The 72,089-nt window shown below is 39.0% G+C and overlaps 1 protein-coding gene across 2 annotated transcripts; it reads left to right on the top strand.

Moving 5' to 3' along the window:
- Nucleotides 1–41,779: 41,779 nt before the first annotated feature.
- On the top strand, nucleotides 41,780–69,314 carry Btbd3 (BTB domain containing 3). 2 transcript variants are annotated; one of them, XM_051183287.1, is made up of 5 exons: nucleotides 41,780–41,948; nucleotides 63,140–63,440; nucleotides 63,958–64,048; nucleotides 64,595–64,713; nucleotides 67,747–69,314. In XM_051183287.1, exons 2-5 carry the CDS (start codon nucleotides 63,298–63,300, stop codon nucleotides 68,777–68,779), a joined length of 1,386 nt encoding a protein of 461 aa, XP_051039244.1. In that variant the 5' UTR covers nucleotides 41,780–41,948; nucleotides 63,140–63,297; the 3' UTR covers nucleotides 68,780–69,314. The 2 variants fall into 2 exon arrangements, with proteins under 2 accessions (XP_051039244.1, XP_051039243.1); XM_051183286.1 differs by lacking the exon at nucleotides 41,780–41,948 and having other exon boundaries at nucleotides 62,709–63,440.
- Nucleotides 69,315–72,089: the final 2,775 nt, after the last annotated feature.

Below are 72,089 nucleotides of genomic sequence, written 5' to 3'. Positions count from 1 at the left end.
CTTTCCCTCATTTATCACAATCTAGCTTATTGCTACAGATTGCTTGTGTGTATATTTCAAGAGGCAACAGATTCTTTTTTTTTCATTTAGACTAACCCCGGAGGGCAGAGGAAAATGTTTGTTCATTCTTGTTTAACTTGAACAATATACTAATGTGATCAATATCTAGTTCAACTCTCATTGTTAGTAGCAATAAAGCATCGTCATCCAATTATGCTTCATTCAAGTAATTGAAATCATTTAATAATGCTTCATTTCGATCATGTTCTTGTGAAAATTAGACAATTTTGGGGAAATGAGAAGAATTTAGTGCACTAGGGTAGAAAATGGAGACTCAGTATTGCAAGAAGCTTCTGTCTATGTAACTTACTGATGCTTGGGGCTGTGAGTCACCTGGAAACTGAACTAGGAACTGACATTCCAAGTAGTGAGTTTATGAAAAAACAACGCATATATGCACCCAAAACGGGTTCCATCATCTCCCCTTTCAGTCTTTGCTTAACCTAATTTATTTCCTAATATGTTTTCTATTCCATGGTGTCAATGTCCTCCAAAGGTCTTGGGAACTGATATAGGCCTTTACATTTTGTCTATCTCCACCTACCAGCTGCCTTGCACTCCACCTGCAGCATCTTTGTAGTCCATGATGTTGGTGACCTCAAGACTTCTGAATCATTTCAGTTCTCAGTGACTATTTTCCTGATTCTGCTTGTTTTGTTCTCAATAGTTTCCACATCAGCTCTTATTCACAGAGCTGCCTGAAACCACCAGTGTATTCTCAGTGTTTCCTGTTTGTATCACTCTGGAGTAGCTCATGGTCAATCACTGACTGCTACAAGAGCATGAAAACCCCAATCTGCTACATACAAACAAAGCAAACTCTGAGCTATCACTCATATCCATAATACCCTGTAAATCCTCAAGTGAATCTCAAAAGCTCAGCCTTATCTCTTCTGCTTTTCCACTTCCTGTTTTCCTCCAGTAGTTATGCCTTGATAAACTTCCAAACCCAGGTACCCTTGCCAGAGGACCAACTTCTGGAGAAACCATTGTAAGAGACTCTGTCCTGAATGGCCAGAGCAGTTTCCACCAAACTGCTACCTGTCACTCACTACTGCAGAAGCAATTCCTGAAGCCATTGTGATGCATTCTCAAGCTACACTGCTAGAGAAAACATTTTTTCTTGTGAATCACTAGTCACATCATTTTTCTCAAGAAAAGTTCAAAGGTTCCACATTTGCTGTTCACTTAAAGACGATTTCTTAGCCATGTGTTTCAAGCCTTCCACACTGACTTTAACCTAAACAATATGTTGTGGAATACAGTTTTTGGATGCATTGCATTTGTTTGTGTTGTGGAACGTTTGTTTAACAACGTAGGGATGTGTTATATTTTATTTTGTGTTGCACAGTGAGGCTGTGTTGTTTGTCTGTCTGGGACACCTGATTGTCTAGTAAAGAACTGAATGGCCAGAAGTGAAGCAGAAGAAAGGATGGGTGGGGCTGTCAAGCAGAGAGAACAAATAGGAGAAATCTTGGAGAATAAAAGATCAAAGAGCAAGAGAGGAGAGGAGGATGGTGTGCCCAACTATCCAGCCACCCAGCCAGCCACAGAATAAGAGTTAAAGCAAGAAAATGTAAAACCTCAGAGGCAATAGGTAGACAGGGATAATTTAAAGTTAAGAAAAACCAACAAGAAACAATCCCAGCTAAGGACTGCCACTTATAAATAATAAGTCTCTCAGTGTGTAATTTATTTGGGAGTTGGGTGTCAGCCCCCCCCCCCCCAGAAGACCAAATACCAAAGAGCAAAAACAAGTAACATGTTGATGCCCAACATGGGGCACGGACCCATGACCCAGAGATTAAGAGTTTTATGCTGAGGCTGGCTGTGGTTTTAGACACTGAACTGTTGGCTGGAAACTTTCCCAGGCCGCCTCTCAAGAGACTGTAGCTCAGGGGAGTTTTCAGTCCCCCAAAGGTAGGAGCTAGAGCAGGGAGTATTTAGTTCCCATCTTCCCTGAGCAGAATGGCAAGACACAGCAGCTGGATCATGGTGACATCTAACCTGTTCTCTATTAGTGAGTGTTTATCCCCATTTTATATCTAATAATCTCTTGAGACCCTCTTGGATTTACGTAACAACCGTCTTTAATCACTAAAGGTAAATTATGAATGTGGTACATAAATGGATTAACCTCACTTTCCCATGCCTCCCACATTTCCAAGCTCCCTTATTTTTCATATGAAATAATTTTGCATTCTAACTATTTCAGTCAAGTCTATCTCAAGTTGATTTGAGCTTTGTTAAGCTCTCATCATTAGTTTCTTATTGCTTCTGCAGCAAAGCACCACAAACTTAGTTTCTAAAACACATTTTCTCACAATTCTGTAGGTTTGCCTGTGTCTTCTTAGGCTCAGACAATCATCCATTTAATTGGGCTATTATCCAGGGAGTTTGGTACAAAAGCTGAATCATCAATGAATGCTTCCAGAATTCAGTTCTTATAGTCCTGAGGTCCTTGCCCCCTTTACCATGAGGACTGAATCTCAAGGTTTAGTTCTGAACTCTCCATCTACTTCATCTCCTCAGCTTTCTTCTGGGAAAGCACTGATTGGAAAGGATGTGTACTTAGGTTAAGTACACCAGGATAGTCCAGGGAAATCTCCCCATCCCAAGGTCCATAACCTTTACTAAATCCACAAAGTTCTTTTTGAATTGTAACATGATATTCATTAGTTGAGTAACATGGTTTGGCATAAGGACATTTTTGAGGAACTCTTCTAATAACTATAGTAGTCTCTTTCTAACCTGAAACCCTATAGACTATCAGATAATCTTTCTGGTAAATTTCCTCACACATAAAATCAGGATGGCTTACTTCCACAGTGTGTAACCAAGAACTTTTCTGGGCATTTTATCTATATTAATTCATTTAGTCTTGGTAAAGCCTATGAGGTCATAATGATTTTAAACCATTTTACAAATAAAACTGAAAATATAAAGGTTTATAATTTCTAAGCAGATAAGTGGGACATCAATAATAGCTAAGGTGATTCTGTGTGTTTGCTAAAATGCTTAGTTTTCTTGCCAATAGAGCCTTATACTTTCATAGGTTCATGTGACTGCTTCTGGCCAGTACCAACCCTAAGAGGTAGAATGGTTTTCTATACTTCCTCTCTAGTTGGAAGCACATAACTCAGGTTGTATAGTCACTCTAAGAAAGAAACTTAGGTTTTTTAGATACATCTTGGAAGACAGAGACAAAAAAGACCCTAATCACCACCATGTGAGGGTTATGTTACACTTTGTTGAATTCCTATGGGCTTCAGTGCCACTTATTTTGATCAATATGCTGAACATTATGCTTAGACTCTGTGTATTTAGCTAGAATAGTATTTTTTTTTCTGCTCTTCCTTCGCCTTTTTTTTTCTGAATAATAATACACTCCCTCAGACTCATTAGGGGAATGTTTATGAAGAATATCAAATCTCTTACACTTTACAGTCTGTCATCTAGGGAAATCAATGCAGGAACTCAAGGCAGAAAGCATGGAGGAGGAATGCTGCTCACTGACATGCTTCCCTAGCTTGCTCAGCTGCCATTTTTATACAGCCAAGGCCCAACTGTCCATGGGTGGCATCAACCACACTGGGCTGGATCCTTTTAACTATATAAATTAACAGTAAAAAAAAAAATGTCCTCCATACAAATCCACACATCAATCTGATGCTAAAAATTCCTCAATTGAGATTCTCCTTTCCTACTTTGGAACTGTTTCAAGATGACAACCAAGACAGCATAATTATTTTACAAACGCAGTGTTCTCTCCCAGAATTTACCTTAAAAAGCTTTCTTTCCCTCCCCTTAAGGTAGAACACAGAGAGGGAACATTTCCTGGTCCATGAGGATGTAAGGTGTACAGTTTTTCCTCCCGCCGCCTGGTCTTGTCCCGCAGCCGCGCCAGCCCCAAATAATGCACAGACTCTGTATTTGATATTATGCTATTGGCCAGGTACTAGTTTCTTATCGGCTAGCTCTGTCCTAAGTATTAACCCATTTCTATGTATTTCCACGTGGTCTTCTTACCAGGAAGGGGCCAGCGTCTCATCTCCCTAGTCTCTCCATCTTGGCTCCTCCTTACTAGTTCCTCTTTCCTCCTTGTTTCCTAGTCCCGCCTATCTTGCTTTCTTATTGGCCAACAGTGCTTTATTTATTAACCAGTATGAGAAACATATACGGAATGACATCTCTCATCATGAGGACATTCAAATAGCCAGGGAGAGATTTCAACTGACCCATCTATTAATTTACAAAGAATTAGGAAAGTTATCAGAGAAGAGTGGGTTGGTGGAACAATCTCATTCTAATCTGCTCTTAAAACTATAGGTTCTTAGGAATACCAATAAATAGACAAAAATAAAAACAAAACAAATGAACTATAAATGACTTATTATAATACCAAATGTCAAAATTCTGTCATATATTCCGTAACTGGCCTTCAAAGTAACATGATTCTAAAATAATCCTGAAATGTTTGAACACTTCTAAAATTAACTCTCTTTTCTTTTACTTCTATCTAGTCTACGCACTTATAGTCCTCAAATGTAAGACCCTTTAAAATTCCAAGTATGTAATATAGTATTTCATATAAATGTCTTTATAACTTTAACATTTATACTTATTGATCCATACATCATATGGATTTCCAGATTATAAACATTGTATTGTCTATAATGAGGATGATGACAAATCTTGTCTCCCGTCTTCCCTGAATTTTAAGCATAATTTTTTTCAAAACCAACTTCATCATTTTCTGTCTAAATTATGATTCTTCTGATCATAGTTCTGATGTGGTTGATAGCACTGTAATCCATGGAGCATCTGTAAATTGCTTATCATTGTAAGAATGCTAGGAAGGGACTGACTGGAAATAGGGCTCAGAAGTTAAAAGCTTTGTTGTTCAGGACTTTTTGTTCTTGCAGAAGACCTTGATTCAGTTTTCATTACTCAGATGACAGTTTATAACCGCTCATAACTACAATTCTGGTGTCCATGTCTGGTTCCCTTAGGCACCAGGCACAGTAGTACACAGACCCACATGAAGGCAAAACATTCATACACTTCAAATAAAAATAAGAAAGTCTTTAAGAACATTGGAAGTTGACCTCTGTTCCTCTTTCCCCCACTTTGTGCACTCAAATAGTCATGCAGTCTCAGAAATGTTTCCTGGAACTATCCTTTTTAAAACTGCTCAGTGTCTACTAAGGCCCTGCCTTGCTGGTGTTTATGTGTAGATTATATGATAGTGAGAGAATCCACTATCATAATACACAAAGACAGGAGGAGAGTGAGTCCCAGTAAGAGATAAACAAAGGCAGGAAGGAAAAGGAAGGAGGGAGGACAGTAAGTGAGATCTATTTAGATGTTTGTCTTAATGGAAATTTACTCATGATGTGATGGAACATGATGAAATGTAATACAAGAAAGGAAAGGGAAAAAATTTTTTGTTATGAGCAGAAAACATCTGGACTGATACCAGATGGACAAAAGCCAGCCCTGAGGTATTCAGCAGAGAGAACTGCAGGCAGAGGGAGCAGCCAGTACAAAGCTCAAAGGAAAACAAGGCCAGTGTTCAGAGAACAGGAAAACCAGTATGGACAGAGAACAATGGTTGAAGGAGACAGGCAAAGGAAGACACCAAAGAAGTAGGTGGAGTCCCACCAGCCACCCACCCCCAGAGAGCCATTGGCTTTACCAGTTAACAGGAAAATGTTAGTTACAAATGAAGAGCCCTGAATCTCTGAATTTCGTTTTTATTTGTTTACATAATTGGCTCTAGCAGCTGTCTTCATAATAGCCTTATATGGTAAATAAGAGTGGAGACATTAACTTTTTAGAAACTATCATCATCGTCAAGGCTAGGAATGGCATTTGCTTATGCCAGAATTGCTCCAGGAGATGTGGGGAAACTTGTCAGACCCTAACACTCCTGCAAAGAGAATGGAGGGACCTTGTCAATGAAATTGCTTTGTGGGAGGTGGTGCATACAGAGCACGAAGTGGAAATAATGAAAATGAAGGATGCTGCCTTCATTTTGTTTCTGAGCCAATGTTCTTTCCTTGTAACTGTTTTATCCAAGGCTTTCTGTGACTTAGACCTAGGGAAAACTGCAATAGTATCCTGACTTATTCATTTTCCTCTTTCCCCTACATAAAATTCCTGCAAAATTATTCTATAAATTTAAGGATTGAAAATTGAGTTATCAAGGATCATTTAGGAGAAAGGAATTCATGCCTGTCACCTTGGGAACAAAGGAGGAAGAATCCAAAGGAAGAGTTTGATTTCATCAGATATTCAACTACTTAAGTCACCAACTGAACTAGAGTTAATGTAGAGAATGAATAATCAAGACCTTCAGCTGCCATGCTGGAGGCTAAAACAGAGAAGAAAGTGGTAGCCCCAGAATCCAAGAGTCTGAAGAGGATCCTAACACCCCATGAATCCATCCTTATTATTCCCTAGAGAACATAGATATGTTTGTTCATATGATTTACTCTATTTGAAGTTTCATCCATCCCCTCCTCCATCTCCCATGCCCAGGATGCAGCAGGGAAAGCCACCCTCAATTTCTGGCTTCAGGATAAATCAAATGTTCTTTGTGACAGCTTTGTGCTTCCATAACTCTTAGTCAACACATATCATATTGGATTGACAAGTATCTATTTGCAGAGCTGTCTCAACCGCAGGACTATGAATTTCTTTGCAGATAAGAAGTATGTCTTAACATCTTCTCACCTCTCCTTTGAAGATGATTTTCTAATCAATAGTCACAGGCAAGATAAACAAACACACACACACACAGAGATAAAATTTTTTGAGGTTCAAATTAGAATAAAAGTTTAAATACTGTTTATTCATATAAAGGAGATACAGAACAAATGGTGGCCATTTTACATCTACAATAGCTTCATTAGTTTGTGTTTTTGTTTTTCTTTTTTTTTTTTGTTTTTTTCTTTTGCCACAAAAATAACCCATACTATTAGGGAGTTTGCCTAGCACTATGTGTTATAGTTTGGATTGGGTTTAGCTAGATGGTGGTTCACTCAGATCATGTAGCCTCAAGAAAGACTGATCTTGGATAACTCATATCTCTTCTACATGATTCCTAAAATCCAAGGAAACTTGCTTGGACATGGTGACTAGGTTAGGCCTCAAAACTTAAGCAATAAGCATAAGATAGTTCTCCATTCTGGCTGCTGTGGCTTACTGGGCAACAAAAAACCCAAGGCCAAAAAAACTTCAAAAATGGGAAAGCAGGCAGCACAATTTGGTGAAAGGAATTCATTTCTGATGATTGTGCATGTACAGAAAGAAGGCTTGAACACTGCTGCATGTTCTGTCTTTAAATCTTTACCACTACCAAAAAAGAAATCTCAGGCGCAGCTAACCTGAAAGAACCCAATTTCCCTAGGTGAAAGCATCCTAGACCATTCAAACATGGAGGACAATGTAGCAAAGAATCCTAGAGCTGTTGACCACCCAAAGCCAACCCCACAAGTGAGCTGAGACAAAGCCAGAAGAATGGAAACAGATGCTTATTTTAGGTCACCGAGTTTGGAGCGGTTTGTCATGCATACACTGGTAAATTATATGCAGCTTATTATAATTATAAACCTGCCATGATGTAAAGCTGTATATTGATCCAGAGGAATCTATAAAATATTCAGAATTCGGCAAAAGCATTTGCCTGAGTTACCCATACACAGTATATTTCTCTCTCTTTCTCTGTTTTCCAATATCCAGTAGCATGGTTTTCCTTTCTGTATTTTGAAAAAAGGAATAGAGAATGTAGCCAGGAGCCGTGACAATACCTATCTTCAGTAGAGTGGGTGGTCCAATCACTGTCATTATGGTTGTTAGATAAACCAGATGTAGGTGACTTCTTTCACCCTTTTAAGGATCTTTATCTTATTCCACACAATGAAGTTAATGATAAAAACTGTCTTCCACATGTTGTCTGACTTGCATACTGTCAAATGTCATCAAGAGCTGATTTTCAGTCTACCCTGTGTAGCTGGGCAAGATGGAGCATAAGCTGTTGGGATAAATACAAAAAGTTTTGCATGCAGTAATTATTTAATAAACATTAGCTTTTCTAATATTTCCATAGTTCTAACCAGCACTCCATGCCCCAGCTCAGCACTGTGTGTACTATGTGTTGTGGGTCAATATGACCTTGAGTCTCATTTTGGAGATGCAGTTTTATTGAGACACAACCACATTTTATTACTAGTCACTCTGTTCCTACCATAGCATAATAAGGGCCTACCGATGTCTATGGTGACTAAATTAAATAGGATATAGGGATTTATAGAAATGGTTTGCTGACTAGCCTTTAATTTTCTAAATCTTAAACTTATATTGTATATAAGCTTATTGAAATTCCTACTCTTGGGCTTCAATTGCCACAGAATCTGAGAGTTAGTATATGTGAATAAGGTCTGAGAACCCACATTTCTAATAAGAGTACAAATAATATCGATGCTGAGACCATATAAACACCATTACCCTAATTAGCTAAATTAATACAATTAAGTAAATCTTTATTTTTAAAACAGCAATGTTACTGGGCCTGTAGGTTCACAGTTGTAAGGACAGCACTTGGAAAGCAGAGACAGGAAGGTTGTCACAGATGAAGTATAGATTGGGATGCTATATCCATAAAGAAACTTAATATAAAGTGAAATATCCATGTGCTGTGATGTGTATATGGCTTGACCAGTGTGTTTTATAGAGTCCCATGTTGGAAGCACGAGTGCTGGTATTGTGGTATTAGGAAGTGAAATACTGAAGAGGGGTGCTTCAGGATCAGAAAGAATTACTGTTGATCTTCAGGAATAAAGTAGTTACCACAAGACCTGGTTGTTGTCAGAACAGCCAGACCACATGCTTGGTTTCTCTTGTACACACCAGCTCTCTTTCCATTGGTCAACCATCCTTATCAACTCCATTTCCATTGGCCCACCATCCTTATGAGCTCCCTTTCCATTGGTCCACCATCCACCAGAGGCTGAACAGATGACAATGCCAAGCCTCAGATTTTAACCCTCCAAAACTCTGTAGTAAGCAAATTCCTTTGCTTTCTAGAGTACCTAGCATTAGGTATTCTGTGATAGCAACATAAAATGAACTAATAAAAGGGATACTCATCAACTAAAAGTGAACTGAACCCATACTATAAAAACTTCAGAATTGCACTATAATGAGTGACTAACAGCCATACTCTATTTTAAGCAAAATGTTCCTTATAGATAATTCATGTTTATTCACAGGAGAAAAAAAAAGTTAATCTAGGCCAAGGACAATTACCACCAGCAAAAGTCAGAAACTGAAGCACAAAAACAAAATTAAGAATATATATTAGGCTTTAATTATTAGCCTATGTACAAAATGAAAAATCTAGCATAAGGTTTTCTTAAATTAGAAGGCTTGGCTCCTCCTAATTGTGCCATTTGTCTAATTCTTTCTAAAATATCTAATCACAGAACACTCAATGACAACTTCACACACTCCAAGGCTCAAAGTAATTTCTATTTGTCTCTGCTAATAACATATTGCAGATGCTCTCCTGGCAGCCCTCAAGATTTCAGACTGATGGGTAGCAAAGCTGCTTACTAAGATATCAGGTCAGATCTGTTGTGATCCAATTTGTGATATTTGAAAATCATCCCATAATGAGCTTTTATAAATTATTGTGATTAAACTGCTTGTTATGTGCTTGCCCTTCCTTGATCCCTAATTTAATTTCCCTCAATGATTTTTTATTCCACCTATCTTTCTACTTCAATGCTTAAAGTGAAAAGAACAGATCACTTCCCTTTAAAATTGTATAATACGCCTTCATTTTATCTTGATGACTTAGATCATATTCCTTTTATTAGCAGAAAAAAATGACCTGGATATTATTTTGAGCCTATTTTAAATAAGGAATAAGCCTCAGCAAGAAAGAGACTTTTAAAAGTCCATGAGAGGGTTTATAGTCACATTGGTGTCTGGTCCTGAGATAAGAAGTGAAAGTAATTGCTGCCTTCTAGAATGTGGGATCTCAGAGGGGACCTGGAACAAAGCCCACACACACACCATGTGTAGATTTAAAAAATGTATGAGTCGTTACAACTAAACACACACCCACATGTTCTTACGGAATTGACTTTACATCTCAAATGTGTTCCTAAAATAAACATGCTTTGCCAACCGGAATATTAGAATTTTAGGAAACTATGCTGTGCATGGAGAAGAATGTATTTATATCCTTCTATTTCTGCTTTCCTTCCCTTCCTTCTCCATCCTTCCATCCTCCCTTTTTTCTTCCTCCTTTCCTTTCTTCTTTTGGTTGTAATTCACTGAGTAGGGATCTTTCCCCGGTTTATTAAAGAAACCCTTAAAACAAGAAATTTAAATTCCTTATCTCATAGAAAACACAAGCTATGGCGTGGTTTACATAATTGCCTATGATGTTATTTTTTTCTTCTCTACTTGTCTCTAACAATTTTTTTTTTGTGTGAAATTGTCTACATTTATGGGATAAATTAGAGAGATAATATGTAGCATAGTGCTTAGGAACATGGTCTTCAGAGCATTTGGGTTCACATCTTACTATACTTCCTATTAGTTGTATGACAAAGACAACCTGAGAAATCTTCCCACATATCAATTCCTCCTTGTACAGATGGATATTTAAGAAGTGTTCTACCTCATTTGAGTTCTCAAGGATCAAATTAACTGCATTTAATAAAAAACAATAAGTTGTGCCTCATCTTCCTTGTGATTACTTCAATGCTCATAAAAATATAGGGTGCTGCTATGGACTGACTTAGACCCCCCTGAATATGGGTCTCAGCTAGAAGGACTGAGCAGTCTAAGAGACCTCAGACAGTGGAACCAGGATGTATTCCTGGTGCACAAAAGACCTTGTGAACACATCCCCCATGAAGGTATACTCCCTTAACCTAGAGACAGGAGAGAAGTCCTAGTCCCTACTTCAAATGATTTGACAGATTTACATGACCCCACCTGGATGGCATTGCCCTACATGTGGAATTGGAGTGGGTGGAGGGGAGGGTGGTCAGGGTGCATGTGAGGGGGGAGAGAAAGAGGGAGGGAGGGAGGAAGGGAGAGGGAATTGGGAACAACATGTAAAATATAATAATAATAGTAATAAATATAGGGTGCTGTTCATTTTTTTTTTGTCCTTTAAATCTTCTATATTCTAAAGTTTGTATCACCCATGATTCATATATTGAAACTCTGAGGAGGTGAGGTTTTGGGGGAGGAGAGATTGTGAAGTTGAACCTCTCATGATAGATTTGAGCTCTCATAAAAATAGGTCAAAGGGAGTTCATTTGCTTCTCCCACTATCTGATGGCACAGCAAGGATCTGGCAATTTGCAACCTGGAAAATGGCCCTTGCTAGAACCTGATATTGTTGGAACTTCTCAACCTCTACAACCATGAGGTATAAGTTTAAGTTGATTGTAAGCCACCCAAGCTGTGGTATTTTGTTATAATTGCCTTAACGGATAAAGCATTCCTTTTACTATAATACAGACCACATTTCTTACTAATATCTGTGTCTTGCAGATTCACATATACATTCTCTTCAGGATACAAATGTAGAGGGTTATGATGGCTGGCCCAGTATTTTGAAATAATTTTTCTGGCAAATCCTGGAAGATATCAAACTAAGATACACATCTAATGCTGAGAATGTTAGACTGAAAGGTAAACTTAGAATTTATAGCAAAATTTCCTGGGAAATATAAAGGCATCCAATGGAATGAAACACTTTACTGAACTCTCAGAGGCAGGGCCTGCAAGCAAGGATGGGCTTGTTCAGTGGGTCTATGTTCAAAAGGAAACTGTGTCAGTCTTGACCTCACTACTGATTCTGTGATGCTACCCAGCTGCAGAAGATCAAAGTGACTGGAAACATCTTTGGGAATTTCCTTAGAGTGCATTTGATCCCACTGTTCTGTTTAAGGAGAGGGTGGAATAAAACATCATAGAATATGACAAGAAAGTTCATAAAATAGAATGAGATGTATAAATCTGTAGAAAGTCATGAGAAACATATTTAGCACTAATTTAAATGTCTTTCAAGATAAATACATTGTTCTTCTTCTGAAAGTATCAAAACAATCAGAGAACCAAATTTCCCTCTGTTTGAAAACAATTTAAAATGATAGTCAACATATAAAAACGTATTTTTTAATCCCAGCACATGTGGACAGTGAGTATAGGCTTCTCATAGCTCAGCACTGATTAAATGCAGAATTCAGACAGGTGGGCAGAAAGTCAAGGCCAAATTCAGGCTGATGGTATTTGCCAAATCAAGAAAGACTGGCATTTGTTGGCTTTCACAGACTGGTTGGGAGATCAGGAGATGAAGTGAGTCCTCACCCAGATAAAATGTGCCTTGCAGCAGCACACACTCGGAACAACACTGAATAAAGTTTAAAGGGGGGAAAAAAGTCACTGCTCATTTTCTGTAAACCATCCCATGATTCACACTACCTAGGTCAAAAAGGAAATGACTTTTTATGGGCTTTATGTTAGGTAGAAAAGAAAGTAACCCCCTCCCTGAGAAATTATGTTCATAAAATAATCTTTTAAGACGTTAGCATTCTGTTCATATTACTTATATGGCTTGAGAAAGCTCAGGCTAAGAATTTGCTTTAATGTCCTTTTCTAGTGTAAGATTAGCTTTAATAAACAATGTGAAATATCAGTGGCTTAACCCAAATCACATTTACTCCTTTTCTACACACTTTATATCACAGAGCAGCAACTATAGAAAATGATTTCTCTCACCAGTCCTTGGAAATGGTTTGTACCACAATAACTGAAGTTCCATGGGCAAGTTTTACAGATTGGGTTTGGTAGGCATGTATACTACTTAGCTTTACATTGAAAAGAACTCAGCCACAAAGTCCCACCAAACTCCAAGGGAAGCTGGGGAGTGTAATCTCCGAAACTATCCGAGTGTGAAAGTACATGTGTTAACAGATAGCTAATGCACGTCTACTTAGACCCAAGCCCTTAGACTAGACAGAGACAGAAAGCATCTGAAAATTTTATCTCTCTTTCCCACTTGAAAGAATAAGCTAACATTCTAAGAAACAAAAGGAAGACATAATTCTATATAGATTAAGTATTTTAATCATTATAAGACTACCTTCTGATAGAAGTTGAAAATTAACTGAGACTCCCTAAATCTGCTGTATGAATATTGACTCAAAATTAGCTGGAAACCTGAGTGAACACTTACTTAAAGTAGATTTAAAAAGATAAAGTAAACAGTACTTTTACATTTCTTTGGCAGAGAAATCTCAGATCATGAAATGATTTGCAAGCAAGTTCTAACAAACATTCAGGGAAGGGATAATTTGAGTATTAGTCACACTGTTCTAGAGAATAATAAAAGAAAGAATGTTCTAGTATGTGTGTGACTTCTGCAATCATGACACAAAACAACAAGAAAGAAGACAGGGTAATGTACAATTACAGGAAATTTTAAATAATAAACATACGTACAACTGCAAAGGAAATTTTAGCCAAGTGAATTCAGCAGATAATGAAAAAAAATAAATTAGTATTAACCTATGGTTGTTCCAGTAATGTCTGGTTGCAAGTGTCTGTACACATAGCTCTAATTAAATTCGCTTTCTTAACAGATTTTTTTAAAAGTCCAGTTTCTTCTTGTCATATAAAATGCTTGAAAGCTATCCATCTGCCATAATAATAAGAAAGCTAAACAAATTAAAAACTGTTATGAGATTCATCAGAGAACTGAAGACATAGTAAAAACTTCTACCCCCAAAACTTAAGATACAAGAAGGTACAGACTGAGTCATTAACTGACTGGAGTGGAGACAAATAAGCCAAAACCTCTGCAAGGAAAGTATTGTGGGGAGTGAAGTAAAGTAAACCAAAATGGAGGATAATTGCTCAGAGACACATAAAACCATTTATATCTATTACATAGAAGCAGAAGGTAGAGGGAAAAAAGAGACAAGAGGGGAATATGTAGGATAATATAGAGATAAATATGGTCAAAATACTTAATATATTTAAAGGAAATTGCATTGATGAAACCTACTACCATGTACAATAAATATCCATTAAGGAAAAAACAAAGATATTTGTATTAGAAAAAGAAAAGTTGATATTGTTGCAGAGTTGGTATAGATACATCTCAGAACTAAAATTTTCTAAAGTGTTTTTGGAGTTCCAATGGCTTTGTAAGTTTAATGTCTACCAGGTTTTGTTATTATAGACTTGAGAAAAACTATACTGCAATCAGTAAAGAGAGAAAATAACCATCCATCTAGAAAAAGACCAGTGGTCTCTGCTCTTCACAGGTCATGTAATTAGAAGTTTTAGAACAAAAGCCTTGCCTTGGTGGTTAATAAACAAGTCTTGTTCATGTGTCCTCATACACCAGCTAATGATTTGTTGGTAAAGAGCAGAGTTTTGCCATGGTAGGAAAGGAAATAAAAATAAACAAGGGGGTACAGTAATATCAAGCAAATCTTCAGGGTACTGTCATGGCCTTTCTGAAGAGTTGAGTCAAAAGGTATGCATAAAGTCTCTTGGTCAAGATGTGACCTGGTTTTTCAGGATGGTCTTAAGAAGTCATTATCACTATCATCCTGTGAATTCAACAGTCTAGAACGCAAGACACAGGCTTTCCTTTGTAGATAATTGCCCCTATCTGGGTGGGGTGGGGAGTGGAGGTCCAAGATTTTCTTCTTGCTGGAATCCAAAGGACTACAGGTTTAGAAAACACATATCTCTGTTATTTTAACCTTGACAGCAGATGAAATAGATCATTAAATTACTCTGAGTGGTTAACATGCCAAAGCAAAAGGGACAAATACAACAGGAAACCAGAGATGCCAGGCTTTCATTCTGTTTTTAATTACCTTGTATGACATGCTAGTATGATGTCAATGACTTTGAAGAGAAACAGACACTTTTGAGTGCCTTTTCCAATTTTTCTTCAAAATGTCTTTTAGCCCTACCTTTATTTATAAAGGTTTTATCAGAGCCCACCTATCTAGGGAAGGAAAAAGCCAAACTCCAGCCCCCTCTGGCTATCCTGTCCTTATAAAGTCTAGTTAGTCCTTAGAACAAGGTTCAGTTTCACTAAGAATGGAAGCCAGACCACAGTATCCTTTGCCCTCCTGCACATTACTGTCCCATTACTAAAGGCCTCTTTCTACAGGTTCCTTTACCTAGTGCATGGTGTCTGGTTTCAACAGAAAATCACCATCCAGGCTAGTGGGCAATACTCTCAGGCATCAGAGAAGGCACTGGCATCAGCCAGGTGCCATGGGAAAGTTGAAATCATCAGGTCATTAATATTAAACAACTATGATTGAAACACTAAGGGTTCTAATGTACATAGCCACATATATGTTAGCTAAGCAGAGAGACAGAATCCCAGAAAGAGTCAAAAAGAAATGGTTAGGATGAAAATTGCTAACTACAGTTAATACTGTGTTTATTAGCAGGTAAGACTTTACTATGGAAAGAAAAATGTCGATAAAAACTTCTAAAATGGATAAACTAAGAAGAATGGAGAAATAATACAGGAGTATATCACAAAACTATAGAATAGCTACAAAAGATATCATGGATGTGTGCTGAGAATAGCTGGAGAATGAGTAAAGGAAATATTTAAAGAAGCAGTTAAAGGAGAACTTCTGAATCACTGCCAGGTAGTAAGCCACTGGCACCAGAAGTGGAGATAACAACAAACGTAATAAATTTCCTAACAAACAAACCCAGCTAACTTGCACACATCATAATGAAATTGCAGAAAATCAAAATCAAGGAAAAAAATCAAAGAAGCCAAAAAGGGAGTAGAGGTCTCCCTACACACAGAGCAAGGAAGATAAAATTTATACTTGATGTTTTAGAAACCATATCAGCAAGTGAGCATGTTAAAATATTAAATTGTTGAGGAAAGACCACAACAGGGAATTCTATATTGTATAAAATTGTTTTTCAAAACTAAGGAGAAATAAAGACTTTCTCTAGCAAATAAAATTGAAGATGTTTGATGCACATTGTGAAACTTTCTCTTCTCTACATGGCATGATCATTCCACCACCATCATGGAGCAGAAAGATGCCCTTCTTCATGTAATCCCTGAAATTAAATAAGCAAAGAGAGTAAGTGTAAGGTGATATGGGTGGAGCTGTTGACACCACCTAGGAGAATGAGAAACGCAGAAGGCCTCAGACTCCCCATGTGACATTTAGGCCATTACTGCCCTCTGCCCTCCCTCAAGAAAAATGGTAGCGTTCATAGGAAGTGGAGGTTAGCTGAAGGCAGAATCCATCTGATCAGCATTGGAGAGGTCACCACATATGCCAGACTTTTCTATAGATATAGCTACTGGAAAGCCATCCATCCTCCTATGAACAATGCTGACCAACTCATTCTTTCACTAAGCTGGACTTGGGTGTGATCATTAGTTTGGTCTGTCTTTGGAGTCCTATATGAAGTAAATAGACATTTCTTGAAGGTAAACTCAACTTGCCTTGAAAGAAGTGTTAAAAGTAGTTCCTCAAGCCTGGCAAGATGACTCACCAGGTAAAGGTGCTTGCCACTGAGTTTGAAGACCCGAGCTTGATCCCTCAGAACCACATGGTGAAAGTATCAACTTATGAAAATTGTGTGCATGCACACGTGAAGGCATGTGCACGCACTCACACTCTTCACAAACAAAATAGATATATAAATGAAAACAAAGACGTAGTCCTTGAGAGAGAGAAAAACTGTCAAAAACTTAGATTTAGGTTAGAGATGGCATAATAAGAAAAGGGATAGTTGCACAAGTGTGTGGGCCTGAGTTTGAATCCCAGAAACCCACATAATGCAAGGCCTGGTAGCAAAATGTAATCACAGTTCTCAAGTGACAAGATGTGAGGCAGGGACACAAATGTGCACTTGTACACATATTATATTTGTGGACACATTTGACACACATGTGCACACACAAATAAATGAAAAAAGAATATGAGAACAGGGACAATCAAAGGGAGAAAATAGGAAAAATATTAAAATTCCCTCAAATAAAAAAGATATTGCCTCAACTTTGAAATACTTTTGTTATATTATTTTAAAAGCAGGGGCAAATTAAAGGAGAAAATGTTGTTTCTAGATAATATAATTAGACAAAAAATAGAAAATAAGAGAAAAAGAAAATAAAACAAAGGGAGGTGTAGTGAGGTAGTCCTTCTGTAGCACTGACCACGCCCATTGGGGGGTGGAGCGATGGGCGGAGGTGACCTGAGGAAGGAGGTCTGAGGGGGCCAGGAAGGCACTCGCTCTTTCTGACTCGGACAGGAGAGGATCGGGTTGAATTTCCTGGTGTTCATCTGTCTAGGTTGTAAGTTATTTCTCCCTGAATAAACATCTATTCGGCCTATTTGTTTATCCTGATCCTTATTTACCGCAATAGGGAGGTGGTGGAGGGATAAGGTATATCTATAGTTAGTTGTTTGTGGAATGACCACACAATTTTCCATGATGTTGCACTCCCCTCAGTGGGCTGAGAGCTCCCCATCCCTCCATTTTCGCTGGTATATGGAATACAATGCTTCACATGATGTACAAGTATGCATAAACTTAATTAATTCATTAATATTCTTTAAAGAGGAAGAAAAGAAGGAAGAAGTATGGCATGCATTTAATTTCATGTGCATATTTTAAAGCTTTTAAGGATCAGAGAAATCCTTTTATCACTTTTCCTCCAATATTATCCAAAGCACTAAAGTAAGAAAGAGAATTTTAAGGCATAAGGTTTGGGAGAAAGGACGGGAACCTGCTATAATTCAGAGTAGATGCAATAGTTCTTAGAAAATATTCCCAAAATCTATAGGCACATTACAAAACCAGATAAAAGAGGCTAGCAAATAATCCTGAAACAAAACAAATATAGGAAATTTAATTATGTTCCCATACAGCATCAACAGTGAATATAAACCACAATTACTTTTAAATCACATAAAATAAAATTTGATACTAGATTATGAGTTTCTATTAAAAAAAAAAAAATGAAAGAAGCCAGCTACTTGCAATTCCTTCGTAGAACAGACATCCTAACAGGTTTGTGTCTTTTCGCCCTTCAATAAGGAGTGACTCAGTGAGATTCTTTCTGGGGAAGGGAAAATGGCACCTCCTTTCAAAATTTATGCTCACACTTGACCCCAGGGAAACAGTATTAAGAGGTGAAAACGTCCTTGCCCCTTTCCCCTTACCATCTGAGATAGACAAGTGAGCTGACCACCCCACCCCCTTACCAGCTGCAACACTAAATAAAGCCTTCCCTGCTCCTCACCTGAGCCACATAGCAGAGCTCACCCTGTTGACAAAGGCTTCCCTGAGGGTGTGAGAATAGGCTAGCTGGCCACACACTCCTGACCCTGCCATTTGTGGTGGGCACAGGAGCTGACCCTCCTCCTTACCAAATGCAGCATTCTACAAAGTGAACCCCACACCTCGTCTAGGAAGCACAATAGAGTTGACCCAGTTGGTGAAGGTGTGGATGAGCCAGATCTGATGTTGTGAGCATGGGAGAGCTGTCCCCATTTCACATCTGTCATGTGGAGGCCTGAGCAAGGGATAGGAGGGGATGCCCTACCCCCACCCATCAATGCCTGAGGCAGGTGGAAGAGCTGGCTCTAAGGTCACAACAGCAGACGATCTGTTCCTACCCTTCTTCAGCTGCAACACTCTAGGGAGTGGCCCCTATACCTTACCTGGGTACCACAGTAGAGATGGTTCTGAAGGTGTAAGTATGGGACAACCAACCCACAGGATATAACAGCCAGAGAATTGGCCCCACCCACTGCTCACCTCTGCAAGGAATGAATTAACCAGAACAATGCTGAAGAGCTAGCAGACTGGCAAACCCTGGAACTACCCAGGTACAGAACCAGGACTATATGTTGGCACACCCCAATGTACACCCTATCCGGAATCTGCTAGAGCATGGTAATGGGTAGGGGTTGGCCCTGAAGGCCCACAGAGATGCAGGATCTCCATGACACAGGGCAGAAACAGGATGTCCAGGAAGAATCCCAGTGATGGCCCAGCCTTGATGGTGTACAGAGATCAGGGACCTTGAACCATACCATTGATTCTTTGTAATGAATGTCTGCATGTAAAGATATATGGATATAGAGTTTTCCCATGACTCACTGTATCATACTGCAGCTTCCACAATGAGACTTTCCATTTCTTCCTCCCCCCCCCCGCTTTTTTTCTTAAGTTTTATTTTGTTTTATTTGGGGGTGGATGGGAGATGGGTGGAACTGAGAGGCATGGTGTGAAAGACAAAGAATGAATTTAAAAAGTTCTAAAAAGAGGTGAAAACTTTGAAAGGTGATTAAATTCTGAGGTTTGTATTATCATAAACTAGTACCTTTACATGAAGGTTAAGTTTCAGGCAGTGATCTCATATCCTTCTTTTATAGAAGAACAGTAGGTTTGTCTCCTCTGAGGATACAGCCACCTTGTAGAATAAATAGCAGCCCCTATCACAGACCAGACCAGACTAGACAGTATTTTGATCATGGAATTCTTTGAATCCAGAGCTAGAGAAACAAATTTCTGTTGTTTATATCTTTTGAGCTGTGGTATTTTCTTATACAGCATAAACAGACCAAGATACTAACCAGTCCTCTGATTGTTTGGATAAGAACTGGCTTTCAATTTTAATACTATAACCTAGAGTTAGCACAGACAGCCTATAAGTTAAGAGTTTGGAGCTACAAGATTGCTTTTGTCAGAAGCCAAGTCACCTATGCTTCTGATGGGCTTGCAAATTGGGTCCCCACTAGTCCCTCCTCGGATTTTATAATTTGTTGTGATGTCTCACAAATTTAAAGAAATGTTTTGTGCATATTTGTTATTCCTCATAGAAGATGTTCTAAGGATGCAGACGGACAAGCAACAGAGTATATAATGTGAGGTCTGGAATAGCCCTGAGTTGCATGTGCCACTCCTGACGTGGATATTTTCTGCCTACCTAGATGTTTTCTGAACTCCATCTGTTTGGGATTTGGTGAATCTTTAGTTACACAGAGATGATGAATCCAGTCCTTGATCTTTGGTGATTTAGTTAATGTGTAATTTATTTCCCTTCCCTAGATTCAAGCATGGTTTTAATTGTGCCTGATCTTTCTGGTGACAAAGCCCCATCTAGAAGCTACCTAGAAATTCCAACCACTTGTTATCTCTTCAAAATATAGAAGACATTCTAAACATCCCAACAATTTCAAGGGTCCACTGTTGAGAATCAGGGTTGTTGCAAAAAGATGTTTCTAGCATCCTCTCACTCTGAAAATCATAAGAATTTTAGATATATGTTGCCATGTACCAGGCAATTACCAAAAAGGTCATTGTGACTCCACATCAACTGAGTTCTAAATCAAATGACAAATAGTAAAGTAGGAGGATGGAATTTTCTGAGGATGTTAAAGGCTACACAACATCCCAATGCCTTCGGGTACATTGTGAACCACAAATCTTAGAGACTATTAAAATAGTACTAGTGGTATTTATGAATTGCATTACCAAATGTGTCCATTACAAAGTAGTTCTTTCTAATGCCATGTTTGGGAAGGAACTCTAACGGAGTGAACAGGTTCCTGAGAACTATGTTCAAGGTCAATAGAAACCTATATAGTCTTTACTCCTTGGGTTTTATCCATCATAATAGTCCACAGCTTTTCTCTTGTCCATCAGCATCTTGATATTCAGTTTTCCAACTGCCTTTTTTTGCACTCCAGTTCAAAGCTGACTTCCTTCAACGTGAAAATCAATGCACCCTGTAGCATTCCTTCAATGTCTACCACTTCAACGAGTCTCTAAACAAATGGCCCCAAACTTACTGGTTTCTCTTTTCTCATTTGTTTGTTTGTTTGTTTGTTTGTTTGTTTAATATAACCAAGTCCATTTAAATGAAAACAAACATTTATAGACAATATTTGGGGTGGTTTCTCTTTTCTTAAAGGTGATGCTTCTCTTATTTCTGGCTAAAGTAAGCCCTCTACTTGCTCAATAGGTGCCCACAACCTTCACCTTACCCCCTGTATCCACAGTTCTTCTACTCCCCACTAACAGATCATTCAGTAGTCATTTATCCTACCTTGAAAAAATATTTTATTGGCTCTATTTTCCTCTTTAGGTTGCATTGTAGTTTTGTTTCCCTTCGTAGTAAAGCTATGTGAAAGAAAACTATTTCCTCTTGTCTCTTGTACTTCCTCCAATTTCTCTTCTCCTTTTTCTTCCCAGACATCAGATTTAGATATTTACCCTACCCCCCCCCCACACACACACTGCCAACAAACCATTATTATATGAATTCTTTATACTATGGAGTTCAGAAATGAGACAGCATCCAGGAAAGAAGATGGAAAAATGTGTCAATGAAGTAAGACAAAAGCCTAGAAAGTTTATTTTTCCAGAGACCAAGGAAGAAAGTAATTTGAAAGGAAAAACATGATCTGACTCATAAACCATTGAAGGCAGAATAAAATGAGGACTTGGAAAAGACAATGGGATTCAATATCAAAGGCTTCACTGGGTTCCTTGGCAAGGGTGGATTCCATGGGAAGAGTACAATATAAACCTTAATAGAGACTATCCAAAAGAGATTTGGAAGTGAGGATTGTAATGTGGTCCCTTTGCCCATCTCCCATCAGTTCTTTTCTGGGAGCTTTTAAGGATTTTCCTGAGTTAAACACACATCTGGGACTTCCTGCACAACTGCATTAACCACACAAAAAGGTACAAAGGGAGAGGTATGGGGCAAAGCAGTTGAAAGTTTCTAAGCCTTTCTAGTTGGGTTCATACAGTACATGTTCAATCTGCCACAAAAGGCTATGAGAAACATTGTCAACTAACCAAGCTCATGAGAGCCTTAGACCCAGGATTTTTATTGGAGACTAACCATGTAGGCAGCTTCTTCCTGATGTGTATGAAGGTTCCAGCCTCTAAGAGTGAGACACAGAAGTACTCAACACCAGTCTTATATATGAATAGTTTAGGCATAGAGTGCCATTCACACTTAGTGGTGACTCTTTCTGAAGTTTCCCTTCTTTGAGAGAAGGCCTTCAGAAGTAGGGCCTTGCTATGCCAACTCTGGGCTGCATGGGGAGAGAGTGTCAACAAGCAAAGATTGTGACTTTACTAACTCAGCTATAAAGGGGATAAGAGAAATCAGATGACAATTGGGGGAATATACAGTGTTATTCTTAGTAGGAGTGAGATTATAGGGTGTATAGGTGCTTATATGAGTAGCACAATAAAGAGAGAAAAACTCTCATCATGTAAGACAGTGGGAAACATGAGAGGAAGACTAAAACTTAATGCAGAGCAGTAACAGAGATCTGAAAGTGAATTTGAGCCATCATGTGTGCTACTAACAAGAGTTCATTAGGATTAGATCCAATATTTTTAATTATAGAAAAATCAATAGCTTCCCTATTTCAGAGACACAGCACATAGTACCCATGTGAAATATTCCTAGCACTAAATAGATATAAAAGGTTGTATTGGAAACCACTGTAAAATACCACTGACCAGCATAAAACAGACAAGTGCAAAAGGAAAAGCACATCAATCAAAGTTCTTGGGATAAAGGCAAATATTATAATAGAGTATTTTCCTGAAAGCAATTTAATCAACATTACTTGTTCAAATAAAAACAAACTTTAGAGGAAAGGAATTTAAAAGAATAACTAAAAAAAATTATTAACTAAAGAATCCCCCAAGTTACCTGAATCAAAGTAAATTTATTGATTTATACCAAAATCTAATTATATTTGGCAGTAGTAAAAAAAATGCAAATAAAATGCTTACTTGGCATGTCAAAAGCCCTGGGTTAGTTCTCCAGCACTACAATAAAATAAAATGAAATAAGTAAAAACAAATCACAAAGAAATATAGAAAAGTAAATGCTATTTTTCTCAATATTGCTCATTTCCTTACAAAGCACTAAACATTAATTGTATGAAAGTTCAGAACATACATAAGGATAATTTTAAAAACATAACTGCAACTGTCCAAAGATAGCCACTCACTGTAGGTTTTAGCAATACTCTTCCTTAGACTATTTAAGTTAATGAATGTGATATGCAAATTTTTAGCTACAGAGTTTACTTAGCCTATATTTCCCAACAAGATGATTCAAATTTTAGTTACCAAGTGTTAACAGTAATTATATAAATCAAAAATTTTTGGCTCTAGGTCCTTTGCCCACCATTTTCTTTGCTACTAATACAGGTGTGTGGAGTTCTGTGGCCCCAGCAGTGAGTCCCTGTGTATTTGTTACCCAGGTCACACACACAAACAGCGAACCCGATGACTGTGTTGCTACATCAATTCTTACTGAATTTTTAAAATAATCAGAATAGGAAGGATTGAATTAGACCAAAAAAATAAAAGTGACATTTCTGAATTAAAATGAAGATTCAGTGAGTATGTTCTCATGCAGTAAACTGAGTCAAGGAAGAAAGAGCCCACCTACTGCAGGAATGCTGAAGGGGCTGCCGTTGAAAGAGAATGTGGGAAATGCAAACTTTAACATAAATGAAAAATTCCAGGATCAGAGGATGAAAAAGTTCCGAGGGAAGTAAGGACGATAAAAATTTTCCTGTTCAAACTCTAAGAGATATTTTCTGGTATTGGAAATACAAAGGGTATTGTGTCAGAAGGGAGTTTGACAATTTATTAAGGCATAGAAAAGCTGTTTGCATCAAGGCACAATAATGAGAAGGATGGCACACACCAGTCAAAGTGCTCTCACTGAAGTTTTTATTAAAAAATGAAACCATTTTATTCCCAGTGCTTCAAGTGACTTTATAGTAGAGGGTATAAAAAGACATCGATTTTACTATCTCTCATTCATGTGTACACTGAAATAGTAAGCAACAGCTTGGAAGGTTATCTTTAGTCCCACTCAAAACCCAAGGAAAGGATTATCATTACATGGTCTTCTTATCTCTCCCTCTTATCTCTTGCTCTCTTTTCTCCCTTTCTTTTATTTCTTGGCACAGGTCAGTCTAAACACATTAATAAAATATAGAACCATAACAAAAATATAACAATCTGTCCTTCCAATGTATTACTCTCATGCCACAAACGTAATTGTATCTTGATTGATATTTAGTGAGTGGAAACTATGTCATTATGGTGATGCTGACACTCATTCAAACTATAGCCCCCTTCAATATTTTAGTTGTTGTTTTGCTGCAATGAGATTTATGGAAACTGAAATGTGGAGTCACAGGCTAAGTATATACACTGTTACACTGTTAAACTTGGAACTGAATGTATTACAGAATTGTACTTCCAAAAGTTCTACCTATTTACTCCTTTTCCTGTGGCTAAGGAGGCCCCAGGGCTCAGAAACCACATTAGAAGTTGGCATTTTTAATATGTTTACTTTTTGCTAATCTAATACGTAAAGTTTTTGCATTTTAATTGAATTATTGAACTTAACTGAATTTGTACAGAAGCAGTAAAAGACCATAGAAAAATAAAGGTTTTCTAGTTTAGAGATAATGCTTTATAGAAAAAAAAAAAACATTGAGTCATACAGAACAGAAAACAGGAGCTATAGCAGAAGTAGGGCAGAAGCTCTAGATTCTGTTTCTGTTTTGTCATGGATGTTCTATTTATGTTTTGTCTTAGATGTTCAGATGCTTATGATAGACTCTATTCTAAATGTGTCTTCAATATTGAGACCCTAGAAGACAAAAGTAGATATTGACAAATATTGACCGAGGAGTGGGATTTATAGTATGTACACATAATAATTGAGAATGGATATAAAAATGTATAACCAAGCTTAACACAAGTTAAAATATACAGTAAATCAAACTTCTTTCAAAGTCAGAGTTAAAAGTCATAGCTTTAACTCAATAATACCTTCACAGTTTAGTAAGAATTCATTGTTAACTTTATTTTTAAAATGGCATATTGCTATTTATGAGATTTGGGTGGTTCAGTTTTTAATTTTTTAATTTGATAAAATTTCAATACTGAGAGAATATTACATTTTCAACTTTTCCGGGTCTTCAGAAGGCCTGATAAGCTTAAACCTTCCATTCCCACAAGGCAGCTACAAAAAGGCACAGAACAGTAACTTTCCTTTACAAAAGGCAAATGTCAGATTGACTCTTCATGGCCTTCATTCGTTATTGCCTGCCTACCCCGTGCTTAAGAAAATAAATCAATCTTGGGTTCCCTTAAATTTTATATTACAAGGAGAATAAAATGAAAAATCATTATATAACCTGATTAATGAATCAATTATACTTCAAAGGGACAGCAAATAAGTGTATTGAGATCTTCAGACATTTTATTTCAGGAAACAAATTTTTTTTCCCTTTAGCACTTTTTCTACCAAGTTCTGTTCAACTACCTACCCAAAAGATGATGTAATGCTAAACCATTCTGAGTAAAATTGTAATTTAAAGGTGCTGTAGATTTCCACAGAATTTTCCACAGTCCTAAAAGAAACACTTCAGCAGATATGGTCTTTGTAGAAACTGCTTTGTAGCTAAGAACTTAGTCCTTTGGTCAACCACAGAAGTATCAGTTCACTTTGTCTAAGAAAATATGCAATTTATCTGAAGTCACTTTCAATATTTGTAGACAAATAGCTGCTCCTCCTGGAAGGGTTCCGCACTTCAACTATAATTGTAAAGTTCTGACCTCAGAATTGATTTATCACTAACTGAAGTCTTAAACTGTGTGTTTTAAATAAGTGAATAAAGTTAAATTTATACTTTTTGTCCTTTCTACTCAAAAAGTATCTAAGAAATTTCCAAAAACGGAAATAAAATCAAGACTAAGAACATACAGAGTCAGGGTTTGTGTGTATAGTTGAGCGATAAAGCCACTGCCTCATCATGCATGAAGTCTTGGATTCAATTCCCAATAATGAAAATATATTTGTGTTATTTATTTTCATGCATCATTATGTTAGGAGAATTATTGTCCTCCAAATATTTGCCTTAATCTTGTTAAGATGGAACACCGAGACTCCCAAGCACGCAGATAATGTTAGAGTCATGCCAGATTTCCTGGAATCTTCTTTCATCCTTCAATTTCTGTGTAGCTCTTCCTCCTTGCCTTTCTCTTTCTCATATTCTGTTTTGTACTTTATCCTATTCTATATCTTTCTCTTCTTCTTTTTCTTAAAGACAGCATAAGTTTGTTCCTGTATCTACACACCCACACACATACACACACACTCACACACCACACTTCAAGAATTGAAAGTCATAACATTTGTTGTACAAATACCACTAGTAGCAATTATTACAAGCAGAAATAAGTCATTTTAGATAGACTAAATGACTAAAGTAGCTTCTGGTTCTAATCTGGGTTCTAATCTGCTTATGGTCTAGATCAAGAATCCATCAGCTCAGATTCCCAAGGACAGAACCACCATGAACCAAACTGCCATGCTTTCTCCACTATATTGAACTAAAATATCTGGAACCAGCAGCTCCAGTCAGATGTTTTGTCATAGCAATAAGAAAATTAACTAGTATTGCAAATTGGTACCAATAGTGGGGCCATTGCTATGATTAAGCTTTACCCATTGGTTTCAGGAAGAATGTAGAAGACTTTGAAGAAATAGACTACAAACTCTAGGATGCTGTCAGCAAAGCAGTGGTAGGAGTGTTGAAGACCAAAATGCCGATTGAAATCCAGACAGTGAATACTTTTTTCATGGGTTTTTATGTTAGATTAAACCCCTATAAGAAACTGGACAGAGGTAATTCATGTTGCATTCTGAAAAATAATCTGGCTAATATTTCCAGGGGAGAAAAGCTGTCAATCATCATATCTAGCTAAAAGTTTTATGAATCACAACAGTGATCTGCTTGGCGAAATATCACCCAATGTAATAACAGTGACACTTTTATACCTGGGTTAATGCAGAGTTGTCTAATTGAACTTCAGTTCCACTCAGTAGGAGGGAATCCATACCTGATACTGAAAATCTAGCCAATGACCCATAGATGGAGAGGACATAGACCTTAGAGGAGAACATTTCATTACCACTTCCCTAAAGCAATATTGTTCCTAACTTTCTAAATACTTATGCCTATACCCATAGGTAAGGGTAGCTCTCGTCCTTCACCAAACAAAGGCACATTTTGTAGCAAATAGCGATTGTTATAAAGACCCACAATTGCTCAAAATACAGAGACTAAGTGACTGTGGGATCTCCAGCTGTAACTGGTACCTCTTCAAAGCAACCCCTATATATAAGGCTCAGGGAACATTATGGAAAAGGGTGACAAAAAGATTGTAAGAGCCACAGGGCAAAGCTGCCTGTTTTGAGATAGTGTCTTCTATATATGACAGGGAAGTTGCATATATGAAATGGCAACAATATGGTTGCTTAAATAAGACCCACATACATAATCACCACACCAGTCAGCATTCCAACACTGATAGGGGAAATTTCACAACGCTCCACCCCAATATATAACAATAATAATTATAGGAGAAGAGGTCATAGATTTGACAGGGAGTGGAGAAGAGACATGGGAGGAGTTGGGAAGTTGGGAGGTTTGAAATGTAAATATATTACTTATGTTTGGAATTCTAAAACAGAATTAAGCCAGATCTGGCCATATTCTTACATTATTTATTTATTTATTTATTTATTTATTTATTTATTTTAGTCCAGGGGTGGAATGTTATATTTTCATCTGAATCCCACTGCCTCCCTCACCCTATCCCACACATACACATAGGCTACTCTATTTTCAGTTTATGGTGCTATTTTTGAAGGCTGTAGGGCCCGTATGATATGAGGATTGGCCGACAAAGTCAGGTCTCTGGAAGCCTTTGAAAGTGCTTTCCTATGTCACAGGTGAGTTTCATGCATCACACCATTGCAAGGAAAGCCTCTTTGAAAGGATCAGTTACACCTACCGCATTGTGATGATGTGGAATTTCTAAAATCCTAAGCCAAAATAAATCCTTCCTCCCATCAGTTGTTTCTGCTGGTTATTTTTGTTTTAGCAATGCTAGAACAAACTACTGAAGTGGTGGCTTGTTCTCTTCACTTGTTTTGCCCTGTCCTCAGTATAACTCACCTCTCTGACACTTGTAAATGGTTACACATTATAGTGTCTGCTTCTGTAGTATTCAACCTAAGTTGTTAGGATAAGGAAAACAAGCAGTCCCACATGCTGTACACTGCTGGTGGACAGGGAGAAGGGTTCCAGACCCACTATCCTTGCTACTCTTTTGAAGAATGGTGCTGTATAAAACTAAAAGTGGGCATCTGAGTTCTTATCTCATGCTTTGGCAGAGACAGCTGCCCAGAGTAAGGTATATAGCCCTATAATCTTAATGGAAGAGCCACTGGGTGTGTGCTGAGTAGATTTTGTCAAGTGAATACAAACTAGAGTCATGTGAAAGGAAGGAGGGAACCTCAACTGAATGAATGCCACCATCCAATTAGCCTTTAGGCATGTCTGTGTGGCATTTTCTTAATTGTGGATGGATGCAGGGAAGACCCTGCCTACTGTGGCGGTGCTACTCTGGGGCAGAATGTCCTGGAAGGTTTAAGAAGGTAGTTGAACATGCCCCTGGGATTAAGTGTGTAAGCAGAGATCATCCACAATCTCTGCTTCAGTCTCTGACTCCAGACTCTTGCCTTCAGTTCCTACTCTGACTTCTTTCGGTGATGGACTGTTACCTGGAAGTGTAAGATGAAATAAACTCTTCTGTAAGTTTCCTTTGTTCAGTGTTTTATCATAACAACAGAAACCAATCCAGGACAGTGAGACAACCACCATTAAGCAAAGACAAATATTAGTTCAATGCTGGCCCAGGTAGTTTGTAAAAAAAAAAAAAAAAAAAAAATTCTAGAACTCCAACTTTTGAGTCTTATTCATTTTACAAAAATTAAAAAGAGATGAACAGCATTAGGCCTCCTTCCTATTAATGGAATAGACTTTATTATAACAATTAATGAAGACAAGAATAATCTAGGCTTTGAATAACATCTTCCAGCTTTGTGACAATAAAGCATATTAATCAAGTTCAGTTACCCCTTCTCAATTATCCCACAGTGCATTGTGTATTCCTTGACAGAGGTTTTATTCTAGATTTGTGACTTAATTCAGCTACTTGTTTACTAATTGTTAGACCACTGTGTCTTTATCATCTTGCCTTGCTCTGCCCAAAGTACCCTCTGAGTGAATAATCATCTGTTGATTGACTTGTATGGTGATAAATTGGATATCCTGTTTATGTTCTCAGTGTGGGTGGGGAGATTTCTTCATCCATCAAGTTAATCACAAAGTCCTATAAAAATGAGTGAGTGTCTGTCATATTCACCCTTTCCTCCTTAGCTCGCCTGATGTTGCTCGGGATAAAGGACACGTCATCTCTTGTTTAACTTTTACAATACCAAACTTTTGTCTACCACAACTATGTCCAATGTCAGTTTGTTCTCCCCACTCTGTTCTTCCCAGCACTGAACTCTGAGCATTCCACTCAGTCACTCAAATGCCCCCTAACTTCATTTCCTCTCACACTTGTAATTCTATTATATGTTCCAGCATTAATAAACAATGACTGAATATGACCGGTCTCAGATCCTTTACATAGTCTGTTGTCTCAGTCTATAATATCCCTCTCACAAATGCCCTTGTGTCTAAGCCACTTTCACTTTACTCCCCTCACAGTGTTTCCTCTAACGCCTCCTGTGAAGGCTTGGTGTATCACCCCACTGTCAACTGCCAGTCTATATTGTCTTTGATATTGGAACAATGTTTCAACTTGTATTTCTTTATCGAGAAATTGAATGTCTCTGCCACTCTATCTGTTTTTTGCATTTCTGAAACTTGACCATAACAGGTGGGGAGGTAAGTCATCAGTTCATTTTGGTTTAATGCAAGATGAGAGTCAAGTAGCCATTTCCTGGACGAATTAACTCATTCGCTTGTTTACTGATTACATGCTTTCTAAGTACAGGCACACTACTATAATGAGCTACTGTAATGGCAAGCCTAGTAAGACTTGAAGCCACCTGTGAGGCCAGAGGCACTGAAAGCCAAGCTCACTCACCTCAATATTCTGCTTAAAGCCAACCATGTAAACATAATAATGAAAAACAATAATGTCATCTCATACATGTAACACTTAACCACTTTTGAAGCAGTTATGATTTTATAACACATATCAAATTTTAAATCATTATAAAAATTTGGGAGACTCTCCTGGGTTATAATCATCCCTTAATTATTGACAACAGAACTGAGGTTTAGGAAGATTAAGTAACTTGCCTGAGATGACCTGCCATGATAGAGCTCAAAAACACCTTGCTTCTTAATCTTGCCCATTCCATGCCTCTAGCCATGCACTTTGCTGTACCTCCCAGTCTGACTGCATCACCAGTCACATGACTTGTCTTGGTCAATGGGATGTGAGAGGGTCTAAGACACTGAGAGTCAGGACAAGACCCTGTACAACAGGACTTGCTCACACTTGTCCCTTTGTATTTACCATTGCTGTGGAAAGGACCTGTCTAGGCTAGACTGCTGCCCCAGAAGTAGGAGACAGAAACACCTAGATAATACTAGCTGCATCTGTCATCTCAGCCAAGGATTGTAGACTGCTAGGAAGCAAGCATGTTGGAAAATCCAACCAACATCTTACAGCTTAAAATAACAAATAAATGTTATAACAACATGAAGATGGCTCTCATGAAATGAGAATACAGTGTTTGTAACAGAGCAAGTTAGGCCCATTTGTGCTGTGAAGCTGAAGAAAGAGATACAAGCTTGCGTTGAATGCAATTTGATGGGGTCTTACAGATAAAGTGTAGTCCTTGGTGATGTCAAGACAAGGTGTGTCAGAATAATAGGGGTCTTATAAAGTGGACAGGACAAAACAGTATTTCAATGACACTAAAATGTACCTGACTTATCTCAAGCTACTGCCAAGGTCAGCCACATTCCTAGCATCAAGATATGGTCATAGAGCTTCACACACCTCTCTAATTGTTTTGTTTACTTACAGTGTGTTGGCAAACTAGGTAGGGAAACTGCCTGGGGTTACTCAGGAGCAATCATGGTAGTGATGATTCATGATGGCTGTGGTTATGTCAGGCTGAATCCACACAGTATTCTTTAGTGGTCTTGCATTTTGTCAGTACTTTGGTGTATTGGTCAAAAACCTCTTTTGGTGTAAATATATTGAATCACTAGACTTCACACTCATTTGAACAAAAATCAATTCTTCTGCTGCTACATGGGTGTCAAATCCTACTGAGATAAAAAGAGATAATCTCAAGATTTCTGTAGTCTTTATGGATTATCTGAAATAAACAGATAGCTTAAATAAGACAACCTGAAGCCCTTGCACTTATATAGATAGGGACTACAAACAACAAAACGTAAGTATTAAAATACAAAACAAAAAAACACCACTGTTTAACTTACAGGCTAATGATACCAAAAGACTTAACTTCCACTTCTTAAAATTAAAATCAAAACTAATAATATAATGTCATACATCATAGAATGATCATGATGAAATGACAGATAATATCAAGAGCAATTAAGACTATGGAATGATAACTCTGGGACAATGCTATGGGACTGTAGGTTCAATAAAGACTGTTGAAGAAAGCCAACTAAGGCAGCGTATGTCTTTCAATAAGCACCTCTACTCCTAGATACAAACTCAACAGAAATGCATATTTATGTTCACTGGGTAAATCTAGGTTCAGAACATCAATATTTACAATTAAAAAAAAAACAGAAACAAACTGTTTTTATCAATAATCAAATTAATGATTGTTTTTAATACAATATGTGGATTAGTAAACTATAATAATAAACTAAAATATACAATTATGCTCACAAACTAAAAAAGCAAAAGTGGTCAAAAAGAGTACACCCCACATGATTTTCTCTATATCTAATTCAAATTAGGCCAAGTGAAACATATTGTAAGCAAGGTATCAAGGTTTGGGGGACAGTGATCTTACACTTCACAGATGTCTTTAAGTTGTAAAGATTCACTGAGTTTTACACTTGCAACTTGTATACAGCCTTGCAAATGTGCCTACTCAATAAGTGTTTTTAAAAATTGAAACTAAACTACAAGTCAAGCTACTGTGATGGGACGAAAATATAGCTGCCTTACAGTTAATGAACTATAAAGTTCTCCTTTAGTTTACTTAAAAATGGGGTCACAGACACCTCTCGTGTCTCCTTATATGACTGAGTTAAGAAATCAAGTGAGGCAATTGACCCAAGAGAAAGAAACCTTGTAAAATTTAAGAATGTACACTTGGAAGTATTCCAGGGGAACAAAAAACAAGTTTTGGTTCTCATCCTAGTTTTTAAATGATTTTGCACTGTTAATAAGCCTCCCTGTACAAATGATAGCCGTTTAAATGTTTTAGATCAAGTTTTATAAAAGCAGATTTGTCAATTATATAATGGTCTTTAATGCACCCAGATTGTTGCTTTTGTTTCAGAAAACAGGAAATTGCATGATAGCTTGCAAATGGCACATTTAATTTCACAGGCTAAGGTCTACATACAGTGCAGGAACTCACATTTAATGGCATAAAATGATACATAATTTGATTCATTCAACCACATTTTTAGAGATTAATCACTGAGTGTCAGTATCTTTCCATCCTCCATGACTCATTATGTCAAAAAGAAAACTGGTCCCTTTGCCATAGCACTGCTAAACTATAATAGTTGGTAGTTTCTATTCAGCATTTCAGTCCAGTTCTCAGCATCTGGAAACATTTGAAAAGGTCAGGCTGGCACTCCTTTATTCAATAGAAGAAAGTTTCTGGAATCGTAATGAGCTTTCATGTCCCTGCTAATATGCTTAGAAACACCTTTAGAAATCAACAAAAACTGCTTGTTAGATTAACAATTGTAAGTACAAAGGAAATTGGGATGCATGGCCTGAAGCATTATCTTCTCCCATTGATATGTTTTTTACTGTATCAGAGTTCTCTAGGGTCTCCATAGACTTTGAGGATGTATAATTATTTGAGGAGTTAAGACCAATATGCTATGTATTATTAAGATGGTTAGCAATTCTGTACCCTTAAAACAGACATCTATGATAAACAACTTACTAGAAGCAAAAGTTTGTTTTTGGTTCACAGGTTTGGAGGTTCCAGTCTAGATCGCCTGTGACCACTGAAACGCAATTGCCATCAGTCAGAGCCAAATATCAATTTGGAGGCAGGAAGAATGTGAGACCGTGCAAATGTTTCTTCTGGGGTAAACCATTGGAGATCTGCAGGCAATTTTGCCTTCAGGACTCCTTCAAGACATCTGTACCTTCACAAAACAGCTTCTAGACTTTTTTAGAAACAGCCTGAATAAAAAGTTTCTTTCATGGAACGTGCAGTTGTAGCCTAGTAGCTTTGGGCTTTCTGTCACGTAGGCATGAAATTTGCTATTTGCTGTGTGTGCCGTTAGCGCATGCCTGCAAGAAGGATTTTGAAAGAAGAAGGCAGCAAAAGGAAAGATGAGAATGATGATAACCCCTCAGGGGAATGAAGATCGTGTTCAGATATGCCTTGGAAGGAACTGTGTGATGTTTCTGTGTCTCCATGTACCCAGGACATCCTGATGCCACTCTGCTCATACAAGTGCAAGACCATTAGAGTTCGTTTATGAGCTGAGCTGTTGAATTTCATTTACATTTTCCTGGCTACAGAACCTTGTTCAGCTCATGAACAGGAACTGAAGGAAAGTGCTAGGGAAATAGTTGCTCTGAGAACACCCCAAATCATTGATGGATGAGAACCAGTGGTTAATGATTCTACTCTCTTGTTACTTGATCAGCAGGAGGTAGTCAGCAATGATCTATGAAGTCATAGCCCATCATTGGGATATTCCTGTGTGTATATATGTACTCTATGCCAACTCTCAGAGTCCCAAGCATACTGCAACTCCAGCTGCCTGCAGCCATACTTGGCTGCTTCTCCTTCATTGTTTCATTTTCCCCCTTTACCACAAGCGTTCCCATGGACCACTGCCAAACAAACTACTTTCACTTGAATTCTATCTGAGAGTTCTTTTTGTTTCTGAAGAAAACCAAAGCAAGGAGGTCTAGCACTATATTCTGTTTTCCTGCCATGTAGGATCCTAGGAGGCTAATCTTAGGAGAATTAGAACCACAGGAAGTCCAGTTCAACTTATTATCTGATGGGGAAGAAGGCCTTCTCCAGCTGTACACAAGAAGACTGAGTCTTTTCTTCATCATGAGCACGCACAGAGTGGTAAATCTTTTCAAAGGGCAAACAGTACAGCATACCCAGGTGATGTTTTATTAGTACATTTTTTTGTTATTTACTCGTGTTGGCATAAAATGTTGCACGACAATTCAAAGCTGTATGGAGTATAATTTACTGGTATAGGTGTAATGTAGTAACAAATAATTCACAATGGCTGCTTAAAGGCATTTTAAAAAGAGTATATATTTCTTTTTTAGAGTATATATAAACATATATTTATATATATATGTATGTATATTCTGAAACTCAAGAGGCACCAAATAAGTTATCCTAAAGAAAAAAAAAACCCACACTTGGTTTCAGTCTTAAGCAAAATCTTAGTCATATTGACAGTTGGTAAAATACAATGCCCTTTACTGTAATGCTTGGATCTATATATATTAGCCTCAAAACACAAGCAAGAAAGTTTGAAAGGTTTTACGTAAGGGATCAAGCTGTTAAGTACAGATTAGTGCAGAGAAAAACAAAGGTTTAAATGATCAGCAAGCAGAAAGAATGTACTGTCAATATCACATGCAAATTAACATTTAATTATTTTGAAATCATATTCATAATTTTGACAAAATGTACAGCATTTGTATTCTTTTGTGTAATCAAGAAAAATTATGAAGCCTTTGCATTCTATTGTATCTCTTTATAGCTTGCTGATCAAAGATTATATTCATTTTTATTATTGATCTCATCATCATTTTAAGAAGAGATTTTTAAAACTGTAAAAATAAGTGAAATATAAAGAAAAATCTTTTTATAAGATATATAAACAAAATTTGAAGGAGAGATTTAATTTATACAAAATTGACATTGCAATAACTATATAACAGCATAGAGATAAAGAGCAATATAAAGGAATAAATTGGTTAAGTAAAATTTCATGACAGGACTAATTAAATACAGAGCGTCTATATATACTGTACATGTAGCTTGGTTGAACTGATACCTGAATCCACACTTTTGGATAGTCTCTCATGGAAATGCTGGTCTCACGTATGGGACTAGCTTTGGCCATGGATACAGCAGCAACTTGGTGCACTCTTTAAAATGTGCTGTGCTTTTGTCTTAGGTGGGCTCTTATTGTCAGCACCATAGTCTACCTGTGTTCTTGGTCCTGTGGATGGATTTTTAAGAAAGACTACCTGGAGCAGAGCCAAGTTTCCTTTAAGGCTTTACTAGAATCCCTGGCCTCCAGCAACCCATCCTCCAAGAGGAGTTGTCTGAAAAAGTTCAGAAGTTAGTGGCAGCCTTCCTAGAAGCAGAATCATGCAACTAACCAATAGACTAGAAAAGTTAATAGAAGTTGAGAAAAAAAACTTCGAATGGTATCATAATGAGATCATAAATTCTTTAGCCTTGGGATAAATGTGAAGCATGGTGCCATGGTCATTCTGGTCATCCTGACCTAACAGAGTGTGCATCTGTGAACTCTGTGATGCTATAAAGAACTTCCAAGTAAAAGTCTTTTCCTGTTTGTTACATTTCTAACCTGGAATGTGTAGCATTAAGTGACCAAGAATGTCCTGTACTATTCTTGCTAACCAATGCTGATGTACTAAGTGTTTTGCTGCACCATTCTTCTTGTTTTTGTCCTTGATCTTTTTTAATCTATAAAAATCTGAGAGCCTTTGGAGCCATTTGGAAGTACTTATTCTAGACAATGAGAACTATTACTTTCTTCCTGATGGCATTCCTCATTTTTGCATGAATAAACTCTTTGTTCTTAGTCTTGGTATCTTGGTATGTCTTAGCTTGCCTGTTAGTCTGAGAGTGATTGGTTTAAAACCTGAAGTATTTTGTCTTCATGAAGATATGGAAAAGACCACATTCTCTTGGGTAAATGAAACAGTATCGTGAACCTGAGACTTATTGGCCAGGCACAGTGACCCATAGCTATTATCTCAGTTATTTGAGAGGCTGAGGCAGGAGCATCACTTGACCCCAGGAATGAGAATACAGCCTGGGAAATATAGTAGGACCCTGTCTCAATAATTAAAAACTAATTAAAATAATATTAAGAATAAACTGCAGTAGAGAAAGAGATTTTCCTTCTGGCCAATCATCTATAGATGGGGCACTGATCAGCATTTTACAACAACTACTAGGGTTAAATTGCATCCTAGAATAGGCCATGTAACATATGAAGCTGGTCACATTAACCAATCATCAGACTTTTATTAGCAAGTATTCTGAAGCTATACAGTGATACTCATTTGTAAAGGGTACTAAATATACTATATTCTTAATATTTCAGCATAATTTATAAACTCATATACATGAATAAATATAAACTTAAGAAAAAGTGCTAAGCTTTTAATACCAATTAAAAATTTAAAATTGCTTCAAAAACGCATATAAGTGAGATTTATCTAATTTTTTTTCATATTTTAGTATCACTCAAAGAGTTTATAAAAATCTAATGTCCAGGTGATATCCAGACCAGACATCCACAATTGTGAAATTACAACACAGATATAAGAAAAATTTAAAAATTTTCAGCTGATGGTAATATGCTGCCAAGAATGGAAACAATGAACTTAAGCCTGAATCCATGTTGTGCAATTATGATAGCCACAAGTAACTAGGAAGCATTTGAGATATGGCTAATCTGAATTGAACTGAGTTGCTAATGAAAGGAGCATACCAAATTTCAAAGACATAGTATGAAAAGAAGTAAAAGTACATTGTTAAAATATTTTTATTTATTATATTTGAAAGGATATTTTGATATAGTAAATGGAAAGTAGTATCAAAATTAATTTTATCTGTCTTGGCATAGTCTGGTAGTACATGCCTGTGATCCCATTACTTGAGAGCCTAAATCAGATAGGAAGACAGCTCCAAGCCATAACAATTTCCAGGCCAGTCTAAGGCAAAAAGTGAAGGCCTGCCTAAAAAAGAAAAAAATAAGTTGTTCCTTATTCATTTCAAAAGTGTCACTATTGAAATATCTTTGTATTAAGTAGCTCTGATCTATTGATCTATACTGCCCCCCTACCACATAGAAATGTGACATGTAAATAAGTATTCTAATGCTTTTGTGATCTTAAAGAAATTGGCATAACAAAATGTGTGCTCACAGTCAAGAAAACAGTGCAATTTTCCCAGTTTCCCAATTTTTTTTTAAAAAAAGAACTACAGCTCAATATATAACTTTTATAACTCACTGCTCATGCAAAGTAATTTATAAGAATTTAATTTTCATGATTATACTAAATTTAATATTTTAAATGTAACTCTCATATAAAATGTCTTCCAGGTTTCTATTGCTGGGAAAAGACACCATGGCAACTCTTATAAAGGAAAGCAGTTAACGAGGACTGGCTTACAGTTTAGAGATTTAGTTCATTGTCATCATGACAGCATGAAGGCAGACATGGTGCTAGAGAAGGAGCTGAGAGCTCTATATCTAGATCTGCAGGCAGCAAGGAGAGAGAGTGATACTGGTCCTGTCTTGAGCTTCTGAAAGCCCCTGGGATATATTTCCTCCAATGAGTCCAACAAGGCCGCACTCTCTAATAACGCTACTCCCTAAGAGTCTATGGTGGTGGTTTTCATGCAAACCACACACGTTTAAGAAGAATTTGAGGTCTTGAAATAATTAAGATGTGCAAAAGTCATCTTGTTGTTGGTGTGTTTTATTTGTTTTACTTTAGTAGGATGTTGTTTTTCATCTTTTTGAGATGGGGGTCTTACTATGTAATCAAGGCTTCACTGGATCATCTTTTCACAGCCTCTCAAGTGGTGGGATTAGAGGCATATGTCACCACACCTGATGTCACCTTATTAAAATATCGCTTCGGTCACATTTGTCAATGGAATAAAATCTTAACAGACAAGAGGAAGGCTGAATTTGTAATTAATTATTACATATTTATTGACTTTTGTTACATTTTAATCATTACAAGATCAAATACATTCACAATATTGACTGCTATGTAAAAAGATAACATTCTACTGTAATGTGAACCTGGACAATGTATTATCTTAATAGAATTAATAAAAGAAATGCTGCATGGAAAAGAGATGTATTAGGAGCTAGCAGATTGTCTAACATTGTAAGATGTCATTCCAAGGTTCATAATCTTTGAACAACTCTGGCTTAGGATCTGTCTGTCTATCTATTATCTATCTTTCATACATTTTTATAATTTCATACATATGTTATTTATATTTATATTTATTATATATTATATTATTTCAAAACTTCTATTATCACTACTATCATTCATCAGGCCATTACCAAAAATTTTATGAAAATGCTTCCATTTCTTGGATAGATTGCCCAGATTAATTTATTTCCCAGTTCATGTGACAAGCTTACAAAATGAAGATATTCACAAATTCTCATAATAAAACAACCTGATGACTGAAAGATTACTAAAATGCCCTGCCCCCAATTATTTGTTTTTGTTAGTTCTGGTTTTGTAGTTCTTCATAATGTAGTATTTTATGCTTTGTCAAAAATAAAAGGGTATTCCATCAGAATGGGGTGGGTCACAGAACCAGAACAGCAGCCAACATGTGCCACAAGGCAACAGCTCCCAAACCAAGCATTCTCTAATGGTAGTCTTTATGTACTTTTGTTACAAAATTCCATTATGTCAGAAGAACTATTATTTTATATTTTAATTTAAATTCACCTTTAAAAATTAGCTAAGACAACAGAAAAGATAAGAATGAGTTTTAGGTCTAAATGAACTGTACTTGTGACACACCTCTGCTTCCAGTGTTCTGTTATCTGACAAGCCCAGAATCAGTGGAATGAAAATGTTAAGTTATCTAATACATACTAACCTAGTTAAATGTTCTGTCATACCTCATTGGCGTTTACCAAACCAAAATGGAAAGCTAGGAACCATGGTGAAGCCATCATGAAGAAAGAAAGCCTCTGGCATTAACTATCTGATGAAGTATAATTGGCTAAATCATTCATTTCCTCTTAAGGTACCTGTCATATTCTTCTAAACTACAGTCAGAATTCTTTTTCTTGGATGATTTAATAAGTTCCCTCAAGACAGAGGCATTTCCCAGAATAACATATTGTAATATTTGTAGAATAACTGGAATATTTTAATCATTTTTGCATATTCCCCCCAGCTATTGGGTTCTCCAGAAAGGAATCAATAAAAACGCTAATACAGACTGAATGCTGCAACATGCAGCCACTCTATGAGGTTAGGAATTTTGTCAGAAGTAAGCTCCTAGGTTTCTCCCATCCTGGCAGCAAACGGAATGAATAGAACCAGAAAAGAAATTAGAAGAAAATGTACAGATATGGCCTTATGTGTCTGCCTTTGTAAGTCTACTGTTTTAGCATACACTAACTACATATTCCTAATTAGTTTCTATTTAGGACATTTATCTATAAATAGTCAAAATATATACAAGTGCTCCCTTTTCCACATTGTAGCTATGGATATCATTTTTTTCTTTTATCTCATAAATCTGGTTTTCACACATTTATACCCACTGAACTGAGAAAAGTGCTTTCAAGGTGAAAATATCACACTTTTATTTTGTCTTTGGTATTCCTTCACAGGTAATACTATTTGTCATTTATCCTGTTTCTATTATGTACCAGAGTTTTTCAATTGAAATTGCTTGGTTTTTCAATTGAAAAATAATTGACATTATATTCTTCATAAGGTTACAAGTTGTATTAGCCAGAATTGTCTGGGAAAAAAAAAGAACCAATATAATGAACATAGCATAAATCCTAGTTGGTTTTAATAATAAAATTCCAGAGACAGATAATGGGGTTAAACATGAAGATCGGAGAAGCAAAGTGGCCAGCTACTAGAAAGTTCTCACTGATACCAATGTTCAAACCAAGTGGGCCATCCTGTCCTCAGACTTCATCTCCAGACTACACTGCTCCTCAGACTTCTTGTCTACATCAAACTTTAGACGGCTCCTGAACACACTACTCCTCAGACTCACTCAGACTGCCCTGAGTTCCTGTCTTCCTGTCTTATATAGTGATAAAACAACAGTATCAGTAGTCTGTGTAGCATGATAAATAAAAGACACAAAGACTGATATTTTGGTTCAAGCTTCAAGATGAATATCAGAAAAGCAAAGCAGCCAAACCAGTAGATCTTACCTCTACCCAGCTGAAATGGCAATCCTATCGCCATGAAAGCTCTGAAATCCTGTTTCCTCCTCTTTATGTTCCTTTCTTTGCCCAGCCATATTCTCCTGTCTCCACTTCCTTAGCGCTGGGATTAAAGGCATGTGACCCCCAAGTGCTGAGATCACCTCTGCATGAGTTGTTTCTTTAAGGACTGGATCCATTTCGTGTACTCAGTGTGGCCTTGAACTAACAGAGATTCTTCTACCTCTTAATCCTGAGTCCTGGGATTGAAGGTGTGTAACCACTGCTTAGCTCTATGATGGCTGGGATTAAAGGTGTGTATCACCACTGCCAAATCTCTATAGTTTGAGACTGCCTTTGTTTTCTGAATCCTCAGACAAGCTTTAATAAATCATAAATAACGCAACCACAAATCTATATTGCTTTGTGGGCCACAAGGATCTCTCTCTGACCAGTATCCCATGGGAGTTGGATCATCCCAAACTCTGTTTTAATATTCCCGAACTTGGGACTCCACTACTTTTACATAGAAGATAGCTAAGCATTTCTGACGTTGTACCTCAAAAAGTCAAGGCAGGATTCCTTTCTCCTATTTTAAGCACTTCCCATTTATTCACTAGAGTTGGAATGTTCGGGAAAACTTTAAAGATTATTTCCAGATGAGTTTCAAGTGAATTTCCAGCTGCCGTTTTTCAATTTTTTTTTTTTTCCCTCCAAACAACAGTCAGGGTATTCTTGCCTCTGAGCATTCAGGAGCTCATAAACTCCTTCAAGGCTTTGCCCTTATGTTTATCTTTCCCAACAGGTGAGTTAGTCTTCTGACTTCAGCTATGCCTGTGTTTTCATTTCTCGGCTAAGCTTTCATTAGCACTCCAGCCATTCTCCTTCCCTCTATCACTGAAAAGTGTAATTAATGTTTGCTCTTTCAAATGCAGGATGATCTCTTATTTATGCATTCCTCCTATCAGTCCAAACGGAGTTCCAAAATCAAAGGCAAAATGTCTACTCCTCCTGCACACTGCTCTGTAGTCTGCAACATAGATGCTCCATAAATGTTTAGTATCTGATGTAACATAACGAGTGGACTAGAAAAGGAAGCTGCAGTTTCTGGGACAAGGACACAGAGATCCCATGGTGATATCCTAGCCCTGGAGTTCCTTCACTGTTTTCCCACCCTATCCTCCAGAATCCCCGCCCACTCCTCACGGGCCTGGGCAAGGGGAGGGCTCTGCGCATGCCCCGTATCCAGGGCAGCCTCCGGGAGCGCCTCCCAGCACCTCCTGGCGCTGGGGCGTGCGTTCACGGTCCCTGGGAGCGTGCCCTGCGTGCGGGTGCCCGCCTAGCCCGCCGGGCTCCGGATTCCCGAGTGCCCCGGCCGGGCCTGCGAAGCGGGCACCTGGTAGTGGCCGCGAGCGGCGGTAGTGTCCGAAGCCACGCAGACCGCGGACGGTGAGTGCGAGCGAGTGGCGGCAGCTGCGCGCGTGCGCGGCGTGGGCCCAGGCAGGAGCTCTCGCCCGGAGGCGGGAGTGGCCGAGCTGGGGGGGCGGGCGCGGGGGGCGCGAGCTCCCGGGGCTTTGGGCGGGGTGCAGGGCGGAGGGCCAGGACCAGGGCGTTGGCCGCGACCCCACTGAGGGCGAGGCGAGCCGGGCTGCGACCGGGCAGACGCCGCGGGCCAAACGACCTCGGTGGGGGCGCAGGTCCGGGACAGGGTGGCGGCCACCTGCACAGTGCTTGGCAGAGTCCGCCCTGAGCGTACCGAGAGCACCGAGGGGCCCGAGCAAACTTATCCCAAGAAACTTATTGGGGCGTGGCCGACGGGTCCCGGGCTAGGGATTCTGGGGAACCCACGCCTTGCCTTTCGCCCTGGTCCCCGCAGGTGCGTCGTCCAGGGGTCCTGTTGCTGCTGCTGCTGCTGTGCGTCTTCCAAGTTCCAAGTGCCTTGCAGGGCCCGTTCGCTCTAGCATAGATGTTGAAGTTTGGTGGCTTGGTTGTTTGCAGTCTTGGGAAGAAAAGACTCTTACTGCCTTTATCTCAAAGAAAGTATTGTTAGGGTGTGCTGCATATTCTGTGTGTCAAGCAATCTATTGTCCCATGTGCTGGTGCAGAAGGCTAGCTACTTCTATATTTTTTTTGAAGAAGGCCAGTGGGTAAATTAGGCTTTTTCTTTTTGAAATACTCCCGCCGCCTCTAAATCCTGCCCTAGGATAGTTCCCAAACTTGTCTGTGCAGGAGATTGGCTGTCGAGTTTTAAACTTCATCGTGCTCCCCATTGCACCCTAGACTAATTTAGACACAAGGCATTTATTTTTAAAAGGTTCGCATGTAATTCTGAGAGCTGTAGAGTTCAGAGGCACTCGTTTGATGAGAGAGAGTCAAGACTAGTTTTACAAAGTAGTAAATAGCATTAAGTTTATAATTGCTGGGCTGAAACTCTAGTTTATTCTTCTCTGGTTGCTCCAGAGAAGGAGCAAAGTGTCCCTAATGATCAAATTTGAGCCAGACTATATGACTGGTTTGTTTGTTTGTTTGTTTAATTTCCTGGTTACAGCCATGAGGCTATCTCATTTTCACTGTTCCTTCTAATCCTCTCCCAGGGCCCCAAATTTAATGTAACCCAGTCTCTGGGAGAATATCCCTTAGGCTTATGGTGTTGAATCTTAAGGGTTAAGGTGGGTTCCTATAGCAAAGGGTCCTCCAGGGGGAAGTGGGCAGGTCCTCTTACTGCTGAGTTTCTAAAGAAGACTCTTCTGGAGATTTTGATTCAGTTTTGTCACTTCTTTGACCTCAGTGAGGGTAGGGAGGAGGTTATCCTATTCTAGATTTTCTTTCTAGGATAATTACAGGTTGGCATGGAAGGATGCTTCTCAGGGCTATGTTTTCATTTCTGAGTACAGTAGCCCTCACCCTTTCCCCAAATACTTGATTTGTTTAGCAAAAGTTTCATGTTCCTGACATCTTTCCTTCCACACACACACAAACTTGAGAATTGTGAATGATGTTTTTAACGCACTAAGACATTTCATGTTTACCACTTTATGAACATGAAATACCCTACAGCCATGCAAAGCAAAAAAGAAACGGAAAACAAAAAGAAACCAATGTTTTGTGAGGGGAGAAAAAAAAGTGACCGATGCTGTTAGTGTTTTAAGTTGTTTGATTCCTAGAAGGTGTTTTCCCATAACTTGTGTAATGTTATGCTTTAAAAACAATAAAGGCAGAGGAGCAGAACTCCTTCCTTCTCCAACATTCAAAGGTCAATTAAAAACAAAACAAAACAACTTGTATACAGCAGAACAGAAATAAGTTGCTTATGCTTTTCAGACATCAGTTTTTGAAATCTTTCATGCTTCACTGGAAGTGATGAGTATAGTGGATCCCAGTGTGTCATTAGGCTTGCATTTATTCCGAACAGTCTTGGGCATCTTCTCTTGTTTTTCTGTGCTAATTCAGTGCCGTCAACCAAATTCTGCAAATTCACCACTGAACTTGGAGGAGTTGAGAAGGGATGATGATGGTGGTGGTGGGAGTCTGGTCTGGACCTATAACTTCATGGTGCTGGAATAAGATTTTTTTTTTTTTTTTTTTTTTTTTTTTTTTTGCTTCCTAAACCCATCACATCTTTTTTCACCATACAGTGGAAAACTACCACCCTCAGTCTAGTTGTCCAGTTAGAGATCCTTGAGAATGGGTATTTGTGTGCTGGCACTGGTAGAGCCTTTTGAAAAGTTGCAGCTATAGCTGAGAATTTTTGTTGTTTCTCGGGGTTTTTTAAGCATTTTAAAGCAAACAGCATTTACCTTTAATTTCAGACTTTTGGAGATTACTGCAACAAATATAAGGCAGTTAAGATCATAGTCACATCCCCTGGCAGTCACCATCTGTTAATTTCTTCTGCCTTCAGTTTGTCTTTTTGTGTTTTCCTACAGAGAGTCAGACAAAGTTGGCATTTGAATGTTTCTGGTTGTTTATGGAAATGGTCTTACTGCATAGCCCGGGCTTTCCTAGGACTCACTGTAATATTTCAGTCATCCTCCTGCCTCAGCTTCCAGAGTACTGAGGTTGTAGGTATGGGCCATCATACCTGGTTTAAGTACTTTTAAACAGAGCTCTTTAATTAGCATTATAACTCCAATGTCTCCTCTGCTTTTTAAATCATTTGAAAATATGATTTTTATGATGGATATGTGATGGGAGATGTCATTCTGTTGGTTAATGAATAAAGCACTGTTGGCCAATAGGAAAGCCAGATATGGGGGACTAGGAGACTGGAAGGAGGAAAGAGGAAGTAGTAAGGAGGAGTCAACATGGAGAGACTGGGGAGAGTAGACTCCGGCCCCACTCCCTGGTAAATGAGACCACATGAAAATACTGGGATTAATAGAAATGGGTTAATACTTAAGACAGAGCTAGCCGATAAGAAACAAGTAACTGGCCAACAGCATTATATCTAATACAGAGTATCTGTGTGTTAATTGGGTCTGGCGTCTGGTGGGTCAAGGCAGCAGGAAAAACCTTATTCCTTACAGATATGCCCATTTGCTTGAGTTTTGTTTATTGAGTTTTTGTATGTTTTTAAATACCAAACTCCATTTTCAACATTGAGAATATGCTGTTAGGTTCTCAGGATGAAAACCCGGATTGTCCACTTGTTAAGTGGCCGTAATTGCTGTGGGTTTAAATCCCCTTTCTTGGGATGAGGATAACTGTATTGTAGAATTGCAGGGAGATGGAATGAACCAAATAGAGAAGGCGGGCAGGGTGGCAGAGGGCATGATTGAGCTCAGTGCAGTCCTAGAAAACCAGGCATGACCAAGGTCAGTGCCCTTTATGAAAGTCTTGGCGTCTGTGATTTGCTTGTTCTAGATTTACAGCACAAGAAACAGGTGAACTTTTTATGGTTCCTGAGGCTCATTAACTTGTGTTTGCAATGACCTATTCCTTCCTTATCCTCTGTGACGAGGTGTTCCAGTGTTTAAATCCTTCCTGGGTTTCTATAAAGATTCATTTAGTTTTAATACTGAAATTAGCCATTTATTGCTTTGGAAGTTGTTTGTGCCAGTACCATTCCTACTTTACTTTTAAATAGTGTGTGTTTTTAAGTGAGTTAAATACATGTATTATATTAAAAATACTGTGAGACTTCCATATATATAGTTTTAAATTAGTTTTTGTTTTGGATTCTTTGAAGCAGAATTGGAATTTATTAAAAATTTCATGTAGGTTTTAAGAACGGGTTTTAAGAGAAGGAGAGGTACTCAGGAGGAGAGGCTTATTTGGAAGTGTTAGTGTGGACTTCTCACAGAAGAGTTAACTTTCTTCATTACTTACTGCTAATTTGTGTTGTCATGTTTCCTTGAATGTAAAATACTTCCATTTTATTATATATTACAATGTACTGCACATTATTATCTCAATTTTGTATTTTCCTCTTTTTGAGGCAAGTTATATTTGACAGGTCTAAGGATGATATAAATAAAACAAAAACATTGAAGATTTGAATCTTTTAGCCCCTCCTCATCTATATACCATTCCCAAATCTTAATGCCAAAGCCTTATGTTTAGAATACACAGAAATGTGGTAGATCAGATCACATGAATTAGGATATACTTTTATTTCCCTGTCCTTTCAGATAAAGATGCTAGATTTGAATTAATCTGTAAAGTTTTACATATAATGTAAATGGCCTCATATCCCAGTCCCCTAGTCTGTCTCCCACATGGGAACTGAATGAAGGTGGAGACTGTTCCTGGGTATGGTTGAGAAGAAGGTTTATTGTAGATATGAGGGAGAACACAGGCAGAGGCGTCTGGAAGGATCCAGACTGTACTGGGCCATGAGAAGAGTATGTGGGGAGAGTGAGAGAGGAAGAGAAAAGAGAGGACCAGGAAAGCACATGGGAACCAAGAGTGTTGAAACCAACAGCATGGCCAGAATGGCCGAGGGTACCTAAAGTTCAGAGAGTAGGGGAAGGGAAACCCAGTCCCTGGGCTGGAGATGGCTCGGTGAGAAGTGCTATGAGTTAGCACAGTCTCTTTGAGTCCTCACAGTAACCAGTGTGGGCTGGTGTTTTTCTCTTGTGGATTTCACTTGCTCTCCTTGTCAGGTTTTCTTCTTGGACTGGCCAGAGTAGTCTTTCAGTGTCCAGGATTCATGGAGGAATTTGGCTGGGTCTCCTCATCCTCTTTGGGTGTAGTTATTTAATTTACTTGTCTAAGAGCATGGCTTCAGTCTTCCAGCGATCTGGAACTGTCATTGTCATACAATAAGAAGGTGAGGGCATCTAGGAAGTTCAGGGTTTCTTAGTCTTCCACTCTATGTCAGAGTGAATCAAGGCACCCCATCATGTTCCTCATTGCTGCTCCTCTGTCTCTGCTTGGCTAAGACAGTTGCCCTCTCCATCTGCCTTCTACTGTGTTGATTTCCTTTTGGTCTCTGCTGCACCCACTTTAAGTCTGTGGGTATCCAAGCCTTGTGGAAAGATCTCTCTACTGTTACTTCAGTGGAATACATGGAAAGGACATTAAAGCCTGTGGGCATGAGTCTTTAGAATGAGAAATCACCGAGGGCCCCAGTTGGCAAACACTACTGTCTTGTAGGGTGGTCAGTGTTCCTGTGGTGAGTGAGGGAATGTTTTTCAGACTTCCCATCTGGCTCTGCAGAATTCACTGTCTTCAGCAAGACCCAAACTTTCTCTGCTGGGGTTTTTCCTGGGGATTTATGTTTTTGTTGCTTTTGTCCTTTGTTTATCAAATTGACTTGCCAGTCAAAGGGATGATGGTTTTGTGTGTTTATTCTATGACTGCCTTTCACTCTAAGAGCATTGAAACTCATTGTCTTTGGTATCCTACTTACAAATGCTTTTGTAGATAATGACACATTTACTCCTTGTAGTAATTACATTTTAAATTTTGGTTTATGGCAAATTGCACCGGAGTTAGCATTTGCAATCATATAAAATGCTTCTGGAACAGTGTTACTGTACAAACTTGTGATTTATTTTGATAGACAAAAGAGGAGTGCAAATTTGGCTTTTGCTTTGTCATGGTCCCATGTCAGGACAAGGGAAATTTATCCTTTCATTTACATATAAGATTTTTTAATATTTTAAAGGATGATATTTGAATGTTAGCATGGGGCCATTGCTATCTGTCGCTCATCACTGGTCTAAAGTATCAAACTGAGTTGAGTCTCAATTACCAGTTTGAATCAAGCCCGTCTCTGTGGATTATTCTTCAGAAAGTTAAATTCACCAGAAGACTGAAATACAACACAATCAGCTCCAATCGTGTTTTCTTTGATGTGGGATATGAGTTGGGCACTGTTGGGCAGGCGGGGGTGGGGATGGGGGGTGGATAGGGGGTGGTTCCTGGAAGAAAATATTCCTGGTTAGCAAATTCTCACCTTACCTGTTGAAAGCTTTTGAAAAATTGGCCATCTCTTCTTGAGTCACTTCTGCACTTGATTCTTGTATTTACTCTACATCTTCACTCCTAAAGCATTGGTCTTTTGGTTTTGTTATTCAGATTTTTTTAATGTATGCTCATTTCTTCCTAACTTACTGCTTGGAATGGGCCAATCTTCCTAACTTACTGCTTGGAATGGGCCAAAGCTCACTTCCTACCAACCTCAGTGCACATACTCACAGTACTTTTATACATCACAATGCTTCTCTGTATAATTTCCAAATGTCTGTTGTTACCCACTCAGACAGCTCCAAGTACTTTTTTGACTTAGTTGCCTTAAACAAGACATTCTTAGCAAGCCCAATATAAGATTTTTCTGTGTAAAGCTGGTCTGTCTGCATCCCACTTCCTTTCCTGGCCTGGTCATTCAAAAACTATCAACCATCGATGTTGTCTTGAGTTTTCTTTCCTACACTATTGTAGGGTATGTACTGCTACTGTTCTTCAAGAATATGTTCAGAATTCTTCCTTCATCCTAAACCAGGATGTAGTTCCTTTTCTCACCTCTCCTATCAGCATGTTTTTCTCTTTCTCCTATCTCTCGTCGTACTCTCTTCACTCCAGCTGGTCACCTTTCTTTGCTAACCCTTGGACACAGTAGACACATTCCCATGTTAAGTCTGTGTGCTGCACTTTCCTTCTGCCTGTAATATTATGAGCACTCCTCAACCTGACAAGGGCATTGCTATCTTCCCTGCTTTAGCTACTATAGTTGTCATTTTGGTTTGCTTACATTGTAGCCTCAATTTGGGTTCTTCAAATCTAAGAATGTCATAAAAACTCACCCTCTTTCTTTTTTAATATGGCAAAGAGAGTGTGTCTGACCTTCACATTTGTACTGTGAAACACACACACACACTAAATTGTCATACAGATTTTAAATCATATAAATCATGATGTGGTACTCTAGACATACATGAATCCAGTAGCTGTTATGTAAATTCAGAGTTGACATTTTTTTTTTCTATTCTTGTTTTTCTCAAGATGTATTTAGTTCCTTATAATTTTTTTCTATGGCTTTTATGAATAAGAGTAATCTGCATGTTCAATTACTGTAAATATTTTAGCCATGATTTTTAGGCACAGAAACAGCATGCTTGAACAGCGTTGATCTGATTGTCTTTGAAACTGTCTAGATCTACATTTGTTATTAGGAAAACTTAACATGGTTACAACTCATTTTATATTGAATTCTCATAGTACTATTGTCCAAAACTGAAAGGAAAGATCTCTCTGATGATGAATCATGTTTCCTGTAGGTTCGGCCATTAATGGGTGCTCCATGTGAAAAATATTCCTTCTTGTTCCAGGTCTATACTTTGTTAGGGGTCTCCTGTGGTAGTTGCTGTCCTTGTGAAAGATTGTATTTATTCATTTTTGAACATGGGGTCTCCTTGCTATCCATGTACTCTGCTGCTAAGCACTCTTTGCAGCCCTGTGCAAATTCTTGATGTTATTATTATTATTTTTATTATTATTTTATCTACGTACTTATTTTATTTTTATGTCTGTTTGGAATTGCCACCTTGTTTCTCTGTATCTGCTGTTTTGGGTTTTTATAAGTCATATTCCCACTCATTAGTGAGGGACTACTTTGGCCCATGTCTGCTCTTATATTTTAAATCTCTGCATAGAAAAGGGCTTCTGATGCCAACTACTACCTATTTTTCATGTTTGTTAGTGGAAAATGTAAGCATTTTTTAGGTCAAAATACATTTAATATGACTGGGATGATCTACATGCCAAATAGCCTAGAAATCCATTAAGTTCTTATTGGGAACACAGTGGACAGCTCTCCCCAAATCTTACTGTTAACATTGGAAATGCTAACAAGGTTCCCAGAAGCACCTTTTAAGGAGGAAGGTTCAGGCTTCAGGGAGCTGGTGGATCTCATACACCCCCCCCCACACACACACACATACACAGACATTTTCTGTCCTGTCTCTGTAGACAGGGATGTGTACACAGTACCTCCTCTTTCCCTTACTCTCTTTGTTAGCTTAGGCCCATAAGACTCTTGAGTGCCTGAAGCTGGAGGGTGTCTGTGGAAAAGTGGACTGTTATGAATGTGGCCAGCAGTGGAGAGAAGAGTGTGCAGTCAGGGCATCCCCACACTTCCTCCAGATGACATCAACAGATTTAATAAACGCTTGTAGCTCCTTTATTTGAGTACTTCTAGTTAATTTACTCCTTACTATACAATAAGTGTTTCTGTGGGATCCATTCATGGATCCCTGAAGTTTTTAGCTGTTTTCTTTTACCAGTGTCAGGAAAATCTCCCCACAGCTTGCACCAGTCCTGAGTTCCTGTTAGCAAGTGGCTCTGGCATGCCCTCACCAGTCAGGATGAACCTGATTATGTGAAAGGGTTAATTTTTTTTTTCTTTTTTTTAATGCTTTGTAGAGTTCCAAAATGTGTTGGGGAACTTTTTGTACCTCCATCATGCTAAGCTATTAGATCTTTTTGTACTCTTTTTTTTTTTTTTTTTTTTTTTTTGTAAATCAGTGTGTGGTTTTGTTGATAGATACCCCATTTTTAATCTGTGCATTGTGGTTAGAAGACACTGATTCACTGACTTATGTAGGTCTTCAGATGTTGGCACTCTGCATTAATGTAGTTTCACGAAATCATTTAATACTACAGCTGCTTTCATTGTAACAGTGTTAAGTGCTGGGAAGTTTGCAGACTCTTGATGTCATAATCATGGTTCCCCAAATTCAGGTTTTCCCCAGAGACTTGAATTTTACCATCAGCAGTAGATATTGTCCCTTTTTTTCTTGAGATGCCAGGCTTACTTCTTTTGAGAAATTGTCTACCAGAGTCTTGATAAGCACACCTTGCTTACTCTCAAGTAACAAGGACTAGCTAGCAAATGCTGTAGATTTGACTCACACACGTTTCACAGATGCTTCACTCAAGGTAACCATTCCTTTCAGTTTCATCATAATCGATTTGTGCAGGCTTTAAAAGTGCTGGATTTACTACATGGGCTGTTTTAACCTTGGCTTCTCTTATGCTTCCCCATGAAACGTTACTTTGATGATAGTTTAAAAATATAGAGTTGTGCTAATCTTCATTCACCCAGACTCTTCCCCAGTTGCCTATGATTAATGTGGCTGAGGAGAATGGGGAAGGTAAAGTGCCTTATCCTCTCATTTACTGTATTCAGTTTATTTTCCTTTCTGCATTTTAGGGTACACTGGGGTGACCTTCCACAGGCTTTGCATGACCTCCTTTGGAGCTCCTTATGCTTTCTGTCTTCTGTGAGGGATAGCTCTTCTCTGGAGACGTTCAGTTATACATCACCACTGCTGGATGTTGCTCTGAGACTTTGCTGGTGCCCACTTTCCTGATTCTTCTCTAAGCAGTGCAGTTCCCAAGTCTTTAAGATACTTGATACTTTTAGTAAAGCAGGTGCACACAGAATGTATTTACCTGATACTATCTCCCCCAAAATGTAGTTTTATAGCCAGGAGAACTCTTTTTGGAAAATTCAAATACATTACATCTCTTTCTCTCTCCCTTCCCCTTCCCCCTTTCCAGAGTGAAGTTGATATTAACCTCAGTATTGTGAGGGAATGTATAGAATGTTGCTGGCTGCTTGACTACCTTCCTTCTCTTCCTTTTGCACACCTGACTACAAGACACTGATGTAAGCATTGTACTCTTCTGCTTGTGCTAGGAGATAATCAGAGATGAGACATTGCTAGGGGGTGGTGGTTTGCCGGGAAGGCATGAGTTTTTGGGCTGCCCTATTCACACAAGCCTATTTTATTGCTTTGTTTGAAGATTGGGTGTGTCTAATGTAGTGGAAATTCATCCATTCAGTGTTAAATACAGATGGAACACATTTTAGAGCCACAAAAAGTCTCTTTAATTTTCTTTCTTTCTTTTTTTTTTTTTGGATTATTCATATGACTACTTCCCTCCTTTCATGTGAATCACAGAATTTATCATCCTTTCCAGTTCATTAAATCGTGAAGATTCTCTACTGGTGCTATAAATAAATATGCTTGACCATGAATTGGGTTTGGTTGAAAGCAGCTTGTCCCTCCTGTAAGTGATCATGTCCATGGTTAACCCACACTTCTCTGTGATGTCTGCATTGCGTTAAATGTTAGGCTTCCAATGAACCAGAGTCTTACATTAAGCGCATGTAGGGGCTTGCTTTAGGTTGAGCATTATTATTTTTAGTTTCATTAGCTACAAGCTGAATGTAGTATTATAAGCTGCATTTATGCTTGGACATGTCTGGGAGAGCCTCAGGATACATTTAATAGCTCTCTATTCTTTGCCACTTTGCCTAGTTTAAACTTGCAACACAGAGAGTTGGAAACACTTAGACCGCAGTCTCAGGCCGTTCTACCACAAGATCAGTTGCACTGCACAAATTTAATATAGAGTGCTAATTGGACTTGGCCATGTTGGGCCTGAACTTTGCTCTTATGTAACCAGAGAATGCCAGGTGTGTGGGTGTGGCTTGTTAGCTCTAGATAAGAGTGTGAGATGCAGCTACAGAGAATGAATTCTCTAATCTGGTGACCTGAGGCTAGATAGAACATTTGGATGTGGAGAGTACAAATGCCAAGGACACCTGGACTTGAGGTAGCCTCTGGACTGCAGGGTCAGTGATTGGGTAAGCTTCTGATCTGTTTATAGAAAAATAGGGCTCTGACATCACTTGCATGCTGCAGAGCCATGTGCTGTGGAGAAAGTAAAGAACAAGTCAGGAGAGCTATAGTGAGTGTGTCAGAGTGGGGTCGTAGACATAGATCTGGAACACATTACAAGTCCTGTGGCTTTTTCCTGATTGTGAGAAGCAAGATATTGTTCTTTTTCTTGAGTAGATGCTTGCTATGTTCTCCTGATGTGCAGGCGAGTCCATTCGAGTCCATTCTCACTGTGTTATGATAGTCTTTTTATGAAGACCATCTCAGTGCAGCTGAGATTTGGCCACCTGCCATGTAATAAACATCGTTTTTTGTCTCCATGTTGATGTTTTTTTAAATTGTACTAGAGGATATTAGTATAAGCAAATAGCGAATCCTTATTAGTTCCATGACATGTCCACAGCTGCCCAAGCAAAGAGCTAGCTGTCTTAGATATAAATTTAGTTTTCTCGTTAGAGCCTAAGGGTGACTTTGGTCTGATTCTAGTTGTCACCGCACTGGCATGGATCTCCTGTGAGACCATGCAGCTGTAAACTACGGTAAAATATTTCCCAGGGTATTATTAATAAAAATGAAGATTAACCCTCTTTGAAGATACCCGTTAACTTCAGTGGCGGTCAGAAGCTGTAGCACACACTTCTGACTGAGGGTTGTGTGGTGTAGATTGGGAAAACCCAGACTTAAGAACAGGTTGTTGAATTTTGAAAGTGAGACATATTTTAAGAGCAATTAGATTATTTTATCTTTAGCTCTGGGTAGTACAATCCCTGGCCTACTTAAATAGTATCCTTATCACAAAAAACAAAACTCACTGAGTATGTTATTGGAATTAAACTTTTGTTCCAAATACTTTTTTTTGTCTAATATAGGGAATCAAGTTAAGTATAGAAGTATAGAAACTCCTCAGCATCAGTTCATTTTACCACAGCAAGTGAGGGAGGATGCTTTACTAGTGCTATCTTATGTCTATGGCAAATGGAGGGTCTCTGAAAGTTTCTTGTTGTTGATATCATTAAGGTTACACAAACATTTACCTTCATAACATATTTTTAACAACACACCTAAGGAATTACGCAGTTTAAAGCTGGTTAAAAAGCAGGGGAGATGTCTTAGCAGTTAGGAGTGCTCATTGCTTTTGCCAAAAGATCTGGGTTCAGGCCCCTGTAATAACATGGGATCTTACAACTGCCTATACCTTTAGTTCAGATGATCCATTGCCCTCTTTTGGCATCTGTGGGTACCTGCATGCATGCTGTGCACATAATATCTCTCTCTCTAAAGAGAGAGAGATGGAGAGAGAGAGAGAGAGGGAGAAACGGGGAGAAATCATAAAATTAATGAAAAGTACCATAAGCCACTTTTAATTTGAACTCAGAAGAGAGTTTACTTTGAGCGTTTGCTGGAAGTAAGTTTCTACAGTATCCCCGTCATGGACTTCTTTTGGTAATGCGTGTCTTTTTATTTCATTTGAATGTGTGTATTTCAGAGAATATATATTAGAAACATGTGCAGTAGCGTAAACCTCAGACTCTAGTAGCCAGAAGACTGAGGGAGGCAAGGGGATTGAACTGAATGTGAGGCCAGCCAGAACCATACAGCAAGACCCTGTTGATTCAGACCAAAAACAAAAAACAAAACAAACAAACAACAACAAAAAAAAAACAGAAACTGGAAAACTGTTAAAGTCCTTTTTTCTTTCTTTTATCTCAGTTACTATTGTTTTCTAGTCATTTTTCCTAGACTTCCCTGAGTAACCGACCTGTCTGTTTTGTATCATTATCATTTACCAGAAAGGAAGGATGAAGGGAGAAACATCAAATACTGCTTAACTGATACCACGTGTGTATGTATATTGTTAATCAAAACATAGAGTTTTAACCAGTCTTTTCTAAGTGGTTTGCAAAAATCAAAATTTAAAAGGGCTTCCTGGCATTGCTTCAAATGATGTAAAGTCTAAGATAATTTTTATTGACCAGGTGTTTCGTGTGATGGGAGACTGTAAATTGAAGGGTTAGAATGCTGTTAATTTCTGTGGCTTGATTGAGTAGAGGAACTGCACACATTTGTGTGGCTTTGTGTTTAGAATTCTCATGTTTTAGGCGTTTTCCACTACTGATCTAGACTGAAAATAAATATTGAATGGTTCAGGAATCTTCTGGATTCTTTGTTCCCATTCAGTGTGCTCATTGGAGCAGGGTGACTTTCCCAGTGGAGCCAAGTGTCCTTTCTTTAGTTTGTGAGTGACACAGTCTTCAGTCATGACCTGATCTGATTGTGATGTTCTTGGTGATTCTCTTCCTAATACAGGGTGCGGACTAAGTCACCCAAAGTAAATAACCATCTTTGCGATATACTTTTTTTTTTTTTTTTAATTGACTAAAACACATTATTTTCCTTCTCTGTCATGTAAATCAGACAACTTAGAAAAGACAACAGCAATTCAAACAGACAACCCGGAAAAGACGAAGGCAGTGGTTGTGTGGAGTTGTTCCATTGTGGCCATTCCCAGTAGAGTTAGAGTTTCCTATTGGATCAGAGATTTTCAAAGAGCTCTCAGGCCCTGAAATTTCTTTGGATAAATTGTTTTCAGTTACACAGCAAGAGTCATATGTGGTAGGGGTGTATGATCATTATGATTATCTTTCTTACTTTTAAACTGACCTGTTAACACAGAGTCTGTTTATTTGAATATACACAACATCTTTTAAGGACTCATTTCACTCCCAGTTTTTACTTTATTCACTTGTTAATCTTCAGTTGATACATATTTCTAGCAGCTATTACCCAGTGAATTGTTGGTTTCTGCTAACTTCTTTTACGTACATGTGGGGATGTGGCAATGGATGTTCTCACTTCAGGATTCCATCTACATTTTCCACCATGTCAACGGTTGTCATAGTAGCAGTCTCAATTGAGAATTGTGATTATATACTTATCAAATGCCTGCATGATGCAAGCACAATTATTCTAATGCAGGTCACCCAGAATTCTTAGCCCTCATCTTGTCTGCTTAAGGGCATAGTTAAACAACCTAGAGAAAAAGATTAATTTCTTTCTGTTGAGTTGTGTGGCTGTAACATTATTTCACTGACTTCAGGGTACCATGAGCTATAAGATATGTTATTATTTGATATAGTATAAGGAAAAAGGTCTAGTGGTTACAGTCATTAGATGCTGTCTTATCATTAGAATTCATATTAAATTGTATATGTGTTTGTAGGAAAACTTAATAAAACATTGCATATGCATCTACAAATAATTTTATTATAATAAGTAAAAAGGAAGCTATGGTTAGTAAATAATTATTTTGGCCATGTATAAACTTTTTACTTATTTGTGCATAAATATCTATATGTATGTATATGCATGTCTTTGTAGATGCCTGTAGATGCCAGAAAAGTGGCATCAGAGCCCCTGTAACCACTTGAAGTATGGGCTGGAAACCAAATTCCAGTCCACTTCAAGAGTAGTTAGTGCTCTTAGCCACTAAGCCATTTCTCCAGCCAATAAGTTGATTATTATTTTTTTAAGTCCGAAATACATAGAGAAAATTATATATAAGATCATTTAGACTGTGTAAACCTTTGTGATAGATAACTTTTCTATCAAAATATCATAACATTTACAAAATAATATATGATGATGTTCCTTTAAATATCTGTCTAGAGAATATCACATGATACATCTTATACTCATTTTTAAGATTATTTCATTTAATGTATGACTGAGTAATTTCAGACTTAAATGAGTTGTTTAGTATTCTAAACAAGGTATGTACTGAGATACAGTATGTTTCAGGGCTGTAATTATCAGGTATATTAAATGCTGTATAGGATTTTTAAAAGAATTGTTTCTTTTTCTGAGAATTGATGCATTCTGACTTTGGATGCTTCCCCTTCAGATTTCAAGGTTAGCTGGAGTTCTTCCTGGTAAAGGATATGTCTTAGTAAACTGACCATATGCCTGCTTCACCCTTCTAGACAACTAAGGCATGCTATCCCCCAAAGGCTTGTATTAGGTATGGTTGTCCTTGGTGCTAGAGTTCAAAGTGCTCATGGCAGAGTTCAGTTTAAGTTTGTTAGTGTGTGCTTTGTCAGGTGGCTAGATGGCTGCTTGGAGCTTCAGGTTTTGTTGCAGGTACAGAGGGGGCAGTAGCCAACACTTGCCTCATGATTAAAGTCCAGCAGACATGTGGCCTGCAGTATTGGCTCCAGGTGTAGATTTGGCAATAACAGTGTGGGATTCTGATATTGCTGTGGTTCTGCTCAAAATGCACAGTTCAGAGACTTGAAGAATTAGAGCAAGCTTCAAAGGAACTTGGGTCTTGTGTGGTCTGCAGGTGGGGCCAGAGCATGCATGGAGAGATGCAGTGTCAGCAGCAAGCTGCTTGAAGATGGTGCAAGGGTGGGAAGGAAGGCAGGGTGCCATTGCCTTTGTGTTTTGGTTGAGTTCATCTTAAATGATGTTTTCTGCTTGACTCCTATTGCTAGTCGTAGTGCGAGCTTACCTTTGTAGACCATTTTCAACATCTATCCAAGCGCTTTCACAAACATAGGATTTTGACATCACATTAAACGTGAGAAGGCTGAGTTGTGTGCAATTATTCTATTTGGCAGATGAGGAAAATGAGGCTCTCAGATGCTAAGAAACCAACCTTAAAGTCACTCGTTCCTGCCTCTTGCCTTTTTCACTATACCAGTTGTGGTGTTTGGCTCTTCCTCATTTATCTCCAAATTTAGAAAGCATGTAGCATGTTTTCCAGCAGCTGCTGCTATCTTTAGGGACTGCCAGCATTTTGTCACTTATCTCTCTACCTCCCAGATCACAAGCATAACATTTGCTTGGTGCCGAAAGGAAAAATAAGCAAAAACCCAAACAGCATTGTATCACAACTCTTTAGATTGAACTGTTTTCCTGTTATGTTCTGTAACTTGGGGTTGGAAGTGACTGTTCCAGTCCACCACACTGCCTTAGTTTTTAGGTGTCTTGTAGTAAGCTGTATACAAGTCCAGACAAGGAGACTATAGAGTTAGAACAAGCTAAACAAGAGTTGCCAGCGTTGTTGTTGCAGTCACAGAACTCCACGTTAACCAGGAATAGCTGGTTTTCTGACTTTGGACGTACTGAGAACCTCCTGGGTTTCAGCAAGCTCACCATGGCTGTTGCTGCCCATTGGAGAACTTTCTGGATCCTGTCCTTTGAGCACTCCTTCCTGAACTGCCCCAGCAGGGGTGTGGCCCTGTATGTTTGTAGCTTTTGTCTTTGTGAACTCTGTACATACATTTTTCTTTTATAGCAGATTAGGTATATAAATAGAGGTATGTGTGGTGCAATCCTTGTGAGTGATAACACCAGACTGAGTGGGACAAACTGAACATGGGAAGCAGACTTTGCCTCCTAGTTCATGGGTCGACCTAACCCTAACCCTTTTACTTTGGACTTTTCATTACAAATTCATCACACTCCTGGCAGGAGGTCTCTCAGTGAGACTACTGTTTTTCTGTTTTCCAAGATTCCCTTCCCCATACTGCCTACATAAGTGTAACCCAACTTTCTGACAATTATAAAACCAATAGGAACCCACCTTTGGACCTGGTTTCTACTCCTTGTGTTCCTAGTGCACTGTGGGCTGTTAGGTGTATTTGGTGAATGCTTTCTTTAAAAGTTAAAGGGCTTCCTGACCCAGTTGCCTCATTAAGGCAGATTGCCTATGTCTCAAAAAAGCCCTGAAATTGAGGGAGTCAATGTGAGAAAATGCTAGTTGGGAGGAGGTTTTAGATGATCCTTCCTAACAGTAGGTGCTATGCCTGGATTGGAGAGAGTAAATGAGACTCTGTTTATATTTAAATAAGGGGCAGGCAGATACCATATTTAATGTAGTAAAGTAGCAACAAAAAGCAGAGAATGGAGATACTCAAATTAATACTAGGTTTGTTTGTTTTCCATAATATTTACAGTAGCAGTTTTCAAAGTGTGGAGCAAAGACCCCTTTGGGGGGGTCAAATGATCCTCTCACAGGGGTCACTCACCTAACAGCATCAGAAAACCCATATACTTACATCACAGTTCATAACAGTAGCAAAATTACAATTATTAAGTAGGAAAAGAAAAAAAATTATGGCTGGGAGTCACCGCAACATGAAGAACTGTATTAAAGAGTAACAACATTAGGAATTTGAGAACCACTGCTTTACTGTGTTCTGGATCATGTATTACTCAGAAAGACAGATGAATGCTACTGTTTCCCTTTCCAGAAGCATCATCTCTCACTGCCAGTTGGTGCATGCAGTTTGAAGGATCTCAAGTGCATTCTGTTAAGTGCCTCTGGCCTTACTTTGGTTTTCTTCCCATAGTCCCTAGTTAAGGTTCTTAATAGAAAAGAGCCTTGGATGTTTACGTTTAGGTGCCTCACAGAATAACCAGTTGTCTCTTAAACTAGTCATCTGTACCATTGACTGTATCAAGAGCAACATCAAAATATAAAGAATAACAGAAAACATCCTCTTGAGCTTTATACTTAAACTCTTCTGTTACGTGTGCTCTTTTCAAAGTCAGACTATAAAATGTGATGTAACTGGATTAAGTATCAATTGGAGAAATGCCCTCCCAAACCACCTCACTGTTGCACTGAGAAAAATGAGTCCCTTAAAGACTGACTTGATTTCAGAGCCCCACCTTCCCAGGCTTAGCCTAAAGGGAACTGGTACTGGGTTGCTGATGTTGACAGTGTAACCTCTGGCTTTCTGAGACAGATTTGTGGACTTGGTTGGTTAAGGTTTGGCAGGTTCATCTGCTTGGTAAGTTTGAATCATCGTGTTGCTTTTCCAGAGAACTGCACGTCTTATATTGCTGTAAATAAGGATCAGGATAAACAAATAGGCCGAATTTGCCTGGCTGCTCACCTTTATTGTAAAATCACGCCCTTAACAAGAAGAGAAGAATTGCAGAACATGATAGAAGACTTAAGTTCTTGGCCCAAACTTAATTAAATTATCTTGAGTTGTTTGCTCATTCATTTGAATTGAAGGCAACTTATGCTGGTGGGTGTTGAACGTGGATCTTTGGGGAAGTCTTTCTTAGACTTCAGTGCCATACACACTGTGGGAAAGTCCTTATTAAATTCTGGTTTGATCCAGTTGAGATTCTGCTTTCCTTAGAGACTCCTGGTTCATACTGCTGCTGGCCCTGGGGCTTCAGGTTTAGCAGTGGTGTTTGGCTTGCCTTGCTTGTCACCAGAGCAGGAAAGGCAGCTGTGTGCGACTTTCCCATTGTCTGCATTCTAACAGCCACCTCACTAGCCTCTGGGCCTGAGTGACAGAGTGGCCTTCTGCAGCAAGCACTGTTGTGTGCACGTGCGAGTCTGCACTCAGTTCTCCTCACTCACATTTTTACTTTGCTCGAATTTTTTGAGTTTATTAGAGAGCTTGATTTTCCAAATACCAGGGAATCTTTAGTTTCAGAATGAGTATTTTCTAAAGCATTACATAATTCACTTTCTCAAATCACCGCATGCATGTTTCCTCTTCTCCTTGAGGGAATAGACATATTTTTGGAGTCTCTCTTTGGGGTGGCTGCTGAACTAGCTGTAATGACCACAAAGCCTCTTGGGTTGTTTTTTACACTTCTGTTTTTGTCATTTTCACTTGCCTAATAATAAGGACTGTCTCAAAAGTTCTGGTTTCTCTTTCCATTTTAATTGATTAGTTCTGACCTGAGAAGCCAGATACTGGGTTTGTTAGAAATATGTTTAGGATTTATGCCCAGAAGGGCCTGCCTCTCAGAAGGGCTTTCCAGGCAGATGTGAAGGAGAACTTCAGTAGCTGCGGGTAGAGAGACCCTCTGTTTCAGCCCACTCCTGACAGGCAACTCAAACAGTAGCTGCTTGTTTGTGTAGTGCCTTTACCTTGATGCCCTGTGAGTATGTCTGTCTGTGAATACGTGTGTGAGTGTGCCTGTGAGTATGTATATGTAAAGTGTGTGGTGAATGGGTGGGATGTTTGTGTGGTAGGTATTGGTATTTATGTGTCTGCTGTTTGTGTGGTATGTGTCTGTGTGTTTTGTGGTGTGTGGGTTATGAATGTGTATAATGTATGAAGTGCTTTGAGTGTTGTGTGTGGTAGGTATGGGTGTTTGTGTGTTGTGGTGAGTATGATACATAGGGTGTTTGTGTGTGGTGTGATGTATTTGCGTAGTGGATGTGGGTGTTTGTGTGTCTAGGTATGGTGTGTGTTTGTGTGGCCAGTGATGTGTGTATGTATGTGTGTGGTGCATTGTGTGTGGTTTTTAAGTGTGTATAGACCAGAGGTTGATGATGCAGCATGTCTCCCATCTCTCCCTGCCATTTTTATCTTTTTTTTTTTTTTTTTTTTTTTTTTTTGAGAGTATTCATTTAGCTGTAGTTCACCAATTGGCTAAGCTAGCTGGCTGGTGCGGCTTTACTTAACCCCCTCACTCACTGCTAGAGCTAGTGTTACAGGTACATGCTATTGTGCATAGCTTTGTTTTTCTCTTTTGCACCTCCTTCTCTGTGCTGGGGATCCAGACTCAGGTTTCTGCTTTTGCATGACAAGTACTTTACTCATCCAGCCATCTCCCCCAGCCCATCTAGACACTTCTTCAACAGGTTATTATATCTCTTAAATTTAGCTTAAAGTACAGCTGAAGGTTATTCATAAGGGACTGATGCATGGTATCTTAGCTCTCCAATTGACAATACACCAGTTGTAATAAATAAGCATTGCTTAGGCTCTGCTTAGAATGGGGATAGGTAACCTTGTCTTATACACTATGCCTGCAGTGGATTTGCAAATGAGTTTGAATAATGATGACAATGAGGATGGTGTTCTTTGGACTGACTTGGTGATCAGGATGCTTGGGACTGAAAGGCCAAATCCTGCTATGTAATACTATTGGTTACAGTGACAGCTAGTTCTCATTTGCTTAGTGGTCACTGTTCAGGTGAATGTTCTGGCCTGGAAGCATACTTTATTGAGGGGCAGCAAATAGCCTCTGGGCTCTGAGCAAATGAGAACAATCCTGTAGATAGGAGTGAGAGTCACTCTAGTTACTGGTCCCTCTTTACAAATAAGTAAGCAGGTGTAGCAGCTCCCAAAGATGCTGTTTTACTAGAAGCTGCTGGTGGAGCCTTATTCCCATCTAAAGCATAGAGCCCTTTTGCCTTTTAACAGACTTTGATAATTTAAAATAGACCTATTACTGGTACTGTGTTAGAGCTTGTGGATTATTTTATTTAAAATGTATGACAAGATTAAGTTTAGCTATAAGAGTTGAGTGGATTTTGAGACGTGAGCAGGGCCCCTTTTGATATATGTTTAGTGAATTGCAGTGTCTAAACCCTCATTAGCAGATTTGTCTCATTTGAATGCTGTTTTCATATCTAGAATCTGTCCTGTGCTTCAGCTCAGGTAAGCATGCTGGTTTAAGCTCAGTCATAATTAACAGTGTTTTGTGACCTGGGACTCATGTCCAAGATCATTGCAGAGCTAGGAAAACCTTGGAAAGTAAGCTGATGTGTGGCCTTAGTAAAACATTCAGAAAGACTGGAAAAAGACCTCCCCATGCCCGCAAAACTGTACTTAAATGTGTTTGGTTTGGTTTTAGTACATTGATTCCTTTTGGCTTTAGAGACTAGAGAATCCTGCTCAAAATAGTTGCAAGTAAATGCTGCTAGGAGGAAGACTTTTGCCAGAAAGAGAGATTAGACATATGTGTTCCCATTCTTTGTTAATGAGTTTTGCTTGTTTGGGTTGAAAGGAAAATGCTCCTGTGCTAAAGAGAAATAAACCCCACCCTTCCTGTTTGCAAATGTATCTCATTTGCTGTTTACTTAATTTAAATATACAGTGGAAAAGAGAATGTAACTGCTGTTCCTTTAATATCAGAGCTGTGCATGTTACAATAGGTGTCACTGTTTGGCTTGGTCCAATCCTGATTGGTGGCTTCAGCTATTGGCTCAGAGCGCTGGCTGTCTGACTCCGTCTGCAGGGCTGTAATACCTACTCTCCTCTCTCCGATCCATTCACCACACAACTTCGCCGGCGGAACAGCAGCGGAACAGACTCCTCGCTGGGCTCGCTCAGCACATCTTGCTAACCTAATTCAGAAAGCAAGCGCCACAGCTCTCTGCTGCCTGCCGCCTCTGCTCAGCATAGCCTTTTCAGGTGATCCAGAAAACGGCTATTTTTATGAGCAAATAAGAAAAAAAAACAGGAATCATGATGGGAATGTATTTAACAGATCCGGTCCTGGATAAAACTTAAAGCCAGTTCCTCTTCAACATAGTGAAAAGGTCACCTTGCCTGGCTGAGAAAAGCAGCAAAATACCAGCTTGTCGGTTTCTGTTAACATCTTAGCTCTGGCTAGCCTCTTTGCCTAGATGTTGGAGCAAATTTGGGATATCTAGCTCTAAAAAGAGACATCCTGTACTCATGGTAGATGATAAAGAAAAGAACATGAAATGTCTCACCTTCTTCTTGATGCTTCCAGAGACAGTAAAGAACAGGTCCAAGAAAGGTTCAAAGAAAGCAAACAGCAGTGGCGTTGGTGGCGGCGGCAGCAGTGGCAGCAGCAGCGGCGGCAGCAGCAGCAAGTTGCCCCCAGTTTGTTATGAAATAATTACCTTGAAGACTAAAAAGAAGAAGAAGATGGCTGCTGATATATTCCCCCGGAAGAAACCAGCCAGCTCCAGCAGCACCAGTGTCCAGCAGCACCACCAGCACAATCTCTGTAACAACAACCTCATCCCGGCCCCCAACTGGCAGGGTCTTTATCCCACCATCAGAGAAAGGTAAGTACTGGCTAGCCAGCATATTTACTTTCAAAGTTTGCCAGTGCTGAAGTTTCTGCTTTGCATGACCTGTAATGCATTTTAGCATGAATCTCTGTCTCCTCTTCCCCCCACCCCCAGAAGCTTTCCTGGTAATGGAAAGTCACCTTGTATCTTGTCCAAAACAGTACAGCTGTTTTCCTCTTAGATTAAAATATATATATATATATATATATATATATTTGCAGGCTGTAACGTTTAACTGGCAGGGTTGTGTCTGTGGAGCATGGAAGAAAAACCCTTCCTTTGAACTAAGCTGTGTGAAAGTTTGGGGTAACTTTTAAAACTTTAGTTTCTTTGTGTGTGTCTGCAGTGATCTCAGACAGTTGTGCAGTTGGACCCTTTATTCACTTTTCTGCTGTGAAGTCACTGATCTGTTGTTGCTGAGCTTGAGTAGCTCCTTTAAGCTTTGCATGTTGGGGAAAGGGATGGGAAGAATGCAGGCTGCTGTGAATTAATGAATTGCCTCTGTTTGTAGAAATGCGGTGATGTTCAATAATGACTTGATGGCAGATGTACATTTTGTGGTTGGGCCACCAGGTGGGACTCAGCGGTTGCCAGGACACAAAGTAAGCAACAGCTGCATTACCCTTTTAGTCTTGAGATTTATGTAGAGGGACCCTCTCAGCCCGGAGCTTGGTATAGGCAGCTTGCCGATGGCAGGCAGTGCATGTTTCACCAGATTACAGAGAAAGCAGACCCTTTCCAAGGGCTCTGGCCACAGTTAATTTTGTCTTTGTTTTCATCTACACGGTTGACTATATCACACAGAAACATGCCCTCTTCGCTCTCTAATGATTACAAGTGTTGTTGTTAAAAGGTTTGGAAAGTCCTCTGTTTACTGTTCCTATAGCAATCAGATTAATAAGCACTGGTTTTACTTATTTCACATGAGGGGTAACATTAATGTCAAAGTTTTGAGAGACTGATACAGATCATGTCGTGTGTGACAATCTTGAGCTCCTCTGTCAGGATACACTGTACCCTGTTGTTTCGAAGACACGGGTTAGGTCCTTTACATGCCCCTACCTCTGGCTTGCTAGTTGTTTTTCGGGATTGACTTTCTGAAAATATTTCAGTTTAGTGCGTGAAATGAGATTTCCCTTTCTCCACAGTACGTCTTAGCTGTTGGGAGCTCAGTGTTCCATGCAATGTTTTATGGAGAACTTGCTGAGGACAAAGATGAAATCCGAATACCAGACGTCGAACCTGCTGCTTTCCTCGCCATGCTGAAGTAAGCATTATTTGTGTGTTCGGAAAGAGTTTGCTTGTGCTGGCTGTGGTTGTGCTCTGCTGGCTTCCGAGTCAGGTGTGAGTTCTGTGTAAGAGGAGATTCTAAAGAGAGAGGGTGCTGCTTGCCTTGTGAATGGTTTTGGAGGAAACTGCTCTTCAATTTCCCATGGAAGTCATATGGAATGTTGCAGGCACTTAGAGTCACGTCTTAGCCTAGAGCCTAGGGGCATACAGCATATGCAGTGAGCTGCTTTTTAAGGACATTTTAGAAGAATAAAAGCCCTCTGCTATAAGCGTTCTTTAATAGGCATGTTCTCCTCCTGAAAGCAGAGTGTGGCTTCAGAGAAATACACTCAGTTGTCGAAATTATGTACATTGTTTAGTTAGCAACACAGAGGAGACGTGTGTCTTCTGAGTTGCCTTGTGCTGCCAGAAGTGGAGCTTATTATCTGATCTTTGCCCACACAGTTTTTACATACAAAATCGCACATGCTTATGGTGATGAAGAGATTTTTGAATGGTAGTTTACTACAGATTTATGCAAGCATTTGTCATTTAGCAACGTAGAACTATAAAAGAGATTAGGCTAGTTACATACTTACGTAAAAAGTGTCATGTCTTGTAGGTCCTTTGCAGACTCTGTTGCATGTTAATCAGGTCCCAAGAGTCACTTTTACCAATGTCTGATGCTGGGCAATGGGGTAGTCCACCGTGTGATTGAGCCCAGTTATTGTAAGTTGTATTTATACGGGTTTTCTTAAATTGTATTTTCAACACACTAACGTATGAGTTCAAGGTTATCTGTTGCTCTGGGGGTTTAAGTTCCCTGGAATACATTTTTTAAAAAAGTTTTTGGAGAAAAATTGCCCAGTGGATCAACCAATTTGACACTACTCTCACAAACTGTTGAAACGATTATTATTTACTGCTTACTGAAAAAGAAGTTATAGCCACCTCTAGAGTGTGTAAGTATTTAACTCCTTGTTCCTGTTATAGCTTTGAAATCTGATTGAACTGGAACTTTGACAGTGGGAAGCAGGGAGATTAAAGGCAAGTGAGCATGTGAAGTACCGTAACATTATCTGCTTCCTTGAGTTTTAACCTTCCGGGTCCATTAGATACAGTCATCCAGAAACCCCTTTCACCTGCTTGGGTCCTTCTCCTTCCTTCATCACTGCTTGTGAAGTCAGCTCTATGGATGTGACAGTGCTATATCCGCTGTTGAGTGGAGTGCTGCCCTGGCTAACATTTGGGCCTCACTGGAGTCAAGTAAAGTGTTTTATCCCAGATGTGTGCATAGTCAGGAACCATGAGCAAGGATGGCAGAAGTTACATCCTCCCCAAGTCATTTGATTTATCATTTGCCAAGTATCTTCTCCCATAAATGTATTGCCTAGGTCATACTAGTACAGTTTTTTTTTTAATTAGTGTTATTATCCATGGACTCAAGTGGAACAGTATGAATAGAACTGCAGTGAGGTTCCATTTGCCTTGCTGCTATGCTGTAGTTGAGACTGTAACTGAGTTTCCTCCTCCTGCGTCCTAGGTGAGTAGCTGTACGTTTACAAAAGGAGTGGTAGCTCCCGTGAGTTCCAGAGTAAGACTACAAATCGAGCCCATGTTCTGGATGCTTCCCTAGACCTAGCCTCTGGGCAAAGTGCAGCTGTACTACAGCTGTGTTGCTGAGTGGTCTCGCCAGTGTAACCGGCTTAGCCTATTAGAAAAGAGTTTCCTGGAAGCAAAAAAGGCCCTTCTGTGTGTGACTGTGGAAACGCTGGCTTGTGTATATATATGGATGTTTATATTTTTTTCTTGTAAAAGCTAGTCTCGATTTCTTAACTTAGGTATGCCTTACAAACATGAAACAAAATAACTGTTAAAAAAAAATCAGATAAAGTAGTCTATATATTAGGTGGAAAACTTGTCAGAGTAAATTTTCTCAGTGTTGTTCACTGGTAGAGTTCTTACTGACTGTCCTTTTGTCCTGGAATGTAAGATAGCAGGTGGTTTCCACCTTTACATACTGTTTTGAGAAATTGCCACCATCCCCATCCCCCAAACATCAAGAGGTATTTCATCTCTTAAGATAGTTACAGCTCACTGAAATACAGAATCAATGTACATTTAAGCTCTTTGCTTTGTCTTTTAATAGATGCATGAGAAAATAATGTACTCCTTAGTGCTGAGAGTAGGAGGAATAGGTGTGGGGACCCATAAGTTTAGAGATTTAAAACTCAAAATAATCTGTGACATTAACTGAAAAGGTAATATTGTAGTTTGAATTTATTGAACTTGGAAGCACTTCAGAAATATTTAATATCAGGTTTCATTTTACATTTTAGAAAAGTCCATAATCATTAAAATATAGTTTTTAACCTCAGTGTCAAAAGACATTTGTTTTTATTTGAATGTGCAGAAAATAATTGGATTAAACCTGTTGCTGTACTTTAAACAGTGGTGGAGCTGAGGAGAAGCTCAGAAGTCGAGAGCTGCTCTTGCAGAGGACCAGAGTTCAGGTCCTACACCCCTATCAGATAGCTCACAAGTGCCTGTAACTCCAGTTCTAGGGGATCCAGTGCCCTCTTCTGGTCTCCACGAGCATCCAGGTGCACAAGCATGCAACATACACACGTGCACACACACAAATATATAATAAATATTCTTTTAAACAGTGGGATTGGGAATGACAGTGCTTTAACTTAGTAAAGTATAATAGAATTTTGCTGTGACTTCTTAATCTTATCTCTGATACACAGTCATCTTTTAGGTAATTGCCATATCTCCTGTTTTGTTGAAAATGTACAGGATAGAGGATGAATAATAACATAAAGTTAATCTCTTTAATTATATAAGCTTCCTACCGAGCTGAAATGTCAATGCCTTGTGAATGTATTTCAGATGTTTTCCTAATGTGTTTGTAATAACTGTCACGTGACTTTATATTCTTGGACAAGCTTGAAGGCAGTGGCTTCCTTCCTTGCTGCACATGCTCATTTTGTGGAAATCCGCTTACATGTTGGATGCTTTCTTTCAGATACATCTATTGTGATGAAATTGACTTGGCTGCGGACACAGTGCTGGCCACACTGTATGCTGCCAAAAAGTACATAGTTCCTCACCTTGCCAGAGCCTGCGTTAATTTCCTGGAGACGAGCCTGAGCGCCAAGAATGCCTGTGTACTCCTGTCTCAGAGCTGCCTGTTTGAGGAGCCAGACCTGACACAGCGTTGCTGGGAAGTGATCGACGCTCAAGCTGAGTTAGCACTGAAGTCCGAGGGATTCTGCGACATCGACTTCCAGACACTCGAAAGTATCCTCCGCAGGGAAACGCTGAATGCCAAAGAAATAGTGGTTTTTGAGGCAGCCCTAAACTGGGCTGAAGTAGAATGCCAGCGGCAGGATCTGGCCTTGAGCATTGAAAATAAACGCAAGGTCCTAGGAAAGGCCCTGTACTTGATCCGCATCCCCACCATGGCCCTGGATGACTTTGCAAATGGTGCTGCGCAGTCCGGTGTATTAACTCTCAACGAGACCAATGACATCTTCCTCTGGTACACTGCATCCAAAAAGCCGGAGTTGCAGTTCGTGAGTAAAGCCCGAAAGGGCCTGGTCCCCCAGCGTTGTCACCGATTCCAGTCATGTGCCTATCGGAGCAACCAGTGGCGCTACCGGGGTCGCTGTGACAGCATCCAGTTTGCAGTTGATAAGAGGGTATTCATCGCAGGCTTTGGGCTGTATGGTTCTAGTTGTGGCTCTGCAGAGTACAGCGCCAAGATTGAACTCAAACGGCAGGGCGTTGTCTTGGGCCAGAACTTGAGCAAGTACTTCTCAGATGGATCCAGCAATACCTTCCCTGTGTGGTTTGAATATCCGGTGCAGATTGAGCCAGATACCTTCTACACAGCCAGTGTCGTGCTGGATGGCAATGAACTCAGCTACTTCGGACAAGAAGGCATGACGGAAGTTCAATGTGGCAAGGTGACTGTCCAGTTTCAGTGCTCCTCAGACAGCACCAACGGCACTGGCGTACAGGGGGGGCAGATCCCTGAACTCATATTCTATGCTTGAACCTTGCTTTCCTTACACATCATGAGGCATCCACATGGGCCCTCCTTGCCTGACGCTTAGTTCGTCTCCAATATGTGGTCAGCACAGGTAATTTGTAATGAATGAAGCGGTAGGCAGTTTCTAATGTCTTTGAACCTTTTAATTATGTACAGGCTAAAATGCAACATTCCGCTTTTAACTATATGCTTAGAAGAGCCAAGTTCTTTACTCAGGCTTTGTGGTTTTAGAGTTGCGTCTGTATGCCTAGGGAGATCATGTGCTTTTTCAAGTGCCCACCAACCTCCCACTTTTGTACCTCTGAAGAAGATTTTGGATCGACTTGAATTTCCTTTGACGAATGGAAATACGTATTCTAAAGTAATATCATCAAGTTATTTTTAAACGGAACCCCTCCCTTCCTCTCAAAAAGAATAAATGAAAACAAAAACAAAACAAAAAACAGGTAAACCTCAGTGTACGATTTTGAAAGAATATTTGCTTTGTAACAAACTTGGAAAGTAAACAGTGGGCCAGTGGTCATGGTTGACGCTCTTTATTTATATCTGTTGCTTCTGGGCCTTGCTTTTATGTTCTTTGTATCTTAAGTTCATCCTTGTGTTTCATACTGAACAGTTCACACTATTGGTGTAAGGAATTGGATGTTTGTTTAGGCAGTGACTTATGCTTCAAAGCAAACTTAAGATTCTATTAGTCTAGAAAAGACAAGATACCAGAGTGCAGAGACTTCTTTCAGGATGGATAAAATTAGAAAATGTTATTGTCAATAGAAAAGAAGTTGCAAACCTGATAATTCATACTACAGTTAAAAGGGAAGCCTGGAAATACCCCATAAAACGAATAGTTCACTTTATCAGTGAGAAGCTTGCACAGTTTGGAAAAGCCACTCTTGCCTGGTAGTTTTGGACATTCCTCAACACACACACACACACACACACACACACACACACACACACACACATATTTTTCTCTCCCCCCCTCCCCTGCGCACCTTTGTCTGTCTCCTTCTCTGTCTCATTCTGTTGGCTTGTTCTTAAGTCTTACTGTATAGGACTCAAGTTTCTCCCCTCTCACCCCTGTTAGAAGAGGACCAAGCAGTGGAGTTGTGGAGTAATGGTAGCACTACTTGTCAATGTGATAAAGTACTTTTTATGATTTTGTTTTTAAATTGAAACATTCTTTATCTGCTCTTTGACCATAGACGATCTTATTTGTTGATTATGAACAAGTTTCTGGACTGCTAGAATCTGGCCTCTGGCCATCTTAAAGTGCCAATATATGCCTGCAGGGTTTTTGAAAAATGGTTCGGAGTGACACTGGGTTATACCGAGTATTCACCTCATCAGCATCACATGCAGCTCTTACTTCTCCATGGTAACATAAGCAAAGAGGGAAAAGCTCACAGACAACTTCTCCTTCCATGATGGCTTGTGCTGGCTTAGTGCCTGTGACCCTGGTAATGTCCAGTGTGGTCACTTGAAACTGAAATGTCCATTTGTTTCTGGGCAGCTTTTCTGCTCAGTGTGATCCTGAGATGGCTCTCCGCCACCCAGAGTGTGGTCCCTGGCCGCCTCCTTCTCCTGCTCTATAAGCCAAAGTAAGATGGCTTCCCTGGAGCAGGGGCTAGTCCTGGGGTGTGTGTGTCTGTCTGCGCAATATGCGCATGAAAGTGTGCTTGCCAACTCAGGAAGTGCCTCCTCCCTGCCTGGCTAGTGGTGGGTGTGTCAGAAATGCCTCCCACCCCCCTGCTGGTGCCAGCAAGGCCCAATAAGTGACTGCTTTCTCTCACTCACTGTGCTCCTGGGCCACTTCTTCCCCTACAGATAAGGGCTTGCGGCCATTGGCCAGCATCCCTGGTGGAGGAGAGCACTGGATTATGGGAAATGTTTTAATCATTTTGCCATTACTTACATCTGTTAGCATTAGGATGACCAAAAGCTGTTATTCATGACTATAGAACAACTTTACAAAATAATCCCTCAGTTGCTTCATAATAGCAGAAATGACAGGTTGTAGTTTTGGCAAAACATCAATAAAATAAAGGCACATTGTCAATTAAAATTACTTCTACAAAGGCTTTTGTTTTAAAATTGTGGTTAAACATTTCAGTAACTCATAGCTACCATACAGATTGGTAAGCCTGACCAGAAGGCACTTACTTTTGAGCCAGAGGAGAAGGAATTTTATTTAGCACTGATTGAGTCCTGTCAGGTAGTCGGGCTGGGTGTGATAACCTTCAAGGGGCAGCATCCGCCCCCACCTCACGATTACTGTGACTTAGCTGCCCCCACAGTGGCTAGGCAAGTGTACTTCACTGAGGACGGGAGAACATGACTTTATACTAATTATTATTATGTTTCCAAAAAAGACACATCCACTTTTTGATTGGCCTTTGCCAAGAACTGTGGATAAGATTGGAAAGCTGTACCTAAAACAAGAAATTTTATGTTCTGAACCTATTCTCTTATCTGCATTTTCAGCAAAATGAAAGAGAATGCGCTTGCTTTGGTTTTCTTTGATAATTTTGAACTTTGTAGTTTGTAAGAATAGAAACCATTGTTCTGACAGGGCTGGCAGCTGTAGTGTATAAACACAACTTTATTAAGCAGAAAACGCTGTAGATGCTTTTCCCAGCATACCTTGCAGTCTTCATCATTGTTCATACTGGGGATAAGGGTAACTAGGCTAGCAGTTCTAATGCAACATCCTTTAATCATATCGTAAGATAGTATTTAAGTAAATGGTCTCATTTCTACATAATTATTGCACTGAACTGTCTTTTTTTTTTTTTAAGGTGTTTAAATAAGCTCCGCTAATTCAGTACACTGTAGGCAACTGTGCGTCAGTGTGCTTGACTTTAGCAGCTTACAGCATTATTTATGAAGGAAAATATATAAATATGAAGTACCTCATGTTGAATGTTATTGTACTGTATTTTTAATGTAACAGTGCAGATCTTGTTAGACACATGAATGTGTATAATCATGTTAAATGCAAATAAAATAAAACTGGTTCATAGATTTGCTTTCTTAGCATTTTTGTTGCTCCCTTGAAATAGTAAAAAAATTAATTCTGCATGGTGTCACTGCATTTTACAATGGTGATTTCACAGGAGCATTTATTTGTGAAGTATTCAGTATCTTTGATTCCTAAAGAAGGTGAAATTTGAGGTAAATGTATAAGGGAACAATGAATATGTTAATCAATTGCATTGTTCAAAGCCTGACTGTTCACTTAATGAGAGTGAGTGAATGGATGCATTTATAGCCCTGTTATGGAATTTGTGGTTGGCTGGCATTCCAAACTATAGTTG

Source organism: Phodopus roborovskii, unplaced genomic scaffold (genome assembly GCF_943737965.1).
Source record: "Phodopus roborovskii unplaced genomic scaffold, PHOROB, whole genome shotgun sequence".
NCBI lineage: Eukaryota > Metazoa > Chordata > Mammalia > Rodentia > Cricetidae > Phodopus > Phodopus roborovskii.
The sequence above is the reverse complement of the archived record's forward strand: the minus strand, read 5'-3'. Positions and strand labels throughout refer to the sequence as shown.

Bases quoted from the DNA above. Each gene is read 5' to 3' on its own strand.
- Btbd3 (XM_051183286.1), top strand. From the start codon at position 63,082: ATGGTAGATGATAAAGAAAAGAACATGAAATGTCTCACCTTCTTCTTG. The intron at 64,049-64,594 runs GTAAGCAACAGC...CTTTCTCCACAG, and splicing joins AGCGGTTGCCAGGACACAAA to TACGTCTTAGCTGTTGGGAG. The intron at 64,714-67,746 runs GTAAGCATTATT...GCTTTCTTTCAG, and splicing joins GCTTTCCTCGCCATGCTGAA to ATACATCTATTGTGATGAAA.